The following is a 54,682-nucleotide window of genomic DNA, read 5'->3' on the forward strand; positions in this document are numbered from 1 at the left end:
TCGACTGGGGATAAACATTTTCTTTATTTTTTGATCCTGGATGGCAAATTCGTGCATGCTAGGCAAATTCTTTTTTATATATTTTCTAATTTTATTTATTTTGATGATGATGGTGATGATGATTGTGTGTATAATGTATATATGTTGGTGTGCACATGTCACAAGGCACTTGTGGAGGCCAGAGTATAACTTTGTGGAGTCTAGTCTCTCCTTCCACCTTTTCAGGGGTTCTGGGGATTAAACTTGTATGTCAAACTTGTACAGCAAGCACGTTACCGTCTGAGTCATCTCACTTGCTTACTAGGCAAAACATCACTGAGCCTTCTCTTCTGCTGCTAGGAAGCTTTAATGATTAATTAAGCAAGCATTCCAAATTAGGGTGGGGAAGGCAGGAAAAGCCAGAGTAGAGAACAAAGGCCAGGAGTGAGTGTGAAATACTGTGATTATTGGAGAGCTGGATGTTGTTTTGAATACCAGTGTTTTCACAGCTTGTGGCACAGTGCCTCTATAAAGACATTAAGAAAACAATATGACATGACAGAATAAGAAAAACTCAGAGCTAGGCTTTAATCCCAGCCTTTGGGAAGCAGAGGCAGGAGGATCTGTGTAGATGGAGGCAGCCTGGTTTACATAACAAGTTCCAGATCAAGTGGGGTTACAGGGAGACTGTGTCTTGAAAGGAAGGATGGGAGGGAGGGAGAGAGGGAGGGAGGGAGGAAGGAAGGAAGGGAGGACAACTCAGAAAGGAAGTAACGTGATTAGAGAAGAATTAGAAACAAGAAAAGCTTTTATCAGAAAGCCAGAAAGCACACAGGCAAATGCAACAGCCATGCCCAAAGAGGTTGATTGAAATTGAATGTGAAGTGCTTTAACGTAAAAGAAATGCAGAGAGGCTGGAGAGATGGCTCATCCATTTAGAGAATTTGCTGCTCAAGCATGGGGATTGGAGTTTGGATCCCAGCACCCATGCAACAAGCTAAGAATGGTTCTGTAGCTGTGATCAGTAACCTGTCCTCTTGTTCAGGGAGGTCATGGCGACCCTACCAAAGGCACTCAAACCAGTGTCCCATCTGCAAAGAGGAGGTCAACACAGAGGAACCATTTCCTCCATGCTTCCAAGTGAAGCCCTGATCAAGCAAGACCTCTTGACTTATCTTCATGTAGATGGAACTGGTAAAAGAAAACTCTGAGGAGCCAGGGGCTCCCCCCAAGCCCATGTGACTCCTGAGGACCTAATCCTCATACGACCTTAAGAGTAAAAATTAATTGCTTTATTTGGGCCAACAGTGTGGTCTTAAACACCCAAAAGGAAAGTATAACCAAAAATTAAAGTCATCAGTATAGTTTAAGGGTTCAAGGGATTACACAACCCAGACATTAGACATAAGCTCTTATGTTATTTAGACAATTATCTCTCATTGATGATTTTGTTCCTAATAAGGCAACGTTACTCAGATGTAGGACTTCAAATCTTGGTCTACAATACTGTCGTGCCCACCTACAGCTAAGGGAGGCAACCCACTATTGTTCTAGCCTAAAAATTAAATGATGGCTAAATTTGTTTTCTCTCCTTATCTAGAAGCCATTTAAAAGAAAGCTGATTCTAACTTGAAAACAAATCCTGAGCCCATCACTCTTGAGTTCAGCCCTGGCAGAAAAAAAAAGAAAAGAAAAAAAGAAAAAGAGCTATTACCTTGGTGCTAATCATTGCTCCTTGCCTCTTCAGATATTTTCAGGACCAAATCCAAAAACTAACTCTTACTAATTTTAATCAGTTGTTACTTTCCTTCTCTCCACATGTACACAAACGCCTGTCAACCATCAAGGACCCTGTTGAGATGCATGAAGAGGGAACCCCCACTGTCTGAATGACCCCTAATCCAGGACCCCCACATCGACCCTGTCCAGCAGGAAGTAGCAAGAGGACAATGGCGACCCCTCTCCTATAACACAAAAGGCTGGAATGTTAAGGTTCAGATAGCCCTGCCCCCTCACCAACAGGGTCTCATGGACTTCTGAAGCTCCTGAGAAAAGGGAACTGAGCTGATAAGCACCTTGGTCTTTGAAGTCAAGAGAAGCAGACTTTCTTTCACTGTTTGGCCAACACAGCAGGCTTCCCCTTTGATCTCTAAAGAGGACAGGTTTTAACAGTCCTGCTCTCCCACTTTCCCCTGCCCAACTTTTAAAAATACATCTTCCCACCTTCTGCAGGAAGCAGAAGCCTCCCCCCTTAAAAAGACCCCAACTCACGACCTGGGGCAGACATTTTCCCTGCCTGGAAGGCAATCTGTCCCATGTGTTCCTTTGCTAATAAACTCTATTCTGATGGAGTTTTATCTGTGTTCTGGTGCTTTCTCCTGATCAACCCTATTCGTCATACAGCTACTTTTTAACCTATCAAATATAATTAAGATGTATTGTATGAAATACACAAAAATTCAATAAAAATATATATTGAACAAACAGAGAGAGAATGGAGGGATGAGAAGGAAAGAGGGAGAGATGAAGGAAGGAAAGAAAGAAGGAAGGAGGAAGAGAATGAAAAGAGGAAGGGAGGGAGGAAATAATAAATTAATGAATGAATGAATTAAGTCTGGGAAATGACAGGTTTCTGGTGTGATGCAGACTGTACAATTTCAGGGATTCCAAGACCTCCATCCAACTCATTTAAATCATCTCAAACAGCCATTCCCAACTTCAGTTTAGTGTGTCACCAATAAATGTTTGATCTTCACATGTGAAGAAGGGGGTAGTTAAAGAGGAGGTGGGGAAGGAGGGCTATACAAAGAACTATGGGAATAAGGGGGAAAAATTCTCCAGACACAGAGTCAAAAAAAGTCTTAAGCACAGAAGGAACCCTGCGGGGCCGGAAGAAAGTCCTTCCAGAAGCAATATGGTTGTTAAATGAAAATCCCAGTGCCAGAGGTGCATTGCTCCCCTATGAGCTGTTGGCCTGAGGGGCCCTGGAGATCCCCAAAACAACAAAGGCCATTGCCAATAATGTTGGTTGTACACCAGAAGTGGATGGAGGGACCCTATTGCTGAAGACACTGCTTTATGTGAGTGCTGGAGATGGAGACATCAAGCTTGGAGTAAGCTGGAAACTCCCTGCCACTGGATGGGTGGCTTTCATGGTGCCAGAAGGTGATACGTAGATGACTGGGGGAGAATTGTCCCCTATAATTCTCCTCAACAATGGACCCCACGTGTTCCACTATCAATATACCAAACAAGACACTCCAGTAGTGGAGTGTCTAGTGTATGTACAACCAGCAAATTTTCAGCACTCGTGAGGCAGATCTCTGTGAGATAGCCTCCAGCCTGGTGTATGTAGTAAATTGTAGGCCTGTTGGGACTACAGTGAGACCCTGAGTCAAACAAACAAATGAACAAAGTGCCTTTGGGCCGTGAAAAGCTGCTTCGCTCACGTGGCTAGGATTAGTGCTTTATGAAAGGACATGAGGAATCTAGCTAGCTAGCCCTTTCCTTCTCTTCTGCCCTGTAAATAGTCTTAGTCCCCTCCAGAGGAAGAGCACTCCAGGTACCATTTGCAAGCAGAGACTGGGCTCTCACCAAACACTAAACCATCCAGAGTCTTGATGTTGGATCTCCCAGCACAACTATGAACAATAAACATATGCTGCTTATAAATTATTCCCCGAAATCTGTGGTATTTTGTTAAATAAGAAGTAATGGACTAAAGATTTTTCAAAAGCTTCCCAGGTATTTTAATGGTCCACCAGTGTAAGAACCTCTTATTCCATTCAGCAGGGCCCCCACTCAGCCCCAGTTTAGGCTACTCCTGTCAGGGATTAAAGTCATTGTAAGAACTGCTAATATCTGCAGGATCCAGAAATTTTTGAGATGTTTATTCACTATAAGAAGACTCCCCAGTATGAGCTAGGCATAGTGGTACACGGCTGTAACCTCAGCACTCAGGAGCTTGAGACAGAAAGTTTATAACTTTGAGGCTAGCATGGGCTACAGAGTATTCCAGGCCAACCTAAGGTGGATGGTGAAACCTTGTTTGGAAACAAAGCAAAAAAAAACAGGAGCTGGAGAGATGACTCAGCAGTTAAGAATGCTGGCTGCTCTTGCAGAGGACCAAAGTTTTGTTCCCAGTACCCATGTCAGGTGGCTCACAACCACCTGTTAACTCTTGCTCTAGGCTATCTACCACCATCTTCTGGATTATGCAGGTACCTGTATACATGTACACACACATACATAAAAAGTAAAATAAATCTTAAAAATTAAATGATTTATATTTGAGAAGCATAAAAAGTTACATTATGTTAATTAGTAGAGGTGATAAACATTACCATTGAAATCTACCCAATGACTTTACAGACATACACAGGTGCCAAGGATCTGAGTGCAACCGATTATCAGATACATACAGATTAGAGATGCATGCACCAACATCTCAGTGTTATTAGTAAAAACAATGAGTCATTTTGTAAGAAACAGTATATTTTAAAATGAAATGGAGCTCTTTTTAAAGGTTAAAAACTCATTCAATTTTATGTCTTACAGGGCTTATACTGAGTTCAATATTGTATAAATGTATTAATTCAACAGTGAACCTAAAAGTTTTATAGTCACTTTTGAAAGAGATGTATTTTTGCTCTGGAAACTGTTATTGAGTATGTTAAAGCTGTAATAAAATGCTTCTTCTAAAAAAAAAAAAAAGTAAAAAAATACATAAATAAATAAAGATTCCCCGACATCCATCATATACCTTGTCTTCTGTGGAGTAAATGAAGACAAGCATTCCAACTAAAAGTGTTTGGCTGAAATAGACTGGTTGGACTCACATTATAACAATTCCTAGGAGGCACCCAAATGTTTCATTTTACATTTTGACAACCATTAAACAACTTTTAGGAAGTAAAGTTGAGCCCCCGTCAGGTTAGTGCTATGATGAATAAAGAGAGACAGACGATACCATTTCTATCTTGAATGTGTGGCTTGAATGTGTTCCCAAAATTTCATACAGTACTAGAGTCAGGAAACTATGGTTTGGGTGTTAAATTTAATCCACTCCTGTTTATGGAACTAAATTGTTATTCGAAAGAACCACCCCCATTCTCCAAGGTATTGTCTATACTGCTTAGGCCCCGTGAGAGCAGAGCTGAGTGGTGACAACAGTGAACGCCTTTGCAAAGCCACGGTGCTCACTGTTTAGCACTTTATAGGAAAGGTTTGCCAACCTCTGCACTTGTATAATGGCTGTTGAGTGAGTCTCCAGCCATGCACCCATCTGATGATACAGGGTTAGGATGAGGTAGCAAGGGACAGGGGGTGACCCAACGGGATCTAATCCACAGGTCTGCATGGCTGAATAGATATTCCTTGTCTTGATCATTGGAATGAAGAGACAAATCTCTAGTCAATTACTAGAAAGGACTTGAACTGAAGAGTCATTGTTGAGGGAGAAGCAGAGTCAACACCATACTGAATCAAAACCAATACCATGTTGAAAGTTTCGGGGAGCAGAATTTTTTTGGATACACAGAAAGGGACAATGTAGTAGAAAGATAAATGAATGTAGCCCAGGGGGTCCAAGAGAGACTAGAGAAGTCATCTGGCACTGAACTGATCATCTGGCTTTATTTTTCATGTGTCCAAGTCATCATTACATGCATTCCTTCCAGGTGTGAGAAGGGAAGCTCATAAGACTCTGGAAACTAATAAAACTTAGGAGGTTCCCATGCTCAGAAACTTACCCAATTCACAAGTCCCCTCCCCAAGGTTATATAATCAGTAAGCAATTGTTGGGGAAGAGGAGACTCTTTCCAGTAGAATTCCCTGCACAATGGATAGGAAACTCCAGCTTTCATGAGTCATCACCATGTTCAAGGGAGCCTTTGATGATACCACTACCAGGAACCACCCATGCATTGCTAAGTCACCCTTTACCTATGCTTCTGTAAGTAATCCCTCAAACATGACCCTGTAAGTAACCCCTCACACATGCTCCAAGAAATTCACTGGCCCACTAAGCTAGACTTGGGTGGAACTGTTTCTTTGTTCCATCATTAGTCCTTTATCTGAGGTAAATAGACATTTTGTTCATGCCGCCCCAGGAAAAGACACACAATCACTATACACTCATCAAAACTGAACAATCAAATAGTTAACCCTTGGCTTAAGGAGTTTATCCTCCTTACTGACTAGAAAGTAATCATTGAATGTAAAAACCAAAAGATAGATACTGAATGGTGAAATTAGAAAATATTGATTATGCAGGGTCTGAAGAAATGAGTTCAATCCTGCCTGTCTCCACTATAACTTGTGCAATTAACAACTCCCTTTACTTCTAATGATTCTACTTTCTTGTCTCTAAAGTGAGAATATTTTCTATAGAGTGCTATGAGACATTAAACAAAAAAGAGTTTCTAAATTTTTTAAAAATTATTTTATTATTTTATTTTATGTATATGAGTGTATTGCCTGCATGTAAGTGCACCAGTGTCACGCAGTACCCATGGAGGCCAGAAGAGGGTGTTGGATCCCTGGAACCGAAGTTAAGGCAGTTTTTAGTCACCATGAGGGGAACTGAACCCCAGTCCTCTGCAAGAGCAGCCAGTGTTCTTAACTGCTGAGCCATGTCTCCGGCCCTTTTTAAATTTTTAATTAATTATTTTTATTTTTCACAAAGTTATTCCCAACAGTCATAGGTTTTCAACCCAAAGTCCCAGAGCCAAGTGTGACACCAGGGTTATCTCCCTATGGGTTGCTGGCCAGGTAGCCTCTGAGGTGCCCAAAACAATACAGGCTATTACCATTGGTCTTGGATGCTCAGCAGAACTAGACAGTAAGACCCTATTTCTGAAGATATCACATACTCTGGATACAGGACATAGAGAAACTTAGCTGAAAGGAAGCTGGAAACTCTGGCCCTGCTGGCTAGCATTCATAAGCACTATGGTACTGTGCAGGCTTCTGGGGGAAAATGTCATTAACAACCATACCCATTGTAGGCCCCATGTGCTTCAGTGGGGAGCTGCCTGGCAAGATATGCCCACTGGTACAACAGTGGCACGAATGTTCAGAGGGGAATGAACTGCTTCCTAATTGGATTTGAGACCCAATCCACAGGACAGAATACATGCTTGGCACAGTAGACCCAACCCAAAGCCTATGACTAAGTAGGCTATAGGAAATCCTGTAGCCAAATGGACATATAAACTGTCTTCTAAATATAGATGTGTTTTTATTTTGTGTGTATGAGTGTATTGCCTGAATGTGGTGTGGTGCAGTGCCTGCAGAGGACAGAAGAGGGCATTGGATCCCCTGGAACTGGAGTTACAGAAGGTTGCTAGCTGCCATGTGGGTGCTGGGATTCGAACCGGGTCTTCTGCAAGAACAGCCAGTTCTCTTAACCACTGAGCCATCTGTCCAGCCCTGAAAGAAAAAGATTTTTTAAATATAACACTCAAAGTACTCCTGAGCTTGGATGTTAATAACCACAGAAGGTTGGTCCATGGAAGGAGCTCCTGAGTCAGTAACTGCAACAGATGAAAGATGATGCAGAAAGCATCAGTGAGCCAGGTATATCCCTGTTCACCGGCCCTATATCTGAGAAATTCATTTGAATGACACCTCATTACCCTCAAGGTGGTCTATCTTTGGGAAGTCAAAAATATAATCCTAGGATGATAACAATGGTTCTCTCAACATGCTCCATTCCAGCAATATTGACATCACCTGGGAGCTTATTAAAAATACAGTCTTTATAGTATACCCCAGAGCTACTGTGTTAGCTATCTATTGCTATGAGAAAATTTACTCCCCAAACTACATAGCTTAAAATGTTTTGATTTCATAGCTGCTATGGGGTGGGAATCTGGGCTTAGCAGCATGTTGCCAGCTCAGCTTCTGATACAAGGCTGTAGCCAGTGTGGGCTAGCAGTCATCTCAAAGAGAAAGCTAATTCGCATGGCTTGGTGACAGGCCTCCTGTCCTTCCTGGCTTTCAGGGAGGGGCCTCTCCTCAGAGCAAGTAGCTGCCCTCCCTCAAAGAAAATAGCATCAGAAATCACAGTCTCTGTAACTTAATGTTGAAAGTGATGTTCAACCACTTTCACCATGTCTGTCCATTAAAAGTGAATCGTGCGGTTCCATCCCCACTCAAGAGCTTCAGCACCAGGAAAAGGGATCATTGGAGGCGTCTCAGGAGTCACCTACCAAACCTACTGAATCAGAACTCTGCGGTGGAGACCCAGATACCTGTTGTAACAAGGCCCCCAAGTGACTGATGCACATTAGATTTAAAACCCACTGATCAAAAGTAGGTAAAAGATTCTCTCCGAAGAATCGTTCCTTTTCTTCCTAAAAAAGTTTTGCTTCCATGATTCTTTCCCCATCCTCACTGTAAGTAGAGGTCTGCCTCCTATTCCATTTAGTGCCACACATGTTATTAGTTCCCATATTAGGGGCTGGGGATAGAAACATTTAAAAAGAAATGTGTTCTCTATCAAGGACCCCACAGTATAGTCACAAAGAGTGTTCAGAGAACATACAATTGCATTTGTTATTGCCGTCTGGTACCACATTGAGTGTTTGGTACGTACCTGCTAATATGCTGCAGAATTTTACAAATATCCCCCATTTAATCCTCCCAAGAATCCAGTGAGGCACATTCTATTATTCTCATTTGGCAAATGAAAATTGTGACGGTTAGCTTTAATTGTCAATTTGACGCAATCTAGAATCACCTGGGAAGAGAGTTGTAAAAGATTACCTACATCAAATTGGCCCATGGGCATGTCTCTGGGGGATTGCCTAAATTGTGTTAACTGAGGTAGGAAGACTGTCCCATTCTGGGACTATTCCCTAGGCAATGGACCCTGAACTGGAGAAGAGTGACGGAAGTGAACTGAGCGCAAGCATGCATACATTGCGCTCAAATGTAATATGACCAACTCCCTCAAGCTCCCGCCATGGTGAATTCTGTGCAATGACAAACTGTAACCCGAATGTGTGGACTGAAATCAACTCTTTCTCCTCTGAGTTGCTTTTGTCAGAATATTTTATTATAGCAACAGAAACAAAACTAAGACAAGGATAACAAGGCTCAGGGAGTTTAGTAACTTTAGGGACCGTGCATATAATATGGGAGGTAACCAAACTGAGTATCAAACCCAGGCTTTCTGGCTACAAACTGAATGCATATCTGGAATCCTATGCCTAAAGTGCTACAGCAAGATCAATGGCACTGTTGTGTCTCTGCCTGCTGATGTTTGTCTCTTGAATACCCCAAATAACCATGTCCCAAATCACACTGGTCTCAGCAGCTGGGGGCCTCATAAGTCCTGTCTGATCTTCAGACAGAGCAAGCGTACAGAGAATCAAATGAGAAACTCCAGGTCCTGGAATCTTATTTCTCTCCCCAGGAGTTTTCCAGGCCATGGGGGACATTTTAGGATTATTCTTTTTATTTTTCTTTAAATTCTTCTCCAGCACATGCCCTGGCCATGTTTATTTTTCTAGGGCAATACTCGGCCCTGGGAACTCCCAACAGAGATCCTGCGGTGATTACTCTTGTGAGGGGACTGGGCATCCGTGCCCTGTCAAAGCTTCTCCAGCAAGCCTGCCATGCCCGGTTTAAGGATGTTGGGTCCAGAATTTCACATGCTCTTTAGAGCTGCCAACAAAGGGATGTTAACTTCTTGCTTCCTCCTCCTCCTAAAACCCACCACCAACTAAGATGACCAGGCAGAAGCCAGGAACACATGGGCTCACAGGTTCTTTCCCCAGCCCTGCTACTCCAGGAGAAAACAGACACAGCACTCCGGTTGCTATGGCTTGAGTGTGATTTGTCCCCAAGCGTTTATGTTTTGCATGCTTGGTCCTCAGGGTGACAATTTAAGAGGTGAGTCAGTGAGGGCTTTTTAGGTCTTGCTGGGGATACCACCCTAAGAAGGGATTAAAGCAGTTCTCAGGGACTCTGAGTTAGTTATCTGAAAAGGTAGTGGAAAGGGGGAGCCTAACCCCTGAGTCACACAGTGGTTTCCTGTCTAGCAATAGGATCCCTTTCTCCTGCATGTACCTCTGTCACTGTGATTCCATCTGCCATGAAGTCCCCACAGGGTCGAGCTGATACCCCTAAACCTCTAGAACTGAACCAAAAATACTTTTTGAAATAAAGTTTTCCAGCCTCAAGCATTTCATCACAGTAATGAAAAACTAATTAATGCAATAATGTGATCTTTCAGAGTGGATAGTTACAAATCAATGTGTGTCCTTACTAGAATTCAGTAAAGAATAGGCAGAAACTTTTAACAATCAATAAAAAGCAAGTTACCAATCCACTGGTAATTTATACGCTAGGTAGAGTAGGAAAGTACTTTTAAAGGCATTTATCATGTGCCTAACACAAATGATAAAAATGCATAATTCCTGCCTTCTGAGGGCAGAAATATGCACTGAAAAAAAATAATGATTCAAACAAGCAAAAGAAGCAAAAATCCAGTCCTAATACAATGTGGATTTTTATTCAGGACCTTAGAAGCACTTGCTTATCAATCCATTAATGAGTCCATATGCCAAGTAGTGTATCTGCAACAGCCAGTGTAGATGAATTAAACACTAACCTCTGTTTTCATATTTTAACAGTCTACTAAAAAGATTACAAAACAGTGGGGACAGAGAGATGGCTCAGTGGTTAAGAACACTGGCTGCTCTTGCAGAAGGCCTGCGTTCCAATCCCAGTACCTACATGGCAGCTAACAACTGACTGTAACTCCAGTTCCAGGGGATCCGACACCCTCTCCTGTCCTCCACGGATACTGCACAACATGAGTGCACTTACATACATGCAGGCAATACACTCACACACGTAAAATAAAAATAAATACATTTAAAAAATTTAAGAAAAGATTATAAAAGTCATGCCAAAACTCTGTACCAAATATGTGGGATAATTTCTAACATAGAGATGAGCTAGTAAGCACTATAAGGGAGAATTAATAAGATCAGAGAAGGACTTCAAATGAGAAGAAAAGGCAAAGGAAGAGCTAAGGAGCTCAGCAGACTACATTGGACGTGGTGGGCATAGAGAATGCATGCAAGGTGTTCTAGAGGCAGGAAAGAGGTTTGCATGCTACAAAACCCCAAAGGAAGGTACATGGGCTGTGTGAGTGAGGTGGGATGAGGTGGAGAAGGGTAGGGGAGCTAAAGGAATCTGGAAAATACACGAGTTGGGTCTCTACACCTGAGGCTTGAAATGCATGTCAATCCCCAGAGGTCCCGTGGAAATCAAAGACAGACTTTAATGAAACCCTCCCCAGGCAGGCCCGAGCTTTGTGAGGCCTGAAGCTTATGAAGCTGTAGGGAAAAGAACACACGCTGGGAAACGGGAAGCTGCTGGGGGCCCTGGATGAGCCTGGGAAGGGCAGAGAGGAGCCCCGACGGCTTCAGCTTGGTTGGATTCTGGATAAGCTGAAGTAGATCCCCATTCCGGCCTCGCTCTTTGTTCAGCCCAGTGGCCTGTTATGCTCCCTTCAAACATGGCCCATTCAGGCCACGTCCTGCAGGAAATGATTCAAGTGATCATTTAATATTACACATATTGTAAGGCTAAATATAAAATTTGTAAAAGTTTCATTGAAATTTAGAGTTCTTGGTAAGCTATAGGCATGATCTAAAGGGTATTTCGTTTTCGCACCAATTACTGTACTAGACCAAGAATATAACTTCCAGTGAGATATGCTGGCATCTTGCTTCTACCTGTCTTACAATGTTTGAGGAAAGAAGGCATTAGGGCTCCTCGATAGTCTAGGCTAATGATCTGGTCACTACCATTTGCTTGCCAGTCCGGCTTGCCACGTGGAGGATATGCTTATCCAACACACACACACACACACACACACACACACACACACACACACACATACACACACACACAAGCACACACACACACAAACATTCTCCCAGAGGGAGACATATCCAAAACAAGTACCATTATCTTCTGAGCAAAAATTTGTAGGCTAACTTGAGCTCAGGATGAAGGTTCAACAGATTAACTTTGAGCATTGCAGCATGGGAGTGGGTTAAGAGTGTACAGGTTTAAATTTGGATCATTCAGAGTCTGTTTTCTCTCTTTGCTCCCTCTTAGGGTCTAACAGTAGCTCAGCTGCCTTTAACAGTTCACTGACTTCCAAGAGTGTCTGGATAAGAATGATGCATTGTGGTTTCACCCAGCAGAGTCCTAATCACCCTTGCCCCAGCTGCCTGAATTACATTCAGTGTACCCAGAATTCCTGGTGATTCCTTCCATTGCGAATTAACTTTATGGGGCATAATTGCCTAGTACAATTTTTAAAAGCTTTTAATAAAATGCTCTGGTGTGATCTGTTTCTGAGACGATTCCAACAGGTTTTGGTATATGACTCGAGGTGGCCAGGGGTCCTCTACCCTTATATGTCACCTCCTTCCTGTTAGATAAAACAGAAATACAAGGTAATTTCAGCAATATTAGGAACATAAAGAATCTAGAAACCATACCTTTGGGGCATCATCAAAATGAAGAATGCAGAAGGAAACAGTTTTGCTGCGGTTTGGCTTTTTATTTCTGAACTTTGTGCATAAAACAATCCCTTTGAGTCTTGCAGAGTGAAGTTTTAAAAGTACCATTTTCCTTTAATATTTATTGAGCTTGGTGTAGGTGTAGGGCACGACTCCAGGAGTCACACAGACATAAAATGCAAGCTGTGCCCTTCAGAAATGAACAGCCCGCTTATGAAGCACAAGGCAGCTATAGGGAAGATAAATGACAGGACCTGCCGAACACCATGAAGAACAGACAGTTTGGGAATGGGGATCAAACACAAAATATTGTCCTTAAAGCTTTGGAGCAGGTGACCTGCAGAAAATATGGACAGAAAAGGAGAAACATTTGGGTTGAAGTATTTAGGCTTATAAGAAGGTGGGCTATAAGCAGATGGGGTGGTCAGAGGGAAGGAGGGGCATGCACGGTTTATCTTGGGGGTTGGTCAACTACAGCACAAGTCTTGGTAGGAATTCAGAATGGCTGTCTCATAGGGCACTTGTGGGGACTCAACACCTCCTTGACCTTACCCCACCACTGGCGATCTCTTCACCTCAGGTGCCTCGGGCTGGGAACGCACTCATTCAGATCACTGCCTAACCTTTCCCAGCTTCCTGGAATTTGCATAGCACCAACCTGACCGAGGTACAGAGAAACTCTCAACTCCCCATAACAAAATTAAAGTTCTCAAATATTGAAACATCATTAATTCAGCTGCTAAGATGACACCTCTCTTCCCACATCAGAATTCTAATGAGTTGGAAAGTTATTAAAGCTAGGACTCCTTTATTTGAATAAAACCATGAGTACTGACCTTCACATGGTTAGTTCGGTTTCCCCTTGGGTTATAGCATATCGAACAAGGTTTTTGATCACCAGCAATTTCAAATCTCCATCCAGATGGAACAGAGATGGCATTAGAAATGACCAACACTGTAGAGTTTTGAATTCTTGTGTGTATGTGTGCATGCATCTGCAGGTGTATGTGCATATGGAAGCCAGAAGTAAACCAGCAGGTGGCGTTCCTCGGGTGCTGTTTTTCTTTTGTTTTGACCTGTCTCTCATTTAGCCTGGTACTCACTGATTAGGCTAAGCTGGCTGGCCAGCAAACCCGGGGGATCCACCTGGCTCTGTCTCCCCAGTGCTGCTGTCACAAGCACATACCAGTACACCCTGGTTTTTAAAAATATTTTATTTTTATTTTTAAAATATTTTTATTGAAAATATTTTTTTTTAATATTTTATTTTTATTTTATGTGTATGCATGTATTGCCTGCATGTAGGTAAGTACACCCATGTCCTGCAATACCCAAGGAGGACAGAAGATGCTGTTGGATTCCCTGGAACTGGAGTTACAGACAGTTGTTAGTTGCCATGTGGGTGCTGGGATTCGAACCCAGGTCTTCTGCAAGAACAACCAGTGTTCTTAACTGCTGAGCCATCTCTCCAGCCCCTCCTTTTTTTTTTTAAATTGGCAAATGGAACACGTTTTATTTTCTCTAGGTGAGGGCACACAGGCCACTGGGCAGGTGGACACGTGGCAAGGTTCCCTTGGATCCAAGAACTTTTGTATATTTCACACAACAGTTCTTAATGAAATTTAGACCCCACCCCTCCCCCATCCATGTCCCCACATCCCCCACACTGGAACTCGTGTATTCTGCCATACACGTTAGGTTCCAACCAGTCAAGCATGTGTACCCAGATGTCCTTCAATGCAAGTTCATCCACTGGAGTCTAGTCATCCTATCTAGAGATCTCTTCACCCAGTAGTAATCAGTTTGATTACTACTTGGAACTGTTGGACAGTTCCCAGGCTAGGGCCAGCCCACTGCCCATTTCCCTCACTCTACTCTGGGCCCTTGTCTGATTGAGTTGTCATGCACACCCAGGTTTTTATGCAGGTTTTTATGCAGTTTCTGGGTTTGGAACTCAGATCCTCATGTTTGCACAGGAAGCACTTTACCAACTGAGCCCTTGGTGGATTCATCATAAAGTAAACTTGATCCCTCTCCAGTGACCTTTCTTAAAGCTGCCGTGACCCCCTAAACCAAATTACCCATGACAAACATCTGTGCTCAGCTATGAGTCACAAAAGCCAAAGTTCTGATTCCTGCCCAGTCCAGTTCATGGCCACAGAACATGCTCTATCAGGGCTCTGCTCTCAGAACCAACTGATTCCACACCTGGAATGAAGTTTCAAGAGAGTGGGTCCTGGGCATACCCCACACTATTCCAGAGAAGGCTGGCTATTCTCAGCTCCTCTCCTTCACCTCTGGCCCATTTCACAGTGCCTGGCTCATATGTCATCTTTGTGCCCCTTGCCAAGCGAGGCACAGGTCTTGAGTTCCTGCCAAGTTACCTCAGTTAAAATGTCAGCTTTGCTGCCAAGTGTAGGCTTCAGTTTCTTGACCTTAGCTGAAAAATGAGGCTAGGGCAATCTTTTCAGATCTTTGCACCAGCCCTGGTGTCATCCTGGGAACAGGGACAAAACCCATCTGAAAACGACATGAGGGAACGGTTTCCTTGGCCAGTGTTTCCCAGCTGTACACCTCCGGGTCCAAGTTTCATTCTGCCTCTGCCTTCTGGGGATAGGGAGCAAAACCAGCACAGAAAGAGCCTGCGCCTCAGAAACTTAGAACTGTGCAAAGTTACTCTGAGAAACAACAGAAGATGAGCCCGAGGTTCTCTGAAACTACTGCACTGGCCCAGCCTCATGGCCTGGCCCCTCACAGTCCCAGGCCCCTACCTCCTGACCTTAAGGTGCTCTCTGTAGCCTCACTCCCTGCAAAAGACCCAAAACCCAACATTTCAATCCTCCTGAGTGTGGGGAATAATGCAGACTTCTACCAAGCACTTCCCCAGAGTCACTGGGGATTGCACCAAACACCCTATTGTCTACCACTGATGATACGTAATATATAATTTCCCCACAACTTCTCCCCAAAAGGGACCTATTGCTACTCTGGCCAAGTGTAAGAGTCAAGGGAGGTGAAATTGGAATTTTCTAATTGTCCATCTGGGAACCCATTCTCCACCTTTACCATGTTCCTGTGCCCATAGAGAATGCTCTATGCATTACATCATTTATGCCTGCCCACTCACTGCCTTCCAGTTGGATTCAGCCAACCCTCGTAAAGACAGGATCCCCAATGAACAAACCTGATCAGAAACAAGCCAAAGGCCTTCTTCCTAATGGACTTGCCTGAGTAGAGCTCAGGGACACAGGAAATTCTGAAATTCCCACATGCGGTTTGGGTTTTTCCTTCTCCAAGAGCTCAGTATTAAAATATGAATTCCCCAGAGAAGAGTCTAACCAAGCACTCTAACCCTGGAGCCCTATCATCAGACCGAAAAAAGAGGAGGGGGAGGAATCTGAGGCCCAAAATGGAAATTATTTCCAGTTGACCTTGTGCTTTACTCCATTTACTCGGTTACCTCTACCTCCCTCTTCCTCAATTTTCAAAGAGTCTCATGTAGCCCAGGCTATGTAGCTACAGAAGACCTTGAACTCCAGATCCTCCTGTCTCCACCTCCCAAGTGCTGGGATGGCAGATGTACACCACCACACAATCCACTTATTTCTCAGCCTTCTCTTTTCTCAGAAGGTAAGAAGTCAACTCCCTTCTGGTATTCTGGCAACTTAGCACTGATGTTGATGTCCCAGGTGTGTATGTGCACCCCATCTCCGTGGCATCAGAAGCTCCTGTACCGTACCCTCACGATTCCGACACAGTCCTCTCTTCCACTTGGCTGTTCCTATATTATTTAAAATCAAACTGAATCATTCAAATTATTCAAACTGAAGGAAGTTTCTACAAGTCTCAGACTTGTAACAAAGCCAAGATAGAAGCATGGGTGGCATGGTGACACCAGGATTCACAGTTGGCATGTAAAGTGGGGCACCTTGTGGCATTGCTCCCCTTAACCTGTGAGGTGTCTGGTTAATCCAGGCAAGTAGGATCAGAACTGAACCAAATCACAGGACACAGTCAGTTGGGGCTGGAGAGCTGGTGTGAAGGTTTAACACTAAACAGAGGTTGGAAGTTTGGGGAAACAGAGCAAGCATCCCACGTGGTGCTGATATCAGAATCTCTCCCAGAGGGACACCTGGGATTATGACTGCTTGGAGATTATCAAAGATAGTTCATGCATTTTGTATCGAAGATCAGGATCTCCTGAATGGCTGGAACATCCTGAGACTAAGATACAGTAAGTGCTGAAGGTTCTTCAGAAGAAATAAACAGCAGTATTCAAAGCTAATGACAGCTGGAGCTGGAACAATGGGAAGATGCAGAGCTACTCACAGGAGGGAGTGTGGGCTGAGAGGAATGCGCATGGCAGCTTACAATGGGAGGAGCACTGTGGGGGGACTGAAGCAGGCCCCTAGCCAGGACGTCTCTTCAGCCTTGGACAACTAGGTATTGTGTAGCTGAACTCACTCCTGACCTGCTTCTCTTGGGAAGTCTACCCTATACCAAAATGAGAGATGGGAGCTTTAAAGATGGCTCAGCCATTAAGAATGCTGGTTGTTCTTGCAGAGGGTCCAGGTTCCATTCCCAGCACCCACAAGTTGGCTAACAACTGTCAAACTCCAGTTGCAGAAGATCCAATGCCCTCTTTTCGCTCCACAGGCACTGACTGCATGCATGGGTGCATTCACATGCATGCAGGCAAAAATACTCATGTACATAAAATCAAAATAAATTTGAAAAACATTTTTTTAAAACATGGCGCAGCAGTTAGGTGCCCTTGCTACACCTGTGGAAGAGCCATGTTTGGTTTCCAGCTCTCATTTCAGAGGGCTCACAATTGGCTGGAACTCTAGTTCTAGGGGACCTGATGCTCTATTCTGGCCTCTGTGGGCACCTGTACTCACATGCACATACCACCCTCCCCCAATACCCACACAAAGACACATAATTTTAAATGAAATAAAGCTTTTAAAAAAAGAATTGAGTTGTAGAGAATTCAAGCAGGGACTATATTCTGTTTCGGACTGGGGGTGGTCCTTAAGAGGCAGCGAATGTACAAGAAGTTCAAAGAGTAAAACATCAGCATTGTAACATCAGGTCAGATGTGGAACTATAAGGAAAGGAACTCAATCTTGGCCTCTACCTCATGTTATTCAGAGTGGCGTGAGCTAAATGTATAGACTCTTTTTAAGTAATAAAACTTACAAAAAAGAATATCACCATGAACTTGGGATAGGAAAAGAGGACTTAGGATGACAAAGCAGTTAAAAGGAAAAAAAAAATATTGCTTTTTATTAAAATTAAAAACTTCAGCTCATTAAAAGACACTGCTAAAGCTAGACATGATAGCTCATGCTTGTGACCCCAGAACTCACAGGGCTGAGGCAGGAGGACTACCAATAGTTCAATGTCAGCCTGGGCTATGTGACAAGTTCCAGGCTGTGCCTATGCTACAGAGCAAAACCCTGTCTCAAGATAGTCATTCTCTCTCTCTCTCTCTCTCTCTCACACACACACACACACACACACACACACACACACACACACACACACACATACACACACACACAGAGCACACATCCTTCTACTTTCCCATTCTCCACATGGGAACAAAAGCAAGTCTCCAAAACCATCTTCAAATTAAATGATAGATTTATTATGTCTCTGTTACACAACACGTGAAACAGCTCAGTTTAGGTATTCTAACCCTTGCCTGGGCTTCTGCTGTACTGAAAGGCCAGTGTCAGGTGTGTGGGCTGACACTGCGGACTGCAGAAGTAGACTTCTGCTGGCTCTCAAGTCTATGGGCTCCATTCCACAGCTTTAAAGACCTTTTGTTTTCTCTTTCACAGCATCTTCCTCTTTTCAAATTCCTTCAGAAACAGGAGAGGGAGGGGACAAAAAGAAAAAGGGTCCAAATTACTTTCATGGACAAAATGATTGTGAGCCTATTATCTCTAGAATCTTTTCATCCAAACTGTGGAAGTAAATGTACCAGGACAAGGGTATTTGCACACAAAATAACTACTTTCAGATTAGCCTGTGATAGCTCAAATCTAAGCTACAGACAGAACTTCAGCTTTGTCTTTTAAAATTAGAGGCCGACAGGCTTCAAATGCTTCTGTCTTCATTGTAGTATGATTGTTAGTTGATGAGCCTCATTCTGTTTATTCAAACCTGCAATGCCACGTGTATGAACAGAATAGGCCCCTTAAAAAGACAAAGGAGAGGATGGCTTACTTTCTCAGAAAATAAAATACAGATTCAGTTAGAATTTGAACAAGATGTCAAGAACCTTAGAAACTCCCAAAACAAAGAAAGACCTTACACAAAGCCTTGTTAAAGGGTCGGTATTAGGAACCGGATTGGAACAGCTGGAGCAGGGGCTTGCTGCCACTTACTGGAGCAAATGGGCAATGCTTCCAGTGTGAGTGTAAGCATTTTTTTTTTCCTTTTCCTCTGCTTTCAAGTAAAATTCTTCTTCATATTCTTTACTAACTACCCTCATTTCTTTCAAACTAATACATACTATATTCAAAACAAGGATTTACAAAGATTCAATCAAACAAGGAGTCTGCTTGAGTGTCCTTAAGACAAGAGCAAAGAACACACCCAATTAGAATTTCTGAATTCTCTGAAAACTGCTCCCTTCAGGAAAATAATTTGTGCCTATTTTCAGTATGGTTAAGAAACAGATTTTGTTTCTTAATAGAGAAATACATACTGAATTGTTGTGTTGTCTGTTTGGGGTTTGTTTTGTTTTGCTTTGCTTTGGAGGAGGGATTTGTCAAGGTCACAATGATCATAAAATAAGGGAAACAGAAAATAAGAAGCAAGTGAGCCTTAAATGATTATTCAAAAAGACAAAATGGTAATCACTAAGAGACCATAGAAGCTAGCAGATCCATTCTGCAGGATTTGCATCATGATGTCCCATTAAGGAGAAGGCCAAGTCATGGCCAAAGTGTTGCTCCTCTAACCTGTAAGCAACACCAGCACCTGACAAGCAAGGCTAACTGCCTGCACCCTTACCCTTAGACCACTCTTTCTCCAGAAGTCTCTAAACAGACTTTGCTTCTTGCTGCTGAGTCTGATAACAGAAACCTATGCAGTCAGAGTGGCTGCGTTCCAAGAGCCCCCCTGAAAAACACCCAACATGAAACACAGGCTATAAACCCTCCACATCCCAGAGTGCAAATCAGGGCACCCACCTCCAAAATGCTTCTGTCACTTACGGAAGAGCAGATCCCAATTTTAAAGAATAAAGTTTTTAAATCAAGAGGATTTTTAAATCAGGGGTTAGAACATTAAAGAAATACTGGAAGATCATTAAGCTGTGGGAGGACGAGGAAATCAACACCCAGAAGAACAGGCCCTTCGCACTCACCTTGTACATGGAGGAGCCCATCTGTGCTGGAGACATGCTGACCACAACTCCTGCACTCTGAAGGGCTTCAATCTTCTCTTTAGCTCCACCTTTTCCTCCAGCAATAATTGCCCCAGCATGGCCCATTCTTCTACCAGGAGGAGCAGTTAAACCAGCAATGAAGGACACTACAGGCTTGGCATCTGGGCCCTGGAGAGACATTTAAACACTATTAAGTGTTTAAAAGAAATCAGTCAAATCTGGACCTCAAATCCATGTGCTGCTAAACAGTAAGTGGCCTGGGAGGGGAAAGCCCCTCACCCAACCAAAACAAAGCACCCAAATACCCGACTGAGACTGAAAGCGTGGCTTTCTCCTTTGAGAGCCACTTTCCACAGCAGCACAGGGAAACGATCCCAAACAAACTTTTCTGTCTATTGAATACCAACATCATTACCACTAGCAGAAGCTGTTTTACAAATGCCTACGTGAATCTTTCATTTGATAATAAAAAAAAGAAGTCTACCTGAAAACTTGTGTCTTGTGAAGATAACTTAGACCTAAGATGGATAGGGCTGTTTTACTGTCACCTAACTTCATGCCTTGAGTTAGTTTATCTTTAATAAACATGCTAAAACAATAAGGGGGTATCACAAAGGGCTTAGGACTTGTGCTCAGTTGCCTACTGACTAAGGCTGCATGTCCTTGGAGCAGACACATAACTTCCGCAGCACTGTTTCCTCAGTTATGAGATGAAATGATGAACTAAGCGGTCAATAGCCCTTTCCACTATCTAAGAGAGAAGATCAAGACTGGTTGATTCAAAGGAAATACATCCTAACATACAAACTCATGTACATAATATCACTGTACTAAAGTTTAAGAAAATCCAGCCTCAGACGGACAGGCGGTTGGGAAAGGCAGAACTGTTGTAATTGCCTTTAGCTTTGACACTATACAAACTTCTTTAAATGACATTTTCCCAAAGGTTAGATGCAATGTTGGAATCTGAAACCATACATGAATTTTTGTCCTCTGTTGCTCTGAAATCCCCTACTGTCTTGGACTCTAAATGGCTCTTCTAGCCACAATGATTTTGTAACATGTACGATTAAATTGAAAAATATTGGTTCACTGAGTTGCAAACATCTTTCAAATGCTGACACATTTTATTATTCAACATCAACAAACCAGAAGCTAACATTAGTATCACCGCCAATCTCCTCAGAAAGGTCTGTTACACAAAGACAAGTTCTTAAGCTCATGGTGGCCAAAAGCGTTTTCTTTGCTCCTTGCCCTCCTAGGTTGACTAAGTTCCAGGGGACTATGATCTACGCAACATTCTTAAGTGAAACCAACTCTTCTGTTTTTTAACCACATTTACTTGGCGCTCTCACACTGACCAGGCTCCCATGTAGTGCCGCATGGTCATGCAGCTGCTCTGGCCCTAGCCCCCACCATTTTGTCTTCTAGGAACCCTGGCTTTTCAGCCTCTGTACCTCTTCTCAAAACGCTTTTCCCCTCCTTGGATCCCCGGAGAATTTTTACTTAACTTTTAGGACTCACCTCATTCCCCCTCTTCCCCTATAAGCTCTTCTCATTTCTTCTTCTCATATGCTGCACAAACGCCCTCAGCTGACCATGTCCTCAGTGACCCTGCTCGGCTTGACCTTCCACATGTTTCTATGCACACTTGGCAACTGGCTGTGACCTGCTCCTTCTAAGTTTAACTCCCTAAACATGTAGATGGCACATACTCCCTCACTTCCCTAGGCCTAGCACCCACTGCAGGACCTGTGGACAGACTCCAGCCATTTATTCATTCCCTCCCCGAATCTGGACAGAATACAAGGATCTCACATTTAAGTACTATCAACTTTCACTTGATCTGACCCCAATAGCCTCCCCACAAATGGCAATATTATCATACTAGGAAGGAAAAGATTATAAGTTTAGAATGCTAAATAAATTTACACTCTGTCCTATTGGCAAAGAGTCACTGGACATTTCTGAAGTGGAGAAAAATAGAATTAGATTACAGAGATGTATAGATAGGAAACAGAACAGAGAATGATAAATATGAAAAGCTTAAAAATGGAAAGACCACTGCGATGGTTCAGTTCTGCTTAGCACAGGCCAGGACTGCTGAGTCCTCCCCCTTCACCTCAGAGTCTGCCTGCTTAATTCTTCAGTACAAGCCAAGTATTGTGTTAACTATTTTATATAACACTTTGTCTAAATTGCTTAACCTTGGGCCATTTGCATATTAAGTTCTCAAAAAAAAAAAAAAAAAGAGCTCTGCAAAAACTAACCAGAAATAGAAAAACATACACCAACTGAAACAAAATGCTCATGTTGTTTTGTCAATAAACTCATAAGCTATTCAAGGAATTCAGAATTGGGTATAAATACATTTAATATTTACTTTAACAGTATAATGTTATAGCAATCTAAATGCTTTATTCTAAAGAGAAGCCAGTTTTTACTTAAATTTCAAACTTTAAAAGTTTTCTGAGGGGCTTGGGGAGAGGCTCAGTGGTTAAAGTTCCCAGTACCAATATTAGGCAGCTCACAACCACCTGTAACTCCAACTCCAGGGGATCTGACACCCTCTTCTGGCCTCCACAGGCACCTGAACTCATATGTATACATAGCCACACACAGACACACACATATTCACATAATTAAAAATAAAATAAATCGTAAAAACAAAAAGTTTCTACATTTAAAACAATCTTTTATTCCAATCTAACAATCTACTCTCTTTTTTCATTTATTCAACATTCATTGGTGCTTACTATGTCAGAAAATTGTGCTGGGCACCCACCTAGAATACCATGGAGTCAGTGAGTCCAACTATGAAATACATCATCTAGAAAGAAGCAAAGGCAAATGAAACTGAAAACTGACAAGTCCAGTGGGACATGGCTGTAGACAGGCAGTGAGCAGGCGGCATGAGGAAATTGAGCATATAAACTTAGCCAGAGTCTTCATCGGTGTGACAGATACCACACTGACGGACGTTAAAGGGGAAAGATTTATTTTGGCTCATGGCTTCAGAGGTTTCACTCAGCCCATGGTCAGCAGGCTGAGCCGCTGTGGTATGTGGTGTGTCAGAACATCGTGAAAGAAAAAGTATGTAACAGAGCAAAGCTGCTGTCTCCTGGTGGCTAGAAAGCAGAGGGAGCTAGAGAAGAAGGGTCAAGAGGCACAATAAAGTCCCAAGGACACACTGCCGGTAACTAGGGTCCACCTCTTGAAGATTCCAGAACTTCCCAAAACAGCACCACCAGCAGAGGACCAAGCCTTTCACACAGAAGCCTGAGGGATACTTCATATTCCCATTGCAACACTCAAATGTAATAGGAAATACTGTTTGGTTTTAACCAGAGACAAAAGGTACCAGTACCTGCTTCAGAAGGGCAGGTAAGCCGAATGGCCTTGGAGGGGAAAAGGATGGTTGGGGGAAAGGTGTGGAGACACTGGGAAGGCACTACTGAGACAGTCTAAGTGAAGCAGGATGCAGGCTCAGAGCAGGGCAGAGTGGGAAATTGCAGATGGGATTCTGAATCCCGACATATCACCAAGGTCTCAGAGACAGAGCCTAGGAGTTGTGTGGAAAGAGAGGAAGAGACAAATAAAAGGTAGTGCTGAGGTTTGGCTTCTGCCGTGGAAACTGCATGAAGCAAGATATGGATCATATAAGATAATCGTTCACAAAGAGAAAAGCTATGAAAAGTACCAGCACGATTCCACAGAAGCTACGACGACTAAGTGGGGAACCCTGGGAACTTCTAAATTCATTTTAAGAGACAGACTCAAAGGAAACTGAACAGAAGCAGCAACAACAGCTCAGTATGTGCCAAGTCCCGCTTCATTACATACTGCTGAGTCATTCAAACTTTGTAACCCTTACAACCATCCCAGGAGGACTGAACTTTACCAATGAGGAAACTGAGCAAGGACAAAGAAACATTTTCAAAGTCAGTAGTTTCTAACAGGCAGGCAGAAACCAAACTACTGAGGATCAGGGGAAACAAGGGTAAGGAGAGAGATCTAGAATGAGAAGATGCTACACCTTCAAGTTTGGGCTTAAAAATCACCACAGAAAATTAAGAATGCTCAAAATAGCCCGTGAAAATTCCCTAAAGTACAAATAAGTGAGCGAATATACTTTTGTGCATACCAGACTACAGGTGACATTAATGGTTCCCTTAACACCGCCATATTCATTACTTTTTCTGTGTGGCATTCACTCCAACTTTTTTCTAAAGTACTGACAGAAGGCTATCTTCACTCTTGCTTGGCCTCCTAAAGATGTTTCCTCCCCACTGACCAGTGATGGAAGAACTTTTGATGACTTACCAAACAGCTATCAGATACTGACCATAGCACAGCCAGGGTGCCCTTGCCCCAGGCATCAATACATCTCCTTTTTCACCCCTCACCACCTGATAACATCTCAGCAAAGGAGCTCGGTTCCCTTCAGCTGGCTGGGATCATGATTTGACACCACACTCCTTTATATATCTAAGGCTATGGCACAGACAACAAGGAGGGCTTCCCGAGCCTATGTAGAGATCTGTACCTGGTCTGTGAAGAGAAGGCCATTTTACAAGGAAAGACAAGCTAGCAGGAGGCCAGATCATGGAGGATATGAGGGAAAGGAGCCGTAGAGAGTCAGTCTTGAGAAAGACAAATTTTTCCCAAGAAACCAAGAAAAAGAACACACGCCACAGGTACAAACATGCCTGCAGGAATGACCTTATTAATGGACATAATCTGAGTGAATGCCTTTTAATTTACCCCAGCAAAACCATGCACTGTAGGGTCTGATGACTGGGGTGTCTCCTTGGCAACCACAGTTTGTAGTCACCCAAAAAGATAATAAATGTGGGTTTGCTTGAGAATTAACGTATCCCCCCACCCCACTGATACAGTGGAGGCAGGGGAGGGAGGGTGAGCTTGGATGGCTGTGAACTAGGGATGAAAAGACAGGATGGTCTGTGAAGGTTAAGAGTGGAATAACGCAGAACTTGAGCTGGTACTTCCCTAACGACAGCTCCACCTGCACAGGTTAAGGGGAAAAGAGATCCATCAGCACAGTTCTGGGGGACAGGCAGTTCTAATAGACAGCTAGAGTGTCCTAGTTTGTTCTTCATTGCTGTGACAAAACACTCTGACCAGTACCAACTTGGGGAGGAAAGGGTTTATTTGTCTTACATCTCCCAGGTCGCAGTTCATCATCAGGGAGCCCAAGGTAGGAACTCAGGGCAGGAACCTGGAGGCAGGAGCTGGAGCACAGGCCATGGAGGAACGCTGCTTACAGGCTTGCTCCCCTGGCCCCTGCTCAGCCTGCTTTCTTATGCAACACAGGCCCACCTGCCCAGGGGTGGCACCAGCCACAGTGGGCTGGGCCCTCCCACATCACTCATCAAGAAGATGCCCTTCAGACATGGCCACAGGCTAGTCCAATAGAGGCAATTTCCCGATTGAGGCTCCCTCAACCCAGGTGTGTCAAGTTGACACTAAAGCTATCCAGCACATAGGGCAACGAGAGTTCAGGCCCGCTCTATGTGTCCGGTGATTATGATGCTGCAGTAATAATAAGCAATAACTCTACACAAGCCTGTAGGTCAAATGGGAGAGTTCAAACTGTTGACCTGAAGGTTCTGCACCCAGCAGGAGGTCAACATCTCCACCACAAAGTGTGAGGTAAGACCTAGAGAGGAGGATTCACAGGAGAAGTGGCGAACAAGCATTATGGGAAGCAGCTGAGTATTTGGTACAGAACAGAAAGCCCAGATGAGAAAGTTTTAAAGTTAGCTCTCAATTTTTCTTGAAAAACTAATCCATGAAAAATAAAAGTAACTTCTAAAACAAACCCCCAATGCTAGTCAGACTCAAACTTACTGAATTACGCTGCTTCAGAAACTCTGCAGCATTTTCTTCAGCATGACCACCAATTTCACCAATCAATATGATGCCTTCCGTGGCTGGGTCACCCAGGAAGACTTCAAGGCAGTCGATAAAATCCGTTCCATTAAAAGGATCACCTCCAATGCCTGAGAAGGTTCAAGACTGGCAACATCAGTCAAAAATGTAGGACGAACCATGAGACTCAGATCAAGAAACATCGTTCTAACTCATTTTTAGTCTGTCTACCCCTTCTCCTTAATCTTTGAAAATGCATCCCCACTCTTTCATGTAACACTCAAAAAAAAAAAAAAAATACACAAGAGGGTACTTATTTCTCTGTGTAATATTATATACATATAAATAGTGGTTGGTTGCCCATCTCCACAAAAACCCTAACTACAAAAACGTCTTCCCTCCCACATAATTATTCCACACTAACTCTTTACAAATGTGCAATTTTAAATATGTGTTTAGAGGGCATGGTGGCACACACCTTTAATCTCAGCATTTGGGAGGCAGAGGCAGGCAGATCTCTATGAGTTCGAGACCAGCCTGGTCTACACAGTGAGTTCTAGGCCAGATGGGGCTACAGGGAGACCCTGTCTCAAAAAGTTTTCTCAAAAAGACCAAAAAAAAAACCATGTTTGGGGCATGAGTCTCTCATGCTTATTCTTGAGTCTACTTCTTTTAAGTATGTACATAATAAACTTGAATTTTTGCTCAAAAATAGGAGAGAGAAATGTGTATTTGCATTACTAGAAGCTAAAATTCACATCATAGGAAAAGATTAAACATTTTGGAAATTTCTTTGCACAAAGAAATTTTTGGACAAAGCATACTGCAAAGAAATCACTCATGAGTTTTAAGACATGCATCAGTGAGTACCAGGATAAAAGGTTCCCCCGATCCTCTTCCTGAACATCCAGAGTTGGGAAATGGCAGGGCCTGCACAAGGACTCTATTCTAGCCATATGACATTAGAACCGGAACTAGGGTGGCATTTTAAAGCAAATGTTCCCTTATTGCCTAACTGCCAATTATTTTTTTTAAATTATAAACTTCTTGTGGGCAAGACTGATTTTTTACTTTTCAATATACCTCTGAGAAACAAAGTTGAGTCCAGTCCTGTGCTTTGCTTAGCACACATCAGACCTGCCACTGGCACATCCCCCAACTTCTCTGTGAGACGAGTATCACCACCTCCATTTACACGTGGGAAACTGTACCTCCAGAAGACAGGATTGGCAAATCTGTCTCAAAACCTGTTCTTAGGCTGCACTGTACCAAACGCTCTCATCCCTAAGACTGTTTTGCAAGTACAAATGTTCAAGTCACATTTTCAGTTTGCACTTCCTTACTTAGAACACTCCAGGGCTATATTTTACAACCTTTATTGTAGAAAGATACATTTCTAAATTTTTTTAAATTTTATGTGTACACGTATATCTTCTGCATGTGTGTAAGTACACCAGTGCTATGCAATTATGCAATGCCCGGGGAAGTCAGAAGAGGGCGTCAAATTCCCCTAGAACTGGAGTTACAGATAGTTGTTAGCTACCATGTGGGTGCTGGAAACTGAATCCGGGTCCTCACAAGAGCAGCCAATGCTTTTAACCGCTAAGCCATCTCTCCAGCCCATTAAAAAGTCAAGGTCAGCCTGGTTTACATATGGAATTCCAGGCCAGCCAGGACTACGTAGAGAGACCTGATGTAAAAGAGAGAGTGAGAAAGAGTGAGAAAGACTTGCCTCATTTGGGTAAAAAGACAAAAGGATAAGCTATTTCAAGATGTAAAAACCTGTTGAAATTTTCACTTTGTAAGCATTAGGCGGCAAGGTGTGGTGCAAAGAGAAGTCCTAGGGAATGTAATCTTCCTCAACCTTGACTTTCTGCCCAATAAGGCTACAGCACAGCACACTGTCAGCTCAGGGGTGTCTCAGGAGTTTGCCCGAAGACAAAGACAGTGCAAAGAATTCAATACCATGAAGTACAGACCAGAACTATGACAATAACAAAAGGCCAAATATAAGGGAGCAAAACTAGTGATGTTTTAGAACGACAGTCTCACAGTCAAATCTTGAAACGATACAGTTAAGTCTCACACGTAAGCAAATATGAAATAACATCCTTTTAGTAAAATGGCATTGAAGCCTCCTATAAATAATCAAATAAGTACTTATCGCTGTACTCATTCCACAATGCTACTTTCCGATAAAAGAACTGTGGCCAAACGCTCTCACCAATACACAAAGACTGCCCCAGTCCAACTTGGGTTGTTTGGTGAACGGCTTCGTAAGTTAGGGTGCCAGATCTGGATACAATACCTTAAAACAAAGAGAATAAAAAATATCAGATTGTGTTTATGATAGACCAGCAGAAGGTAGACCCAACTACAAAGGCTCTGAGTTACTAAAATGGGTCTGTGTAAAAGTCATTTCATGCTTTGCCACTCAGATCAACAACAACTTCCAATGAGGAAATAAGAAGAAAAAGCTCATTAAACGCAGAAAGATTTTCTTTTTTAAAATCAGACAAACAAAAAAATATGTTATTAGTTAAGGTTCTTTTATAAGAGCAATGCAAAGACAAAAAATCAAACAAACAAAAAAAATCCTTAAAATGCCTCTTCTGAGACCCTTTACGAAAAAGATAATCTCAATATGAACCTGGTAGGCACAATCCTGCTTAGGGTAGCAGTATATAGCAGGCTGTTTTAGATACTCCAGCCACTACACCATGAAAACCAGCATTAATCATCTACCTGCACCCTCCCCACCACAACTATTTTTGCAAGAATTTTCAAACAATATATGAGCAAGGTCCCTCTGGATTCATCCAGTCTCCCACTTATTTACTTTCTGCAATGAGCCTGTGTGGAGAGCATGTAAGTTCACAACTGCAGGAGACGTGTAGGGAAGAAGAGAGGCAGGTGGAGGGCAGCTGATTAGGGCTCACACAACTTGTCTGGGCTTCTCAAAGGGAACTGCCTCATGCAACGATCTATGTGGTACTTAGAACAGAGCATACATAATGGGTAGATACCTAATTTGAATAGGATACAAGTATAAATAAACGAGTAACTTTAGTTATTACAATGTATTAAATTTTTAAAAGGTTAAATAAAACCCAGCATCAGAGCAGTGACTCTGGAGTGTGAGTAACTCCAGCATGTCCATGGTTTGCTTTACTTAAACTTCTGCTTTGGGGCATTTGTTAAGAACTCACAAGATTGTTCTAACAGTATACTCCTCATGTCAGAGCAAGTAGAATTCTTGTCTGATAAAAGCAAAAACCATTACCACCAACTACCTCATCTTCAGTGCAACATGTTCACAGTCATAAGCTATCTGCTGTATTGCCACTGTCCCTGAATTCTCACAGGTTTGAAGTATGTGATCTGTGTAAATCAGACCATCTCACTATGAATTCAGGCACAAATAACTGCAGATTCTCCACATCAACCAGTCCAACTAGAAGTGTGAAGCATGTGGACATGCAGCATACCACCAGGTTATCTTTTAGATGAATTTCACATAGCCCCCCAACAATGCCTTGCTTCCTAGGGAACTCTGCACCACCTCCCCAGCCAGCATGGGCCCAGCCTACACTCCAGACTTGTTTCCTATTCTTTCCTATTCTAAAGAACTATTCCTCAGTTAGACTTCACACCTTCCTACCTTTTCACATTCATTTTGCTTAAAATAGAGCCCCTCACCTCCACCATCTGACAAAAGAAAAAAACTAACCATCCATGAAAGTCAATGTCAAAAGCTTGCATGCCACTTTCTCCTAAGGTCTTTCTGGACCTCCTCCAACAGAAATTAGGTAAGTTCTCCTTCTCCAAATCTTTGTGCTTCCATTTCTCATTGCTCTTGGTTGGTTTCTTTTTAAAGATTTATTTATTTCATTTACTTTATGTGTACGTATGTGCCTGAGTGTATGTAGTATATGTATGTGCACCACATGTGTGCAGGCAGTTGTGAGTCACCATTCGGTGCTGGATGCCGAACCTGGGTCCTCTTAAAAGAGCTGCCAGTGCTCTTAACCACTAAGCGTCTCTCCAGCCTCTCTTACTACTATTAATACTGGAACATAAAGAGAAGTTACGTCTTACATACCGTAAGTATTTATAGGTAAAAATAACTTTCTTCACTAAATGGCTCACTCTTAACCCCAATGTTACCATAAGGCACAGGAAGAGCACTGTGATCCACTCCCCTTCCTCCCCAGGCCAGGGATAGTCCTATTTCCAAACTCTGAGGACAGAGCAGGGATGGTAAGATGAACACGGAAGAGCTACAGTGATCCGGACACAACAATTTTTTCTTCATCTGGTGTTGTAGCAAATACTACAAAGTATTAGCAGCAGGCCATTCAAAACAGATTGAAGCGTAGGAAGAACACTTAAACACAAATGAGAAACAGGCCCCACTGGGGTTCCCTATACTCTCCCTAAGTGAACTTACCAAGTGCTGACAGCAGGAATGACAATTGCAAAGGAGTAAATAATGAATAAAATCCATGACCTTTAAACCCAGTTCTGCAGACCATACCATCAACATTCACCTACCATGGTAATTATTCTTATTTAGCATTAATGGTTTTGGTTTACAGACAGAGTGTAACACTGTCACCATCTATAACTGTTAGAGAAACAGTACAGCTTAGTGAAAGTTAGCTACACAGAATCTAAAAACAGGCATAAGACAGCTAAATTTGAAATGTCAATCTGGACATTTCCTTAAAGAACTAACCAAAAAGAGGCACAATTTTCCCAAGGCATTTTGAGAAAGCTTGTGACACACAGGGGAGCAAAATCATCCTCAGACAGAACAGTACTGATAAAAGTATTCTTAACATATATACCTAACAGATATAAAGTTCTATAATCAACAACAAAAAGACAACCCAATAAAAACAATAGACAAAAATTTAAAAGAAATACTTCCCGAAGAAGGCACATGAACGGCATTCAAAGGTACCGTATGCCATCAGTCATCAGGGACATCAAGTTAAAAACACAATGTGATACCATTTCACTCCCCAAAGAACACCTACACCGAAGAAGACTAAATACTATTTGTGAGGATGTGGAACAAAGGAAACACTCATCTATGACGATGAGAATATAAAATGGCAGTCACTTCCTAGAGCTATCTGGCAACTTTTGTTCCTATCTATTTTGTCCAAGAGCAATGAAAGTGCATCCATTAAAAGGTCTGCATTTTTGCCTTGTTCTTTAACATTCAAACCTAAAAACTACCCAACACAACTGAAATGGTCATATGAGAAAACGAATAAACCAACTGTAGCAGAACCATAGAGAAGAGACAGCTGCTTAGTAAGACCATGATATTTACTATTGATACATGTACACAGAAGATTCCAGAATGCTGAGCAGAAGAATCGCTACCTCTCTCCACATCTGCACTGACTCTGCACAATTATAATAGCTTCTCCAAACAAACATAGTCACTACAAAACTTCCCTGATAAATTCTATTAAAATTAAATTAATTAAAATAATTTGATTTTCAGTCACAAATTCTCCAAGAGTTTTGAGTTAGGGAGAAGAATCTTTTCTCATCAGAAAGTTAACAAGCCAACTTACCAATTTTCCCTTTCTTGTGGATATGGCCAGGCATGATGCCAATTTTGCATTCTCCAGGCTAAAGAAAAGTAAATTGTAGTTTCAGAAAAGTTCTAAAAAGGAATCTACCACCTACATCTCACACGCACGCATACACACACGCACGCACACACATACACATACAAATGTACTTGGACTAAGTCAATGTTGTTCGGTATTGGGAGAGGTTAAATCTGGGCTTCTTTGTATTTTGTGCACTCACGTTGATGACTCCCGGGCAGTTTGGCCCAATTAGCCTCGATTTTGCCTGGTGTACCAGTCTGTGCCTGACCCGTACCATATCCTGCTGTGGGATACCTTCGGTAATACACACAATCAAGGAAATTTCTGCATCAATGGCTTCCTCAATGGCGGCGGCAGCAAAAGGAGGAGGAACATAAATAACAGAAGCTGTTGCTCCTGTATTTTCTTTGGCCTGAAATATTAATCACAAAGCACTCTGACTGTTGAGGCATAAACATTATACAATAAATTCAACAGCATTTCATGAATGTCTAGGTAGGGCTCACAAACAGGAGCTCTTTATTCTTCCCATTTGTCAGGTCAGCACACTGTCAGGATGGAGCAGAATCAAACCCAACCTCTTCTCTGTCCTATATGAATGCCAATTCAAATTCACTCCCTAAAAAGGCAGTAAATCTGAAAGTACTGCCTGGTTTGCACTTGTGCTCCTCCCCACAAGGCCACCCACAGCTCTGTAGTCCCCAGACTCATACACAAGATACAGTGCCATGTATCCAGCAGCAAAGCCTCTGCACCTCCTTACAAGAGCAAGGACCAGGGGTCTCAGAGCTTGGCTTTCAAACATCTAGTTGAAAATGTATTATATAAGGCAAATACTATCAAGAAACAGTAAAAAGAGAGTGCTACTTGTTTCTTGTGTGTGTGTGTGTATCTGTTTGTATGCATGCATAAATGTGCATGCCCATGGAAATCAGTAGAGGGTGCCAGATCTCCTGGAGTTGGAGTTATAGAAGGTTGGGACCTGCCTGATGGGATACCGGGAATGGAACTCAGGTCCTCTGAAAGAGCAGCAAGTGCTCTTCAGACCCTAAGCAGGGTGTTCTTACCCAACATTTCTTTTTTAAAAAATGTTTTATTTATTATTTTTTGTGTATTACTGTATTGCCTGCATGCATGTAAGTGCATCCATATCATGCAATGTCCATGGAGGTCAGAAGAGGGCACTGGATTCCCCTGGAACTGGTATTAGGAAGGGTTGTTAGCTGCCATGTAGGTACTAGGAATCAAACCCAAATCCTCTGCAAGAATAGCCATCTTAACCACTGAGCCATCTCTCTAGCACCTTACCTGACATTTCTTACTGAGTGCATATTTATTAGAAATAAACAAATCAAGCAAAATGCATATATATTAGTGACTACATGGTATGTCAATCTGTCTCTACAATTCACTCTGTTCACATAGGGCCACACTATCCTGAGGTACTCTGAGTCTACCACTTATCAGCTATGAAACCATGGGTGGGACCCTTAGACTCTGTACCAACAGCAAGCATCCTGAGCTTCCAAATGGAGAAAAGAACAGCGTGGAAGGACCGTGGTGAGGCCTGGCTGGCACAGCGTGCATGAAGCACTCAGCACAGTCCTGTCTCACAGTCCACACTCAGAAACAGGGGTAACCACTATTCTAGAAGAAAGGTAGGTTAGGAGCAGACGATAAGCCTGACAGAAGCCAGGCCCATAGAACATCTTCCCTTAACAGATGATACATGTCTCTAATAAAAAAAAATTACAACCTGGATTTAACGGCAATTCCAACTTCTATGATTCCAACTTCTCTAGGTTACTGGATATTTAAATAGCAAGTGACTCTCCCAAAGGGAAACAAAGGATGCCTGCTTCCTTTTCTCACCAGACTTGGGTACCACTACTTTTACTTACCTCCTTCACAGTATTAAAGATGGGTAAGCCCAGGTGTGTTTTACCACCCTTCCCTGGAGTGGTTCCTCCCACAAGTTTCGTGCCATAATCTAAGGCCTGCTGGCTATGAAAGGTGCCCTGCAAGGAAAAAGCACAAGACCCATGAAAAGAGGCAGACTGAGAAGTAAAGGCAATCTTAGTAACTTGGGAAAGCAAACCAAGCATGTTAACTGCTCCCAGGCAGTAGTCCTGATCCAGGATTCTCATCTATTTATTAAGCACCATTGTTAACCCTGAAGCAGAGTTTGTTTCTGCAAAGCTAATGAACTTGGTCACTGACCAGAAACACCCTATTGCTTAAAAGGCGATCTCATTTTTACCATCCCATTTCCTTAGTTCCTTGCACTCAACTTTACCCAGTTCCAAATCCATAACAGATCACTGGACTTGCCCCAGGCTCTCACTTCAAATTACACAGATGGCAAAAACCACAACTTGGCTTAATCCAACTTTCCCCTATGAAAATACATGCAGCCAAATATTAACTACAGAAAACACAAGACTGTGCAAGGATCAGTCAAGTCTCAGTGAGTCTTTCAAATTGCTCAGCCAACTTCCTGAATCTCCATGCCCATTCACTTTCCTGACTCAACCACAGCAATATTGGCATTTTAGACATGGTGTTTCCTCATTATAGGAGATCATCCTGCATTGTGCAGGATGTTCAATGGTGTGTTGGATAGCTTTAGTGTCAACTTGACACACCTGGGTTGAGGGAGCCTCAATTGGGGAATTTCCTCTATTGGACTGGCCTGTGGCCATGTCTGAGGGGCATCTTCTTGATGAGTGATGTGGGAGGGCCCAGCCCACTGTGGGTGGTGCCACCCCTGGGCAGGTGGGCCTATGTTGCATAAGAAAGCAGGCTGAGCAGAAGTCAGAGGAGCAAGCCAGTAAGCAGAGTTCCTCCATGGCCTGTGCTCCAGCTCCTGCCTCCAGGTTCCTGCCCTGAGTTCCTACCTTGGGCTCCCTGATGAACTGCAACCTGGGAGATGTAAGCTGAATAAACCCTTTCCTCCCCAAGTTGGTATTGGTCCCAGTATTTTGTCACAGCAATGAAGAAACAGACTAAGACAAATGGTATTACCACCCTCTTCCCCATATATGCCAGTATCACACCCTCATTTCCAAATCCATCTAGTTGTAACAACTAAAAACAGCTCCAAGCATTGGAAGACACCCTATGGGCTTCTGCTTCCCCTACACTTCCTCTTCTCTTCTCTCCTTTAGCTTCTTCCCCTTTCTATGTGACACTGTACCCGTGGTGGCGCCATCCTTACAATGGCAATGAACAGCATCCACATGGTAACCCTGTCATTGACACACACCTCACACTCCTAGCCATGATCTCTGCCTGGAACTCCATACACATTCATTTGCCACCTGACATCTCCACTTGGACAGACAGCTAGTAGACATCTCTGATTTAACATGCCCCAAACTGGGCTCTCGATCAGTCCCTTCTCAATCGACTCCATCTGTAAATGGCAATTCCACTCCCATAGATGGTCACACCAAAAAGAGGTCATCCTGGATTCCTCCCTGTTATATCCTGCATCAGACTGGTAAATTCTACTGCTATATCATCAAAACAATTAACAACTTCTTTTGCCGCCTACTGCCTTGGCAGTGGCCTCAACGCTTGGTACACTACTGCCCTTCCCTTGAAGTCTGTTCTCCACAGAGGCGCTATTCTGTAAAACCTATGAAGATTGGGTCACTCCTCTGCTCAAATCCTCCAATCTTTTTCCATCTCCTTCACAATGAAAGTACAGTCTATCTCGATGGGCTCATCACACCTACTGGCTCTCACTTCATGTTGTCCAGTGGTTTATTTCAATCCAGTCACATTGACCTTCCAGCTTCCACATAGCAGGCACATGCCTGCCTGACAGCCCTGCTGTGTCTTAGGCATGAAACACACTTCCCAGGTAACTTTCTCTGACCACCTGATAAAAAAATCTTCTTTCCCATTCCAACCACACTACTCCACACATAACCCATACATTCCCCCTTTCCCTGATTTGTTTTTCCATAGCAATCACTCTTTCTAATACAATACATAATTTGCTCATGGATTTCGCCAATCTATTTCCTCCTCTCCACTGAAAAGTGCATTCCATGAAGATAGTGATATATATCTACTGTGCTCATGGGAGTATGGCACCTAATTCAACATACAACAAGGATTCAATCAACAGTTCTGAAAAATGAATGGGACTATGTGATCATTCTACAGGAACCTAAAAATGCTGAGCCAACTACTCAAGTTCTCAATTATTTAAGGCATAAAAATGGGGGCCTTAAGGAGTTTAAAAATTAAATTTCTCTTTAAAGTAGTAAACTTGGCTCCAAGCATGTTAAGCAATTGGTCTAAAGGTAATGACAGAATTTTAAAAGAGCTGTAAGCCAGTGCTCTGTTTCTCTTTAAGTGGTGCTAGTGCACGTATGACCACACATGCAGACATGCTGATCTGAAGTGACAAAAGAACAAGATGAAAGAGAAATAGAAAAGCATGTTTGCAAACAGCAGTGTACACTGATGTGACGTTCACTGTGTTCTACACAAGTACAGATTCAGATTAGATAAGAAAGTAAAAGCAAACACCCACGCTGGCTCCACAGTTTGAGAAGCTCTGGCCTAGATTACTCTTCCAGGTAAATTCCAATGAATCATTTTTTTAGTCCTAATGTGTTACTAAATAGAGGTGACATTTGCATTCAAAATTAGCTCTTTTCAAGCCAGGCGTGGTGGCACACACCTTCAGCCCCAGAACCTAGGAGGCAGAGGCAAGAGGACCTCTGTGAGATTGAGGCCAGCCTGGTCTATATAGTGAGCTCCAGGCCAGCTGGGGCAACCCTACCTCAAAAAACCAAAACAAAACTTTTTTTCTTAGTTTTCGTATTATCACCAGTCATTTTTAGCTGCTCATAAAAGCTAGTAAAGGGCTGGAAAGATGGCTCAGTGGTTAAGAGCAGTGGCTGCTCTTGTAGAAGACCCATATTTGTATCCCAGCACCCACACAACAGCTAACAGTTGTCTACAACTCCAGTTCCAGAGGATCCCACACCCTCTTCTAGGACTCCATGGGCACCACATGACATGGGTGCACTTGCATGCATTCAGCAATACACTCATGCACATAAAATAAAAATAATAAATTTTAAAAATTATTTTTTTTGAAAGCTAGTAAAGAAATCTTCAGGTACCCACTGGAAATGTGCACTGCTGGTATCTACCCTAATATACAAACATTCCTAATTTACATGCTGAATACTGTTTGCACCAAGAAAAGAACTAACGTGACAAACAGCAAGCTTCCACAGAGGTGAGCTGTAGACTTCAGAGTCAAAAAAAAAAATCTAATCAAGACAATTAAGGCATTCAGTTACTTAAATGCAAAAACAAGGGAAGTGAACGAGAAACAGCTTGATTGGAGGGAACTAAAAGATTCTAAAACCAACCTTAGATTTAAAGATTTAGGCAAATCATCACCTAATCTAGAAAGCTTAGTCAGTTCCAAACAGTGCTTATGCACTGGGCAATAGTTCTTAAAAGAATCTCAGAGGTTAAAGTGTCCTAAGACTATCATATAAGGTTCAGCAGACAGAAAAAGTAGCTGTGCATAATAAACTTCTATGAGAAATTTGGGTTAATCAAGAATTTAATTACATGTTAATAATATTAGCAGATATAAAAACAGACTGAACGTAATTGGAAAGATAACGGTAGAAAGCACTTCAAATCCTGAACGAGCATCTGCTTCCCCTAGAATGTTCATCTATTACTTATGAAAACGTTTACAGGTGGAGTGATGTTCATAAACGACTGGTGATTTTGGTGTCAACCTCAAGACCAAAGTTTGGCAAACTCGCCCTGTGAGATTCAGCAAGTCATCTGGTTTTGTAAGTTACATTTCTTTGGAGCACAGCTCTACAGTACAAATGCTTGTAAATTTAAAATGCTTGTATATGTGTTTTTAAAAATGAGACACACAGACCACAGAAATCAATTAGAAGAGCAAAAACCAAAAAGCCTTGCTCTGCACTCCAGATCTTTCCTTTACTGAGAACAACAACTATGTAGCTTTTTCTGAACTGAAAAAGAAATACTGAAGTTCACCATTTTCATTCCTCAGAAAGAAAACTGGGGTCCCTGTATTTTTCATCTGGAAGGGCATACGCCAACTTAATGGAAGGATTCTTGGCATAGGGTGGTTGGCAATAGGGAAAGGAGAGTCTTATGTTGGTATTAGTGTAGAATCAAATCGTAGATACATTTCAACTACGCAAATTCTATGACAGAAGCAGGGGAGAAGGAGAATGTATGAATATTAAGTGAATGAAAACCAATTCAAGCACTTAAAGGCACTTTGGCTGCTGGTTTCTTCGAAGACCACCTGCTCCAGAGAGAGTACATGATAAGAAACATCCAGTCTGTATCTGTGTGCCACAGTGAACTGTGGGTGGATTCCAGGGTTAACAATAAGCAGCTCCTTATAAAAGACCTTGACACAAATAATCTATTTACCTGATGGTCAAAGAAACAGTGACCCATCACATTGTTAGAGGAAGATCATGAGTCTTGTATTTGCTGAAACGTAAGTGAGTCTCCAACACAGTGCATTTTCAAGGTAAGTTTAGAGACAATTCCATCCTACAGGCTCACCATATCACCTAAGTTCTTCCTAGTATACAACCCCTCTTCTGTACAGTATCTTTTTTCTGTACTGATCATACATCAGTGATAGTAAAAGTAGAAAATAGTTCTTTTTTTTTTTATATCTTCAGTCTATTCTTCAAATAAAAAAACTAAGACACTTACCTGTTTGCCAGTGAAACCCTGGCAAATAACCTTCGTAGTTCTGTCAACATAAAGGTTTTTCTGGGAAGCAGTATAGGAGACATGCCGTATTCCATTCTGTTGCACTGAGAAGTAAAGAAAATACAACACATTAGAACTTCTCCATACTTCTGAACTCAACTTGGTGACCAAATTAAAAAAAAAAGCTATGCTGTGATCATAGTGATTTAATTATTGCTTCTTAAAATGAGACATGCACATCACAGACATAAACTAGGAAAACAAAGGCCTTATTGTACTCTGCAGGGTCTTTTTGCTGAGAACCACAATCTTGTGGCTCTTACTGAAGTGGCAAAGAAAAGCTGAAACATAATTCCCATTCCTGAGAAAGGAACGCTGGGAATCAACGCTGGGAATCAAATTTAAGGGTTGCATATTAAACTCAGGAACTGAAAAGCAGGGATCACGCCTACTTATGTTTACTACAAAGCCATTGCCTTTTGAAGCCCAATACTTGTAAGTAACAGATGAGCTGAGAGGCACGCTTTGTCAGGAATGCGAGGACTCTGCAACCCATTCCTCAATAAGAATACCACAGTAAATGCTAAGCCACAGAACCAATCTGTCTAAAATATACTCCAAGATCACTTCATGTGGTCTCTTCTGATGTACAACTCAAGAGCTGACAAATAAAAAAGGGAAACTAAAAGGGATGCCAAAGTAGATGAGCGGAGAAGTTAAAAACAAGAAAAACTTCCCAGGTTACTTCCAGCAGCCCACCTCAAGGGAGACTGAGAAATCTCAGGAGTTACCACTACCTATTTCAAAAATCAGTGTGAGGAAGAGCACGTGACGATTATGAACTGTCTTCTAAGCCTCCACTAGAGCCACCAGCCTGCCTTCTCTACAGCCCATCCCGGGCTTCTTCAAAGTAGCTGGGCTTTCAACCTACCACAGAGTAGCCTATGGAAGCCAGCCCCAAAACAAAGCTCTCTCCTCACATATTTCTCCAAAGCCCACCCCACATGCTTTCACACCACCTAGTCTTCAGACCTCAGTTACCATATCTGGAAGAGAACCTTCTGGAAGAAGCATCTAGAAACTTGAGGCTTTAGAGAAGAGAAAGGCCTAGACTTCACCCTGAACCTCCAGGAGAGAAGTATTTTGATGTACACAGAACTTCTGGTTAACAGTTTGTGTTCTCACATGCTGTACAAGGGGCCCTAAGAATGCTCTGTAATCAAGTCCTGGCACAGTTGGCAGAACCAAGCACCTGGCTTGAACCAAGGGATACCGCAACAGGGATGCAAGGCCTGAGAGGCTGCCCCCGCTGTGCTGTACAGCAGAGTCCAGGGATGTCACACAAAGACCATCTTAGCCCAGTGCTCACAAACATACTAATAAAGGCCATAAACAAGAACCACAACTAACAACAATGGTAAAGCAACTTACAATGAGATGTTGAACTTTACTGAAAGTGAGAAAAAGAGTGCTAAACTCAGCAGCAGGCCAGCAGCAAGGCCTAAAGTTGGCCACCAAGCATATCCTAAGCTGCCATATCCTGGGCCACCTCCAGGGGAGGCTCAAGCATCATCTCTTTGAGTTCTTAGGAACCAGCCAGTGTAAGCTTGGTAGCGATCCCAGGAGCAGCTGAGAGGAACCAGACAGGCCTGGGCTGTCTGGTGTTTATGCTCTGCTGCTCACCAACAATGTAAGCCAAGGCACAGTTTTCCATCTCCCTTAGCCTTAGTCTTCCCATCTATAAATGGAATAACAGCTGCCCACGAGAAGGCTGTGATGCTAATATGAGATGATGCCTGTAGACTGGGTATCAAAGTGCCTATTATATTCCCAAAATTCCACATAACCACAAAGGTAAATCTTTTCCTAAAGAGAACATGATTCACATTTTAAAATCAAGTAAGTCCAACCAGAAATATATGTGTCCTCATGCTCATTCTTTTTTAAAAATTTATTATCAGTGTGTATTGGGGGGCAGTGTATATGTAGGTGTGCAGGTGCTAAGGCACATGTGTACAAGTTAGAGAACAACTTTGTGGAGTTGATTCTCTCCTTCCATCTTTACATGGGTTCCAGGAATCGAACTCAGGTTGTTAGGCTTGCGCAACAAATGCTTTACCTAATAAGCCATCTCACTGGCCCACCCTTATGCACAATATGTATACAAATAAACTAACCCATATCGATACATAATATGTAGCATTCACAAATAAACTGGCAAGCTTCTAATACAGGAAACATTTGTAAAGGAAAAGACTCATTCTAAAAATGGAGATAATATGTACCTCATTGGCTAACAGGAGAATAAGTATATATAGACAGCATAAAATACTGCCTAGGGTACAGTATGTGCTGTATCACTGATTGCTATTTTGCTATCATTATTACTGATGCAGAGTGAGCAGACCAAATTGCGGAGACACTCACTGTAGCAGGCTACCCACCAGGTGCTAGAGATTCAACAGTGTGTAAGGCAAAACTCGGGTCCTACCCAAAGAAGCCTCCTGCTCTGTAACAGACCCAAATGTTAAGCAAAAACCCCACAAAACTACAAAAAGACTATTTGAAATAAAGATGCTAAAGGAAAGAGACTGGGTACTGAGGAGGAAGACAGAGTGCTTTCCACAGGGGTGATAGGTCTGTGTCAGCCAGGCACATGCTGAGTGCTCTCTCCCACTGATAGCAACCATACTATTTATAAGATGGCTGGGGAGATTAATGCTGCAATGTATGGCCAAAAAGCACCTGCCAGGCAGGACTCAAGCTACAGCCATGTATGACTACTATACCCCTAATCAATAACCTGTGACTGTGTTCATGAAAATACTTCTTCTCAACTGACCCTTAAAACTATGACCCTGTAGGCCCCAACCTTAGCCAAGGAACTACTGGCAGCTGATCACTGCTGGATGAAGGAGAACTGATCTTCTTTGGGGGAGTGACTCTAGATAGGCTGACTGGACTTCAGTGGATGAGCTCATTCTGAGGGACATCTGGGTACACAAACTTGACTCGACAGACCTTGACATGTATGACAGAATGCATGAAATCCAGTGGGGTGGGCTATGGGGGCCTGCAGATAGGGGAGGGGGTTCTGGATATGATTAACATGTACAGTATGAAATGCACAAAAATTCAATAAAAGTATACATTGAAAAAGAAGAAAAACCTATGTCCCTGTTATTCTTCTATTCATGCATGTGTTCATGAATTTAACAAATGACTACTTACTGATTTAGCCCATTTTCTGTTGACTTAACAAGTAACTCACTTATAAAGTGACTACTTACAAAGAAAAGGACTTTGCTTAGCCCAGTTTTGGAGGCTCAAAGTCCACTGGGCAGCCTCATCTGTTCCACCACTGGTAAAGACCCCTCCAACCATACTGTAACATGCAAACTGTGCAAAAAGAGCAAGTCCATGCATGGGCCAGCCTTGCTTGATAACAACTACACGCATGAGAACTGACTCTAGAAGACCATTTATCTCTTCTGGGGATGGTGATCTCAGGAATCTAGCCACCTTCCATTAGCCCCACCTCTTAAAAGTGCTATCATCTCACCATATTTCAACACTAGGGAACAAATTCCCTAGAAACGAACTCTTGGAGGACACTCAAATATGTCCGAGCCATATACTAGCCACGTGTTATGTATATATAACATACAGCCTATCTTGGTCACCATGTGGAGCATCTTACAATACATTAGAGTACCTCAGCAGTCACTTACCCTCTAATCTCAACTTCCTATTCAAATGAAAAATTATATATTCACTTAATAGTGATAATACATTCAATTAATATTGAGCTAGTCATGCTTCATCAAACTTAAAGCGCTACTAGCTTTTAAGCACTACTAAGTATGAACAGGAAGGAAAATAATGTTGCCAGCTTTTGTAAGATATCACCAGTTAGAAAACATCCCAATTTTATAAATGTTGTGAAGTAAAAAAATAAGTACTGGGCCTAAGGCAACAAAATGCCAGCCCTGTGGTGAACTGAATTAGTTTCCTATACTTAGGAGAAAGCTTTTGGAACAGCTTCAGTGTTTCTATGAAGCAAGTTCAAGGTCAGAAAATCAAATCACTTTCTCATGGCTACAATGGGACATTTGGATCAAGGCTACTTCATATTTTTAAAATCAAGATTTGGTTCTCAGGCTAGAGAAATGGTTCAGTGGTTAAAAGCACTGACTGCTCTTGCAGAGGACCTAGGTTTCATTTCTAGTACCCACATATGGTGGCTAACAACTGTCCTTAATTTCAGTTCCAGGGACTCCAACCTCCTCTTCTGGCCTCTGTAGGCACTGCACATACAGGGATACTCACACACAGGAAAAACATTCATATACATAAAATAAAAATAAATTTAAAAGGAACTGGAGAGGTAGCTCAGCAGTTAAAATCACTGGCTGCTCTTGCAGAGGACCCAGGTTTGATTCCCAGTATCCACATGGTGACTAACAACCATCCATAACTTCTGTTCCCGAGGATCCAACGCCCTCTTCTGACCTCCTCAGGCACTGCACACACAGGTGCACCTACCAACATGTAGGCAATACACTCATACACATAAAATAAAAATAATAAAACATTTTAAAAAATAAATTTAAAAAAATTTTTAGAACTTTTAAAAAATAAAGATTTGGCTCTTAGATGCAAATGGCAACAGACACTAGAACGGGAAAGTTCACCATTGAGTGTTTCCTTTTCCGTCTTTTGCTTTTAAATACTTCCCAGAGTCTACAAACAGTCTAGAAACTTGGCAAAGACATAAATAAGACAAATGACATCTTCGAGCAGGTAGTCACCTTCTCTACAAGTCACTGAGAGTGCCAATAAAGCGGCTTTAAACAAGAAGGCTCAAGTTTTCCAAGGCATAGGCTTGTGAAATGACCTGTCAGATCCGGGCTCCAGGACTCCTTGGAACACTGCCTAGATTTTCTCAATTTGCTTCCTCATTTGCCAAACAAAAGTGTGGGACTAACTGGTCTGTAAGATCTACTTTCTAAGGTTAAGATACCATAACGCTGTGCTTCAAAAAAATACTTCCTTTTTTTTTTTTAACAAAAACTTTATTGAGAATTTCATGCATGCATATAAGGTGTTTTGATCAAATCCATGCCCTCTCCCCCTCTGATGAGATAACCCTAAAATCTTTTAAGGGTTAGATGCAAGCTCCCAAATACTTGCTTTTATTACCTACTTATTCTGAAAGATTTGATTTACAGTAACTCCTGATTTATATTCTAAGACTTTAGAGCACTTTGTTTCATTTAAAATTTTCACCATTTCAATCTCAAAGGTGCTTAGAAAATTCTTAAACATTCTCATGGAAAAAATTCTCATTTCATTTTATTTCTCTCCTCACGTCAACTGGATTCTTCCCTTTCTTTCATAAGCCATAAAACTGTGGGATAGAGGGCAGCTTGGGGATTTCCAAGCTGCCTCTCCAACAGGGCCCTATAAGGTATCTATGACTATTTGTATTGTTGTTTTTTTATTTGAATCAATATTGCACACAATGTACCATCAACTGAAATTTAAGAGAATGGAGATTTAGCTCTTGAGCACCTCTAGTTCTTTTAACCCAGAGTCTAAACAATTTATAAGTACCTTTTAAAAAAAGTTTACAAAGTGTTATGTCACTGCTGATTTCCTACAGGAAGTGAAAACAGGCTTGGAAATGTGGCTGGTAAAAGAGGACTTCTAGGTCTGCCTGCCAACTTAAAGGTTTTTATACTTCAACTAGTTCTAATACAGAATATAGCACTTAGTAGAGACACTTCACATATGTAGGTACCTTAGTTTAGACCTTAGACCTCTCAGAGTTTTAATAACATGTTAATCACATGACTTTACTACTTCCAGACAACTCCAGCAACAGAAGCTAAATCTCTTTGTCTTGGAACCTAGATAGAAAAAAATTCAGTTCTATAGGATAAGGATTGTTAAGTATTGCTAAGAATGAACTTAAGGAACCAGTTCTGTTTAGACACTGTCTTCTAGATAGTTCTCCTATTAAGAAAGCAGTACCACTAGAGGCTAGGCGCTTTCAGAACTTTGGACCAGCAAGACTTCAGCAGAGACACTGGTACATGGGTGAATCACTCTTTGCCAGGCTTTCCCACCAAATGGGCTAAGCTGCACATCTGGCCTTCCACATCTTTGGCCACACTCGATTCCAGTTAAGCTAAATTAAGCTAAATTACAGCACCAACACACTGGTGCTGCAGCTCTGCTGACCACAGTGATTACTGGATACAACTAACCCTTTTCTTCCCTTCTCTCTAGAACACACTCAACTATCCTTTAAGTTATTCAATAAGAATCTCCAGAAAACTTTCCCAAATAAACTCAACTCTTTCCTGTTTGGCAAGGTTATCAAGCCAGACCTTTGTCCTCAATGTAACTACTGGGTACACATTCATCACTGACCACTTTTAGGACATAATTGTCTCAGGAAAAGAATTAAGTCTCATCTACTATTTGATACAAACAGAATCAGAAGCAAAGTGGGGGAGGGGAGCTCAATAACGATGAACTTTACTTAAATATCTATTACAGAAGAGCTATTAATTGACCTGCTTATTCTGCCCAGTGAACCCAGAGCATCCTATACATAATTTTGTCACTTTTAAAAACATCATCTCTTCAATCCAAATGTACCTGACAACCAATCGCTCACCAAAATTTTAATTAGAATCGTTTCTACTGTTTGTGATAGGGAAGAAAACGTTACACTTTACAAGCAATGTTGTCTGGTAGTCATTACAACGTGGTGTTTTCATGTGATTTGAGGCATTCCTTAGGAAATCAATTAAGTAAAAGGACTAGACCTGTTACACAGATTGTTTAGGAACTAGCCAGGCTGCATATAACCTGATGTGGTGGCGTCCAAAGTTTTGTCCTGCTAGAAACTACCTAACACAGGGACTTTGAAAGCAGCATTAATTTTCAAGAGTCAGCATTACTGAAAGACCCAGGGTAAGATTTCAGAAACGGATGTGTTCAGAGCGCCTAGTAGAGTCACTTCACATACGTAGGTCAAAGTGCCTGCCAGCCCTCAGCCTTCTAGACCGTCTACAGGGGCCATGCTGACCCTGGATGCGGAAGCCGCCTTTCCGTCGACCCTACTACACCCCAGAACGGTCAATTTCCTTCTGTATAAAGCACAGAATACCCAGGCATCCTCCCGGCAGAGTTCATCCCGGACCTCTGCACCCTAGGCTCCAAATAAAGGCCAGCCTAGACGCAACCCCCACCCGGACACGCGTCGTCGCGGGGGCAGGAACGTGTTTCCGGGTCTGCAGGACTCCATGACCCGAATCCAGCCTCCGCCCCGCAATGTCCCCATCTAGGTGTCCGGACACAGATTAGACAAAGCTCCCTCTACGGCCGAGAGCTACCACTATGGGGTCAGGCCCCCAAGACTGGCTCGCCCCCGCCTGGGAGGGCCCTGCCGCGACCTGCGCCAGGTCGTGGGGGCTCCGCGGACCCTGGAACCCGCACAGGCCTGGAAGACAAAGTCCGGATCCAACTCACGGAGGAAGGTGCGTGATAATAGGCGAGCGGCCCCGAGGCCGCTGCTACCGGAGACCATAGTCGCGGTGGCAGCTGCGGTGATCAGGGCTGCGGTCATCGCCCAATGACACTCCCAGACCCGGGGGGACCTGGCAAGGACCAAGCATGAGGAAGATGGTATCTAAGACAGTCGCCTGAACAATCTACTTTTCTCCGTGTCTGGCCTCTGGACAGTGAGAGTCATAAATGGAAAAGAAAACAAATGGTTGAATTCGAAAAGCAAATAAGAGCTCAGTCTTCTCGGAAATGTGGGTTCGGTTAACCTTAACCATACCGGCATCTCGAGGAACACTAGGTGAGAGGCCCGGTTGGCTCGTGGCATTGTGGGAAGGGTAGTTCTTGGTTTCAGCGTGGGCTGGTCCCAGAAAGGGAAGAGCAAGCATGGGAATTAAACTCCTTAGGGCTAGGTGAGGAGGGAAAGGAGTTACAGGACCGGAGGAGGGACCAGCAATGCAGTGTCCCAGGCCAGGGTACTGCACCTTGGTTTTCCTCCAGGGGCATATAGAGGAGGTAATACCCCCTTGCCTACCCTGTAAGTAGAATGTGTGAATTACAGAAGAGCCACAAGCCTCATTAGGGAGAGCCATAAATCCCTTAAAGTGTCTAACTGGCCCTAAATTGGCAGCCAATTGGCCCTAAATTGAGAAAGAATGTTTGTGGAGCCCACCTGTCTCCTCTGGGGCCATAGATAACACTCCTGCCAGTTTCTGGGGAACTAATCTTGAGACAGAGACCCTCAGTCACTCCAAGGACACTAAGCCCCAGCACTAACTCAATGCCCCACTAAGTGCAACTGTGTCCCACAACCCTGGTATAAACAGCCCCCACCCCGGTTTTGTCTAGTTGTAGATGCTTGGTTCCCGTGGACAGCCTCTACCTCTCACTGTATCTTCTTTGACTAAAGGAAGATCTGTTCCTTGCCTGTTGCAGGTCTGGCTCTGGTTTCTTGTCTCCTACTCTATCTTTCCTTTTATTTTCCAAAAATCTAACAGTAAGAATCTGTTAATTGCCCCTGAACTCACACTAGTGGCCAGTGAAGGGAAGAACAAAATACTAACGACCCAAAGGTTAGCCAAACTGACCTAAAGCCCTAGACTAGTGCTAAGTATATGAATGCCTGTTTCCTAAATCTGATATTCGAAATCAAATGTGACTTCTGCCCCATTTGGATAAATCATTTGCTCCTGTAATAACTTGAGAAGAAATTTCTGTGGTTCCAGAAGGATTAATCTGCTTTCTTACCTAAAACTGCATTCCTGAGAGGCCTTATATGATAAAAACATATCAATGGAGTTATTACTCTAGTTTACTAAGTTATAACTTGTGATTATAACGTTCACAAATCACAGACTGAACATGACTACAGACAAGCTCCTTCCTTGTCTAGCAGATTCTGCCCTTATGGTAGAGTGCTTTCCAAATAGATCCAGTATAAAGACTAGTTTCAAAATACTTATGATTTTATGTGTACGAGTGTGCTGCTTGCATGTATGTAAGTGCACCCATGTGCACCCAAAGAGGGCATCGGATCCCCTGGAACTGGAGTTATGGGAGGTTGTTAGCCACCATGTGGGTCCTGGGAACCTAACCCTCTGTAAGAGCAGCCAGTGTTCTTAACTGCTGAGCCATCTTTTCAGTCCCTGAAGACTAGTTTTAAACAACACAATTCTCCCTGAGCCTTTAAACATTTCATCTTATTTTGGTTAATGAAACACATTGTGAAAATATCACTACAATTTTAAAGAATTGGAAATCACATGAAGACCAAGATTTTAGTTTGTTCTGTACACTGATATATCCCTAGGGCCTAGAGCAAGTCCTCACACAAAAAAGAACTCATTATGTGCTGAGCTGAAATGATACATAGGGGAAATAGTGTGTATTTATGTATTAACTTTACAGTGTTTGATAGAACCAAAGATTTTTCAGTCCCCTGTATTAACTACCAACAAAAGGACACAGGAGTCGAGTCCTAGAGGAGGATATATTAGCTAATTATTTTTCTAGTTTCAACCCTGTTGTGGTGTTTGCCCCCCCCCCCAGTGGTAAGTGCATAAAACTGTAATTGACAGTGAAATTGTTAAACCTTAAGCAAAATGCCATGGCTTGGAATAGCCATTCTAATTATGTGGAGAAGTTCATTGACATGTACAGAGTTTGGGACTGGGCAAGTCTTTGGTTAAGTGGCTACTTTAGCTAAGTGATATTTATAATCTGTGAATTCATTACAATGTAGTGATTTTTATTTAAAAAGCAAACAAGCAAAAAGCTATACCACACCTCAATTCTGTAGCTCATAGGTGAGAGGAAATTGCACTATACAGTAACTGTGCCACTCTTTAAATGCACGTGGAGTTTCAAAGATCTGGAAGTATGTTCCATGTCTTACCACTGGGGTTCAGATTTTCTCATTGAGGTGGAATTGTAAGGTTTAGGAAAATCGGCATGCTTGAGTGGATTCACAGTATAAAACACAATGGGAGGGCCCAGAGGACATGACTTTTACTGATTTTATAAGACAGAAAATACTGAGAGAGGCACCAGCACATTTGAAGAACTTCGTTTTTGCTCTTTCCCCTGTGCCAGATCTTAGAGTTGGAGATGCCGCTGCGCAGTTCCATCAATTAAATGTAAATAGAATGGGCTTAAGAGGACCTAGACCCGAATGGACCTTTGGTACTGGCTAATCAATCATGGTGTTTTCAGGGGCCAAATACATAAGAAGCCTACCAAGTTTTTATTTGATCTGTTTAAGCAGAAAAGTTCTAGAACAAATGATAGAAAGTTGACAGTGTATCATAGCAATAGAGAATCCCATCCAGTCAACCAATTTCCAGACTTGAGACAGTTTACAGACCCAGAGCCCCTTGAATGAAGGGTAGCCTAGCTTCCCTTGAGGAAGGACCTTGCCTAATACCAAATGGTTATGCTGTTTATCTTTCTCCCATCCTTCCCCCAGCCTTTTTCTAGAGTAACTGTACATTGGGCAACAGGAAATAATCAGACTTTCCAAGGCCTATTGGATACTGGTTTTCAGTTGACACAGATTCCTGGAGATCCTAAAAAGCATTGTGGCTCTCCAGTTAAAGTACTGGCTTATGGAGGTCAGGTGATAAATGGAGTTTTGGCTGAAGTCTGACTCACAGTGGGTCCAGTGGGTTCCTGAACTCATCTTGTGGTTATTTCTCCAGTCCCAGAATGTATAATTGGGATAGATATACTTAGAAATTTGCAGAATCACCACATTGGTTTCCTGACCCTTGGAATCAGGGTTATTATGGTTGGAAAGGCCAAATGGAAAACACTGAAGTTGCCTCTGAGACCAGGGAAAATAGTAAACCAAAACCAGTACCCCATGCTTGGGGGGATTGCAGAAATTAGTGCCACCATCAAGGATTTGAAAGATGGAGGGATGATGATTCCCACCATACCTCCCTCTAACTCTCTCTTCTTGTGCAAAAGACCAATGGTTCATGGAAAATGACAGATGACTATTGAAAACTCAATTAACTAGTAACTCCATTTGCAGTTGCTGTACCAGATGTGGTTTCCTTACTTGAGCAGATTAATACATCTCCTTACCTGGTATGAAGCTATTGATCTGGCAAATGCTTTCTTCTCAATACCAATTCATAAGGACCACCAGAAGAAATTTGATTTTGGCTGGCAAGGCCAACAGTATACCTTTCCTGTCCTTCCTCAAGGGTATATTAATTCTCCAGCCTTGTACCATAACATAGTTCAAAGGTATCTTGATCACCCAACTCTTTCACAAAATACCACACTAGTCCACTATACTGATGACATAATGCTGATTGGATCCAGTGAGCAGGAGGTAGCAGACAGTCTGGATTTGTTGGTAAATCATATGTGCATGAGAGGATGGGAAATAAATCCAACCAAAATTCAAGGGTCTTCTACCTCAGTGAAATTTCTGGGAGTTCAGTGGTGTGGAGCATGCAGAGACATTCCTTCTAAGGTGAAGAGTAAGTTGTTGCACTTGGCCTCTCCCTCCACCAAGAAAGAAGCACATGCTTAGTGGGCCTGTTTATATTCTGGAGGCAGCACATTCCTCATCTGGGTGTGTTACTACGACCCATATATCAAGTGACTCAGAAGGCAGCTACCTTTGAGTGGGGCCTGGAACAGGAAAGGGCCCTTCAATAGGTCCAGGCTGCTGTACAAGCTGCTCTGCCCCTTGGGCCATATGATCCAGCAGACCCTATGGTGCTTGAGGTATCAGTGGCAGATAGAGATGCTGTTTGGAGTCTTGGCAGGCGCCCAGAGGGGAATCACAGTGGAGGCCATTGGGATTTGGGAGTAAGGCTTTGCCTTCATCTGTGGACAACTATTCTCCCTTTGAGAGACAGCTCTTAGCCTGCTATTGGGCCTTAGTGGAAACTGAATGTTTGACCATACAACCTGAGCTGCCTGCCCATCAAGAGCTAGGTGTTATCTGACCCAACAAGCCATAAATTAGAATGTTCACAGCAATAATCCATTATCAAATCAAGTAGAGCAGACGACCTGTTCTGTGGACCATCAGTCTCTTTTTCCAGCTATCCCTGTCATTGCTCAGTGGGGTCAGAGATGGAGGCAGAGGTGGAGGCTATGCATGGGCTCAACAGCATGGACTCCCACTTACCCAGGCTGATCTGGCTACAGCTGCTGCTGAGTTCCAGATCTGCCAAGAGCAGAGACCAACATAGAGCCCCTGATATGGCACCTTCCCCCGGGGTGACCAGCAAGCAAAGCTGGTGGCCTGATGACATTGGATCACTTCCATCATGGAGGGGACATTTATTCTGGTTATGGATTTTCCTTTCCTGCACATAATGCTTCTGCCAAAACTACCATCCAGGGACTTACAGAATGCCTATCCACTGTCATGGTATTCTGCACAGCATTGCTTCTGACCAGGGAACTCAATTCACAGCCAAAGAAGTGTGACAGTGGGCCCATGGTCATGGAATCCACTGGTCTTGCCACGTTCCCCATCATCCTGAAGCAGCTGGCTTGATAGAGCGATGGAATAGCCTCTTAAAGACACAGTTACAGTGCCAATTAGGTGGCAATAGCCTGAAGGGCTGGAGCAGGGTCCTCCAGAAGGCAGTGTATGCTTTGAATCAGCATCCAATTTATGGTACTGTTCCTCCTACAGCTGGTATTCATGAGTCTAGGAATTAAGGGTAAAAGTGGGAGTTATTCCACTCACTAATTTGGGTTGGGGGTTGTCAGGAGACACAGCAAACATTCCTCTGAACTGGAAGCTAAGACTTCCTCCTGGCCACTTTGGGCTTCTGATGCTCTTAAGTCAACAAAATAAGAAAGGAATAACAGTATTAGGAGGGGTGATTGACCCAGACTACTGGGGGAAATTGGGCTATTTCTCCACAATGGAGAGAAGGAAGATTATGTCTGGAAGGCAGGAGGTTCTTTAGGGCGTCCTTTGGTGCTACCATCTCTTGTGATTATGGTCAATGGAAACTGCAACAACCTAATCCAGATAGGACAACAAATGGCCCAGACCCTTCAGAAATAAAGGTAGGGGTCACTCCTCCAGGGAAAGAGCCAAGACCTGCAGAGGTGCTGATAGTGGAGGAAATACAGAATGGGTAGTAGAGGAAGGTAGTTATAAATATCAGCTGAGGCCACGTGACCAGTTGCAGAAATGTGGATTGTAACTGACATGAGCATTTTTGTCTTATTTGGTTAAGAAAATGCTTGCACATATATACACATATATGAAGCAGATATTTGTGTTGTTCCCTTGTGAATGTGTAATTGAGGCAAGTGTTAAGTGGTAAGTGTTGTAAATCTATATATCATATTTAGGTTATAAGATACTAAAGGATTAAACATTCCTCAAAGACCTTGCCATCTACTCTAAGATATATAACGTGTTTGTGATTGTATGAGGGATAGTTATATCATGTTAGGTGGGATTACGACCTTGTCATTGTTTACATTTGAAAATTAAGCATGGCATAAGTGATGATATTGGGTGTCAAGTTGACAAGGGGTGGACTTGTGATAGCTAATTCTAGGTGTCAACTTGACTGGATCTGGGATTAACTGAAATGAGAGAAACCTTCTTAACTGGATCATTTGAAGATGAAAGACCCACCCTACATGGGGTCATTACCTTCTGCTGGCAGCCCGTATAAAAGGCCATGGCAGAAGGGAGCTCTTGCTTTTTTTTCCACTTGCCTTCTCTCACTAGTAAGTTTGTCTTGCCTCTGTGACCAGCTTCTTTGGATTCCAACATAGACTGAAGACTAGCAGATCTCCCAGAATCCATCAGGCCTTCAGTGCCAGATTGGGACTACTGAGCAACTACCAATTTCTCAACCTCTCCAGTGTGGTACATCCATTGTTGGACTACTCAGACTCTATCCTGTAAGCTAATCTAATCCATATGTATTCATTCTACCTGTTTCTTTAGAGCACTCTGACTAATACAGATTATGGGTCCAGGAGTATTGTGCTGGATAGCTTTAGTTGTCACTCACAAGCACCGTGCTGGATAACTTTAATTGTCAACTTGATACACTTGGGTAGAGGGAACCTCAAATGGGGAATTTCCTCCATTGTACTGGTCTGTGACCATGTCTGTGGGATATTTTCTTGATTTTTGAGTGATGTGGGAGGGCCCAGCCCACTGTGGTCAGTGCCACCCCTGGACAGGTTGTTCTGTATTGTATAAGAAAGCAGGCTGAGCATGGGTCAGGGGAGCAAGCCAGTAAGCAGTGTTCCTCCGTGGCGTGCATGTCAGCTCTTGATTCTAGGTTCCTGTCCTGAGTTCCTACCTTGGGTTCCCTGATGAACTGTGACCTGGGAGATGTAAATCAAATAAACCCTTTCCTTCCCAAATTGGTATTGATCAGAGTGTTTTTTCACAACCATCCAAGGCAGACTAGAACAGAAACTGGTACCAGAAGTCAGGTATTGCTGTGACAGATCTGACCTTGGTGTATTGGGAAAGATTGTGGAAGCGTTTGGAACTTTGGGCCCAAAAAGCCATCGAGGGCTTAGAGTTTGTTGCTGTGGAGCTTGGAACAGTGATGCCTAAAGAGTTGTGGACAATGAAGGCCTGGCTTGTGAAGCTTCAAAGGGAAGCAGAGATTATCAGAGTTGTTTGTGTGATATCTTGAATTGAGAATCTATGGGTTCTGGTCAGCTGGGGCTGAAGAATCAGCTGTGATTAAGAAGAAACCCAAACCACTGAAGTGAAACCTTTTTTTTACTTGGACAGTTAATGCTGGTTAGCTGGGGATGAAAAATCAGCTGTAAGTAACAAGAGACTGGCATCATGGCGGCAAAATATTCTGGGAGGTATTTCCTCAGGGTCAGCACACAGAAGATATGATTCAGAGATGCTCTTAGCCTCCATCTCAAGCTGGAAGCAGGACTTGGCAATGTGTAAATCTCCTGCATGGTTCTGGTGTTGAAAGCATGAAGAGGTCACAGAGAGCAGCTGAGGCTTGGCACCCTGAGAGGCCAGGAAAGGCCATTGGTGAAAGTGCAACCTCAGATGCAGTGAAGACCCCTGGATTGAAGGGGTCATGGAGGGAATCTGAGGCATTGCACCCCAATAGGCCAGAAGAGGCCATTGGTAAAGATGCAGCCTCAGTTTCAGTGGAGAACCCAGCTTTTTGGAGATGCCAGGACCATGGGACAACCACCAAGGGAAGCAGCAGGTGTGGAATGGAGCTGACCCAGGTCTATGAGACAAGCTGTGTGTGCTGCAGACAGCTGAGTGGGTGAAGCGGTGCTGCCAAAATCCTTTGGAGCCCAGATCATGTGTGAATCCCAGATGTCCAACCTTGAGCTACTTTGCTGGACTTAGGTTTTGTGTAGGTGTGCCCAGTTCTTCCCTTTTGAAATAAGACCGTACTTGTTTTGAATTTTACAGGAGCCCATGGTTAAGAGACTTTTAAAAGAGACTAAGCACTTTTAAGTGTTTGGATTGTCTTTCTTTTTCTTTTTTTCTTTGTTAGTATTCCTACCACTTTATTCTTCCCATTCAAAAAATTTTTTCTTTTGTTAAAAAAATTTTTGACACAAACAACACATGAAATCAATGGTCATAGGCACACATAATACAATTACATGAAACCTAGGTGTGCCCAGAAAGAGAAAAAATTTAAAAAGTAGGAAGTTTATATCCCTATCTCTTTAAGATGTGAGAAATGCTTAGTGGCATAAAAAGATCAAAAGGTGAAGTTTTCTTCATATTTTTCTCATAGAGGAAGGAAGCCAGCTGAGTTCATGCTTGTCTAAGCTATTTGTGTTACAGCAAGAGGAGACAGACAGAAAAGCAGAGGGCACTTTTAAGACTTCGGCTTAAGAATAAACGAAGTATAAAAGCAGTTACTCCTGACATGCTGCTTTGGATCCAGAGTATGAAGTTCTCTCACTGTGACTCAGGCTGCTCACTTGGGGGTAAGGGACTGGCTTAGGCCATCTGGGAGATTAGCTCTTAACAGGAAAGCCATGTACTGTTCCATGTGACCCAGGAACAGAGAATAGGTAACTCCAGGAAATTTTTAACTGGGTCTCTGGACAGAAAAAATAGAAGCAAAGAACCCAAAGTAACATGCAAGCCATGCTTAGCAGAGTAAACCAGCAAAGCTACAGACAGGGCAACTCAACCTGCTAACAATTCTTTCAAGATACATCTCAGCAGGAGTCCCAAGGATTCTTAGCAGTGAGGAGACAGTCCTAGCTCCACATGTTTGTCCTTAGCAGCCTGGGAGTTCTGTACAGATCTCAACTCAGGCCAAATCCAGATTCATAGCTTCAGGGACTGAAAGAAATCTTAGGACAAACTAGTCCTAATATATTAATATATAATATATATTAATATA

General features: G+C 42.7%; 1 protein-coding gene across 1 annotated transcript; it reads right to left on the reverse strand.

Moving 5' to 3' along the window:
* Positions 1-18,164: 18,164 nt before the first annotated feature.
* On the reverse strand, positions 18,165-45,931 carry Suclg1 (succinate-CoA ligase alpha subunit). The gene is made up of 9 exons (XM_008840248.3): positions 45,774-45,931; positions 38,229-38,332; positions 33,368-33,484; positions 31,666-31,878; positions 31,425-31,482; positions 28,055-28,138; positions 25,810-25,961; positions 19,918-20,106; positions 18,165-18,403 (listed from the first exon to the last, which is right to left on the reverse strand). Exons 1-9 carry the CDS (start codon positions 45,868-45,870, stop codon positions 18,377-18,379), a joined length of 1,041 nt encoding a protein of 346 aa, XP_008838470.1. The 5' UTR covers positions 45,871-45,931; the 3' UTR covers positions 18,165-18,376.
* Positions 45,932-54,682: the final 8,751 nt, after the last annotated feature.

Source organism: Nannospalax galili, unplaced genomic scaffold, assembly GCF_000622305.1.
Source record: "Nannospalax galili isolate Female #2095 unplaced genomic scaffold, S.galili_v1.0 scaffold279, whole genome shotgun sequence".
Classification (NCBI taxonomy): domain Eukaryota; kingdom Metazoa; phylum Chordata; class Mammalia; order Rodentia; family Spalacidae; genus Nannospalax; species Nannospalax galili.

What these genes read in the sequence shown, in the direction of transcription:
- Suclg1 (XM_008840248.3), bottom strand. Translation starts at nt 45,870, where the DNA reads ATGACCGCAGCCCTGATCACCGCAGCTGCCACCGCGACTATGGTCTCC. An exon ending in ATTATCACGCACCTTCCTCC is followed by an intron (nt 38,333 to 45,773) that starts GTGAGTTGGATC and finishes TTTACTTCTCAG; the next exon opens with TGCAACAGAATGGAATACGG. An exon ending in TGGGCTCCTCCATGTACAAG is followed by an intron (nt 18,404 to 19,917) that starts GTGAGTGCGAAG and finishes CTGTTTCTGAAG; the next exon opens with GAATTTGAAAAGAGGAAGAT.